This window comes from Pecten maximus, chromosome 1, assembly GCF_902652985.1.
Source record: "Pecten maximus chromosome 1, xPecMax1.1, whole genome shotgun sequence".
NCBI classification, from domain to species: Eukaryota; Metazoa; Mollusca; class Bivalvia; order Pectinida; family Pectinidae; genus Pecten; species Pecten maximus.
In genome coordinates, this window is record NC_047015.1 from 42,551,625 (window position 1) to 42,610,719 (window position 59,095).

A 59,095-nucleotide genomic window follows, 5' to 3' on the forward strand; every position below is an offset into this window, starting at 1 on the left:
TCAGCACTTTAAATGATTCCTTATGATGTATATGGAGAAACGAATGTAGATAAGATATTTACATGCATCTAAACAAGAGAAATATTGTTGAGATAATGATAAAGATATAACGAAAGAGACAATGCCCTTGTTACTTGATAGCTCATCATAGCATAATCTTGAAAGAGATTGCGTCAATGATCGTTCTTGCAGTTAATAATAAACTGTCCTTCGTTAGCGGTGCCTGACAGTTTACGCCAAGAGGCGTTCCAATAATGCATGTAATAGAGCTAGCTGTAAAACCGAATTATAAGCATTCATTATAATTTTAGAATCAATGGAAATTGGAAATAGAAGTAAATGTTGGGGAATAATGACCTTAGTCTGTATATTTGGATCCATGAATCATCATAGGGTTGCAGCATACATGTGGTTGGAATTTAATCATTATTGAGACAACGACCGAGCGAACTCTGGGATACATCATGTGTTAAGTGTGTATGGAATAATATGCATTGTTAATGTGGACAAATCGCTTAAGTTCCTGATAAAGCTTGTGCTGCATACAGAATCGAAATATTTCAGATATTACTATAAATATTTTCTTTCCTAGAGAGTGATATCATGGTGGCATATTACATTTGGTATTGGTATTTTCCCTCCGCGGAGTAGATGATGAGGTGATAGGGGGATGGAAGGCGTCTATTACATAAAATGGTTTATTTACCACAGCTCTTTTACAGTATTCTTTATCGCATTTAAGGTTTCGTGTTTGTCGCTCACTGGACGACACCATCTGATAAGACCATGATTTATGCTATGCAATACTGTTGATGCATGAATTTGAATAAAAGTTACTTGCTATATTTTCTTTTATTTTCTGAATTTTGTCGAATCCGTTAAAATCAATCAAATCTCAATAACATATCTTTAGGTGAACACTTATGCAACGATTAGTTATGTTTCATTGATCAACTGTAATATCTGATTTGGAAATAGCGGACTTCTCTCATAATTCATATTAACGATCAATAAAATTCCCAATGAAAGTACAGGTGCGTGGGTGTTTAGACAGCACGCGCTTTCGGGTTTAATATGTTTGTGTTTCCATGCCGTGAGTATACCCCCTGTTGGTACAGACATCACGATATCAGTAATGTCGTCATTGTCTCATCAGGTGCCAAAAACCTCGCAGATTTGTCAAATTCTGCGCGTAACTGTCACAAAAGAGGTAGAATTGTTATTGCTATTTCCCTAGTCTTTAGGAATATTTTTAATAATGCTGCATGTTTGACACTGATAAAGTATTGTCCTGCCGGATACAGAATCCAGATTCTTGAAGTCTGTAGCGTTGGTATGGTGTCTTCTAAGTTGACGACTTACTGTAGGTGATCTTTAAGGTAATACAGTAAACGTATTTATTTTGGGACTTACCGAATTTTCAAAGAAGCTCGAAAAGGAATTTGCGTACCTGTAATACATGTTGTAGTCACCAAAATACAAAAAACAATCAAAATATAAAATAAGAACAAAACTATAATTGTAATCTTCCTCACATTTTACATTTTATGTTTGAGAATATGAGTTAGAGAGCAAGAGAGGTTTTGCAGATGGAACAGAGCTCGCTTACCCTTCCGGAGCGCTTAGTCTTATTTTACTTGTTCTTTTCAAGAGCCTCATTGAGTGTTTTATTTGGTCACATTTTTATTTGGCGGGATACATTTTGATTTATCATGATTTGTTATGTTTGGCGTTAAAAGTACAATCCCTTCGAACGTAGATAGATCACACGAACACTTGATATCAACACAACCAGAAAACAGAAACCTGAACGAAAAGGTGAAGCACAGATACGTAATATTGTAACTAGAGGGATACAGGGATAAAATAGGTTTAACGCGCCATTCTACTAATTTAGTTTGTTAGTGTTTTTACGTTCTATTAACATAACAACGTAGATACGGCTGAAAACAAGTGATAGGGCCACGTACTGACGTTATTATTGTGTCACAACATACAAACAAAAAATGTACCTCGCAATCGAAAATCAGTCATCATGAGGATAACAACTTTTTTAGGGAAGTTGAGGAACCTTGTGTTGAAAAGTCTATACAACCTATTAACAGAGTTTATCTATCTAGGTATTCTGACACATATAGATCGAAGAGTAGCGAATCCGCGTTGGCATGAAAATTCCGAAGGCACGAGAGACTGAGAATACTGAGAATTTAAAACTGCAGCAAACTCATAATCCTGCTTTTCAAAACAGATACAAACTGATATATATATATATATGTTAAATAATTAAGCCAGGGTTATTTACGCTGTCGCATGTCATGTCGCGGAGGTTAATGTTTAGAACACAAACATGTTTCATGAATAATTATAAAAAAAATATTCATGAGCAGAATGACGCAAAATATAAAATAATTTCAAACCCAGGTATAAGCAACCGACAGAAACACATCTCGATATACATGTAGTTTTATTTAAAGGATGTTTTCAAACAATACACGAATCGTTGAAATTTCATTGTATAGAAACTTCATAGAGACTTCAGAACATATTTGAAGCTCACATGCATGAATAACAATATTAAATGACTGCTTTAAAAGGAACGTGTAAGGAACTCAGCATTCCATGACAAACTTCAATATTGAAATGCTTCACATCGGCAAAGAGGATGATGATGGCACAAATGCCCGTTGCACACGAAACATCGGTTTGTTTTTAGCAATGCCATACAGCAGCGTGGAAAATGGACCATATATATGACATATAAATCGATCCCATATTAGATACAGTTATTAATTTACCTAGATACATTCACTGTCACGACATTCTTATTTATAATTTGCACATCTTGACCTATACAGTAGACTGTAAAAGTACAAAGCATGTGACATAGATTGCAGTAACCGTATATTTTCGCTGTGTTATTTCCGTGAATCCACAAGGTCATACACCGCAAGGCGATTAGGGACAACGAATTGTTGACAATGTGAAGGGAAAGCAGACGGAAAAGAACGACACGGAAGACAATACCCGATTCTTTAAGTGCCTTTTAGTCGCCTTCAATGATCAACAGGCAACATCCAGTGGAATACAGCGGTTCGTATTATTGGGGTCTCTAACAACAAAGGCATTAGAGAAACAATTCTCAACCCTGCAAGGGGGTCGGGTGGGTGGATAGGGGCATTTAGTCGTTTCTCACGACATGTAGTTTTTCTTCGCTACGGCACGGGTTAATAAACCCTACATTAGAAAATGAAATATCTGTTGCTGTTATTTCGATGTTTCAAAATATCGGACCATTTGATTCATACTAGCTTCAATGTAATAAACTACTGTCAACAAGCAGTTTGATGAATGGTCTGATGTACCATAGTTCCTATACTTGTATAATGCATCAATATTTAACACTGTTTTTACTCATTTAAGTTTAGTGATAATAAACTGCTGTTATCATCATCTCCTGCTATTCTTTATCGATTTTGTTTTTAGGGTATGTTAAACATAGATATAGAATATTACAGATATATAATTATAAGTAAGATAAGTTATACGCTATGCGTGTTCTTTCCTGTTCCCTACTTTTTTTGTTTCGGTGATTGGTAGAGTCCCTGCTGGGTAACTCTTAAGTTTCCGTTCAGTTTTAATGGACGGAACGTGTTGTGTTGGTATATGACGTGCTCTATCATATAAATTCCCTGCTGTGTTTCGGTATCTAATTGTTGTTGTGCTAGTTTTCTTTAATGATTTGCGATAAACAGTAAAAATGTAAAAAAAAAAAACAACCCAAAAAACAAAAATGAAATGGCGATAAATATCACATTTGATTAAAATATTTCAACGATATATCACAAATGATAAAAAAAGATGGCATACATTTCAAGGCGTCGAACAAATGCTTACATAATTTGTAAACGGTAGGATTGGTCTAGTAACGCTAAATTATACGAACAGAAAGGGAAAATAAAACGAACATAACGTCTACCGTGTACAATTAAACTTAGCTCACAATATCTTAGTATACAAAAGTAAGCAAGGTGAACCAAAATATAAACATAAAGCTGTGATGAGCATGGCCTTGTGGTAATTTACAAGCTTATGACTCGTGTTTTATGGAGGCATTGACTTCAGCGAAATAGCGTCTATCTACAAACTTTCGTCTTTAATTAGTCTGTCTAGCATATAACAACCAATTTATTCGTCTGTATTGTATTATGCACGTAAGTTGACCCGAAGTCTTAATACAATGGAATTAAGTGTTTTGGCCTTGTACACAGTAGAGTTTAGTTGAAAAGCGAGGCCAATTTCAGTATCTATAAAGAAATCTATCAATACACATATAACTTGTATCAAGGTTGCTTAGTTAGGAATACAAATACCTAGTTAAAGAACAAAACATCATTCTACAATTAGATTACTTTATAATATTTACCTAAAATAAAACAAAATAAAGCTACTGTCAGTGTTAAAATTAGATGCTGATTTAAAACAATCAAGTATCATTCTTGAGTGTCAACTGTCAACTTTAGGTATTTTATGTTGCAGTTGAATGTTTCTGTTTCTGAACCAAAACATACGGCTTTAAAGGTGGAACTAAAGGCCATGTTTTCAACAGACCCCGCATCTTAGACAGGTGGTCATGAAATGGGTTAATAACCGAGGCAACTGTTCAGTATTAATATTGTTAGCAATACGCTAGGCCTGTCTTCATCCTGTTCATAACTTTATAGCATGATGATTGATAGAGTTAACTCCCCGTAGTGAAACTCTTCAGTTTCTGTTTGGATTCATAAAAGAGGTGTTGCAGCATTAAGTGATGATATATGACGTGTTCTGTTCCGACAGCTTCCTGCCGCGTCTCGGTACCGTTACACCAATCTAAGTTCGAGATAACTTCCAGTACAATTTATTCACTTCAGGGGCGGCGGGAGCAGATCGGCAAATGGGTGGTAAACCTGTCGTTCTTCAAAAAGTTTGTAATAGAATTATCCGAAACAAAACTCATTTCGACAAATTTTCGATATAGATATTCAAACGTGTTGATTTGATTTGAAAATATTTTATTGTTATAAACAAAAGGATCGGGCACAAGTTATTACAACTTAGAAAAAGCCCTCTCCACTCTCAAACGTGTTCCGAATACCATACCTTTTTTGTAATCAAGTAATTCAAAAACAAATAACATCGACTGAGTTTTACGCTTGAACAATCGGGGTCTATTTTACATTAACAAAATACAGGGGAATAGCTCATCGGGCAATGACAATCTCGGGTAAAGGTCCGTGCTGAGTGGTCGATCCCTATTCCGGGCGGTTTCTGCTTCTGATGGAAGTTGGTATGATAGAGCATCTTGTACTGTTGCGGTTGTGTTGTAAGACAGTACACTTTACGTCAATTGCTTGAAACAGCATGTTATTCAGCGAGGTAACCATCAACTATTACAAGGATATTCTGCTTTGAAATGACTCTGGCTGATAAGCCGATAAAACCAAGCCAGAAACAAAATGGCGAGCGTACTAAAACTGTCTGACCTGGTTATACAGTGTCCGTTCTGTTAAGAATAAGGAGGATGGTTATCTAATAGAGACCCTGCAAAAATGAATGGTTGTTAAGGAAACAATCATCCGCCCACGGAATGATGATGTCACTGAAACATGGGCTTCCTGACCTAGAAAATATCGGTCTCCACACCCAGCGGTAGCGGCAATAGTCAACACAGGTTAGAGTTTTAGACATCTGCCGGCTTCTAGGAAATGCGCTAGTTCCGCTCTTCCTAATTGACTTCCGGTTTTTCACTCGACCTCGGTCTGGCCATTATATGCCATGTTACTCTCACATTCAGTTGAATTCGAGTGCCCGTTGCCTACAATTACAGACAGTGTGAATATCAATGGCAACGCCCTTCGCCACCGTAGGGAGGTGTCGTTTCCAAGTGACGTTCATATTCTTTAAAATTGAAATCAGATTTAGTTCAAAGCTTAAACAGGTCCTAACTTTTAGCATAGAAGTTGACTCGACTTACATATAATTGGGATCAGCCAATCAGGAGAAAGCTTATAAGACTAGGGAGTGTTTCCATATATAAACATTGAAAACCAAGCTTAAGAAATATCAATAACATAATGAGTTCCTCAATTAAACCGTTATTACGGGCTTACACTACTTGACCTTGATCGCTCTATTTCTCTTACCTATGACACTTATTGGTGCGCATGTTTACATATAGACGCTGACCGACTATTTCAAACAATTTTCTACGGCGTTGGAAACAATTCAAAATCTGACAAAATGGTACGTGTAGGGTATCGTAATACCGTTTTCTTCTCATACGTTACTCCTAGCCATAACTCATCGGCGACACCTCGCGGTATCTTCCCTTTCAAAACTTCAGTGAATCACATCTCTTCGGCAGCATTAAGTCGCCCGATAGGATCTCCTATCTTAAGACGATCAGGCCTGGGATATTTAGGTTAATTTATGAGATATTTTACCAACCTAGATTCTAAGGTAATGGAAATTGTTTGTACCATTGAGCAAAGTTTTGAGATTTCATACAGAAATGCAGCAACATTTCAAACATCCATATCGATTATCTGTTTAGCGGCGCATACATGCAAAACATATGTAAGGAATTCTTTGTGTAAATTGCTGCACTTTCACTGATCATTCAGCTGTTATATATTTATCTGGAAATAAAAGTGCTTACTTGAGCTATTATGCACAGCATATACAAATTATACATATTCATTATTTGAATATAATCATCAACAAATATATAATACAACCTCGAACATACATATCATCTATCCAATATATGTAAATGCATTGTGTATCTACCTATTGTGTATCTAACGGATCCATGGGATTAAAAGCAAACGCTTATTTACGACATTACGAATTGTACAATATTTCCGGTACAATTACAAATGTACATATAATGCCGGTTACAAATATATTTTGCTTTAGAATTCGAAATTATATGATACATATCCATTAGAATTATATAACAAATGATTTGAATGGTGTATTTCATTATTAGACAGCATATATCATATACTCATTACAATTGTAAAAAAAACAATGTTCTGAATGGTTTACATCATTATATCCTCATTTAAAATCATATATATATTTGTTCTGGATGGTTCATAATGTATATCATTATTCTACAGTACATAATTCTTTGAAAGTAAACTGTTCATTCACGTGTGAATTATTCTGTTTTATTATTCGTAATTGTTAGGCACGTTCAGATGAAAAGATATCGTTACCTATTATTACATCAAACCTCCGTCAGTGTTTTAGTCTTCTATGATAGTCAGACATTTCATTGTACTGGCAAACTGGTACTGACGCTACAAGGTAACAGCGTCGAGATGCGCGAGATAATTCGCGCACTAAGTTGCCTAGCTTCTCATACAATACACTACCGATAGGGTATCGCAGTCGCGTGCGCCAGTCACTGTACGTGAAGCGCGAGATGAACGGATGCTGGAGTGGTTACCTGGCGGTTTAAAGGGTCCCCTCATATAGTATCAGTAGGCTAACAGACTGCGGCTGCGACATGAGTATAGTACCGAGTCAGACGACTGGCGTACCAACATGCGGTGTTATAACAACGGTGTGATTTTCAGATTTAACATCATCAATGGCAAGGCGCGTGAGTGGACAGTGTGGTCACATGTACTGACCGACATCGATCTGTTATGGTCATTACGACCAACACATTCCGCTACTAATAGTTTAGACGGTTCTTTGGACAATGGATGGACGATACAACACAACGGCCATCAATTCATTATCTCGGAATAATTCACAAGGGAAAACAGAAGATTCTAATTTGAATTTAACGAAGGATTCAATAGTTGGATTGACTTCACTGTACGCCGCCACCACGTTGTTGTCAGTTGTCGGAAATGCTCTGGCGGTTATTGTGTTCGCACGGGGAAAACGTTCCCGGACAGACTTACGTCCGTTTCTCATCAACTTGGCAGTAGCCGATTTGCTCATGGCCATATTCTGTATGCCATTTACTTTTGCGGATGCTATTTTCCAAACATGGATATTTTCAGCACCTATGTGTCCGATCGTCCTGTTTGTCCAAATACTGTCCGTAGCATCAAGTGTTTTTACAAACATGGCTATAGGTATAGATCGATTCCTAGTCGTTACGTTTCCTTTACGTTTACGGTTCACGCAAAAACGTGCGAAATACGTGTTGTCAATGATATGGATAGCGTCGATCGGTTTGGCGTCTGTTCAGTTGGGAGTAGCTCGTGGCCACTACATAGGTCAACAGACCCTGATATGTAACGAGGTATGGCCGTCGCCTGACTCCCGACGGATCTACACCATCTTCGTACTCTTATTTACTTACGTCATTCCTCTCATCATACTTGCCGTCACGTACTCCATTGTGGGAATTTTACTCTGGAAAAGAACTTCCCCCGGAAACAGTGATCACTTCCGGGATTTTCTACAATGGCGGTCAAAAATCAAGGTAATGAAAACAATGAAATAAAGTCTGTCATCTCCCACACCTATGCTACAAACCGATAAATAAAATAGACAATACTGTATGTTTGTTAAAAGTAAAATTATTCAAATTTTAATACCATTAACATTAGCATTAGCTTAATTAATTAGTTATTTAATGAAATTTGCTGACAGCGGTACACATGCCATTCGGTACATTTTTCCCCGACAGATTTCATTGACGAAACAATAAAAACACGGTTTTATTGTATAAAATACTATCACTTTTATTCAATACTGTATATTGATGATAAACAACGATAAGGTGTAAGTGTGTAATTAAATGTGCAATGACTCCCCTAGCCTTCAATTACATATAAATACCATAACAAGGTATTATAACCTAAACATTAAGCTTACAATCAGACTACAGAATATCCCCAAGGAAAGCAGCATGAAATACACGTCACTTTATCTTATATACTTAGCTTTATCTTCATTCTGTGTAATTGAGTGTTTTAAACCATGACCGATCTGTACCAGAAAGCTCCCACGGAATCATTCATGTCAAACGTCTGGTAAATACCTACCATTATACATATGTTTCGTTATCGTTCGGTTCCTGGATTTTTAATGTATAAGTGAGTAAACAATTGAAGTCTAACTTGGTGTTTATAATCAATGCTATTACATATCGATTAAATTAAGCCATGTGTATAGGTATAGTAAATAGATTTAATGCAGAATTCGTATAGGGTTATTGAAAAGACTAATATCCTATCTTCGCATTAGTTTACGTTAAGATGTAGATATGCTGTCAATGCTTTAATTTGCGCTGTGAAATGATTTGAATTGTGAAATTTGAGGATAAATGTTTAATCTGTTATTTTCCCCTTCACTTTGGCTTAAATATATTGCTAATGCTTCGTCCCCCAAAATGATTAAAAAATATCATTATTTTTAGGATACAAATTAAGTCTCCGAATATCACTTCATAATATGAAAGATTGATTTTGAATTCTCAGTAATATGTACCGATTTAAGGTATATGGCGAATTTAGTTCCAAACGGGTAACATCACGACGGGAGGGTGTGGTACACGAAACCATTATCTTTGTAATAATAATGGTCATTGTATTGTGCACGTTATCAGTATCGTTTGTTGTTGTTTATTTTTCTATATCAAGGCAAAGTCAATGTTTTGCTGTCAAAATTGACATGTATATTGCTATACATATATATATATCTGTATCCTTGAACTGTTGCAATAATATTTGGCATTTATTATAGGAATTCTTATATCATACTTTATAACATGAAACACTCGTTGTGTATAAACTGTTGTTGTTTTTTTGTTGCCATTGACGCAGTAATATAAGTACAATCAATATTGATGAACGTGTTATTATAATATTATTGTTGGATGGCCTAACCATGACAGTTGAGCCCACGAAATAATCTGAAATCTCTTATCCACGAAAGAAAGTACACAAGGACATTTCATAGTATACAGTATGACTTTATCACTCAACATGTTTTGGTAATGGTGCACTCTTGCTGTATTGAAAAGGTATGATAATTATACATGCTCAGGTATCAGCTATTCCTACCAGACAGCTACAGAAAACGATAGAACAGCTTTGTATTGTTGCCATCCGTTTTCATTTGTCACATGATTTGTTGCTTTAAATTTTCTTTCAGATTGAAATAAACAGCTGCCTATCATCCCCGATCAAAAAACCATTAATGATGTATATATCAATATTATTTTACGAGTGTTATATATCTGTTTGATATTCATGGACAACCATTTATTGATCTCAAAAACTGTTTAACTTCGCAACAACGAACTCTGATAATGGGCCCAACTCGGAGTAAAAGAAAAATAGTTCCGACAGTAAAAAATATGTATAAACATATAACTTGTTACTTCAAATACTCAAGGCATCTCGGAGATTTGTGATGCATCAGAGTTTTCTTCAAATATTTAACATGTGCATGCATTGGACGTTGGACAAAACCATTTATAATTGAAAAAAAAAACTAAACTTGCCTTAAATTGCTCATATAATGTATGACTCTTTATTTTTTAAATTTCTGTATTGAATAAACAACAGCATCAATCATAAGGGAAGGGTTCTATATAGCTGTTTCTGTTTTATAGATAAATCAATTCAACATTACCCTAACAACTAATTCAGAAATTGATGCCATGGAAGCAAACAGAATATTTTATTAGCAGGACTTCAAAATTCAGAAAAAAAAATCAAAACAATATATTACCTTATATTTGTTTAGTTTCAGGCATGTGTTATTGAAACCCGACGTCAATATTTCCGACAACCATGTTTTCCAATCTATCTCATCTAGTTTCTGGACAACAAAACTGATTCAAGTAATTATCAGAACACCAAGAATGATACATGATCAACTTAACATCATACTCCTTTTCTTTCTGAATTCGTGCTCGCAAATATTGATACTATTGATTATGCATTTAGAATTCAAGGATATATTCACAATGAAATTGTATATCTAACTAAAACAAATAAAGTTTTAGTCATAGACAAGGCGTATATGATATAGAGACGCTAACGCTCTGTTACTGCCCTGTTGAGTTAGTGTGTTTTTAAGTTTAATGACATTATTTTGTCTGGGTTTCATAGAAATTGGTTTATCTTTTTGCGATATGTTTTCGTAATAATCATATTAGACTACCCACTAACGGTATGCCAAGTTCTGTTTTGCTGCAATATTTGGTTACAGTTTATCTCATTACCACACAGACAGGTAATCCATTTGATGCAAGGCTATTAATAAAAACATATCGTCAAGTTGAAAATTATGTTTTAACATTTGTTTATATTTTCGTGTCTTCTCTACATCCAAAATGATGGTTATTTTACATTTGAGGGATACGATTCGGGGTAGAATTGCATATTACAATACTCATTTATCCTATAGAAAAAAAATGTGTATTATATCAGCAATAGCCCAATTGGAATATGGTGATGTTCACATTGTACAGCGGAAATATTTAAGTCGATGCGATATACGATATGGAGATACAAGAACAATGTACAACATCTTGTTTCCATACCTATACTAAGACTCGATACAGGACGCGAGTGCTTGTACAAGTGAGATTGCACAATCCATGACCGCGATGATAACACACAATATGTGTGGCCGATACCAGGGCAGATGTATTCGGGAACTGATCAAACTTCTTTATCCTTGGGCACAAATCTGTTTTAACTGAAGATCACAATTAAATTGAAAATATTTTTGTTTTTAGGTATATGGTAAACAAAACTGATCCGGTTTATTTATTTGTTGTTTGTTTTATAAATCTTCGTATGGAACTTGTTTTCTAGTGAGAAACATTGACACTCGCGCGCAAAAAAAAAAAAAAAAAAAAGAAGAAATCTCAAGAGACAAAGCTAATGGCGTACTCTCAGTACAGTAGAAGAAGTCACCCCAGATGTAGTGATTTAATTTTTTTTAAATGGCATTAAAATGGTTTGGCTATAACGACGATCATTATAATGGAAAACTGGTATCATCATAATGAAAAACATATAGCATTATTATGGAAAACGTATATCATTATAATGGAAAACTTATATCATTATAATGGAAAACGTAAATCATCATATTGGAAAACGCATATCATTAAAGTAGAAAAACACATATATATATTGGAAAACGTATATTTATAATGGAAACCGTATATCGTCATAATGGAAAATGTATAATCATAATAGAAAACGTATATCATGAGTTGGCATGGTTAGATTTTTCCGAATATAAGTTCATGAGCACAAAATTATACTGTTCAGCATTACTAGATTCGACACGTAATATACACACATACCCTCAGGGGATATAGGGATCAAATTACAAAATAAATGCACAAGGATTCACGAAAGTGGCCCTTCAACGTCAATTATAGGGTGCGAGAGTGCCGTACTCCCTCAGCTATCGTATACTGTCTTCGGTTTATGTTTTATAGGCGTGTGGTTAAGTAATACGTGACATCTGAAGAGAAATGCATCTAACGTGTCCAGCACATTGATCCCTCTTCCTCCGTCAATTATATTCCATAGTATATGGTCCGTTGGGGTTGGTATAGGAATGGCGGCACGGGAAACCGACAGGCAGACATACCGACATGTCGTGCGATTTATCGTACATTGATTGTAATAACTCAAATCTAAGCTTAACACAAAAGCTTGTTTGACGTTTAGGCATACATATTCATTGCAGGTGTTATATCACTGGCTCGGTGCCACCTGTGTGGGAAAGATTTATATTTCTATTCCTAGAGAAATGCTATCAATGTCCGGGAATGAACAAAGCTGATGTTATAAAACAACAGACTGTACTCTAAATATATTCGGATTGCATGTACCGTTCACCTGAATACATACATTTCCTTATCTGTATAATCCTTTGTCTGACATGCTCTGTCTGCAGTAAACCATGACAACACAAACGGTAACATGAATCTTGTTTTGTTTTCTATTCAACGCATATGAAAAACATTACAATAGAAAATGCCAACAGGAAATACAACAAATTCCTTTGAGGGTCGTTGGATGTATGATCGTATAAAACGTTAGATACCGTAACTGACAGAGGGAACTAATGTAAACAAATCTTTAGAAATCTTTGCTAGGACATTTAAATGAAATGTTTCGCCATTGTGGGAGGAATTCATGATTATAGGGACTGCAGTCGGTCGAAAAAATTGATATGAAATTCGCTTTTTCGCATTTTTTTTTTTACACCCCCCAACATTTTAATAAATAAAAACTGAAAATGGCACTAATCAGTAATCAACCACCATGATATGAAGATGTATGGAAGTTACAATGTACTATGAAATGGTTCTGATGTACTTGAAACAAAAGGATTTTTGTCTTGGAAATCGAGGAGTATTATTTATTCCTAAATTAGAGTAGTATCTTATGAGGCAGCTAAAAGTGACCCTTCTGCATAATGAGTGGTTGGACTGTCTGTCCTTGCTTCTATTGACAGAACAATGAATAGGCTAAAGTAATTTGTCGGCCCCATCGTAACACCTGGAATATACATTCCTCCGTTTTACTTTCACTTCTTGATGCCACCTGGTCGCATATGACGGTGATTATTGTGACGCTAAAAACTGTAAATTGCAATTAATAATCGTCTTGTTCGACCTCTATCATTTCAAGGGTTTCCATCTCTATCACTATTTCACTCATATTCGCTTGAATATTGGCATTCTCTGATTTTTAAACATTCTCCGCAGTTTCTGTCTCAGCATCTGATGCCCTTTCCGTACCAGCTATCTGATTATAAAGTCTCGCAGCCTTTTAGTCGATGCATCTGATAATTAAACTCTCGATGTCTGTAACTTGTTAATGATCTGTATCAACCATCAACCGTCATACAAACAGGAAGTCCACAGTTTTATCGCATCACGCAGGTTATATGACCTGATCAGCACTGTTAAATCGCAACATATTGTCTTTATTTGCTGTTGCAGATCTCACTCATATATTGTTCACAGCTTTTTACACTTATGGCAAAGTCTACTCGTCTATTTCCTAATTCGTACTGTATAAAAGTTTATAGCTAATGGTATAATTAAAGCACTTCAGATCATACACGGAGCTATTTTATCTTCGTATTGCTAATACAACGTACAAGAACGCCACCATGTAAAATTATTCTTTTCTGAAGGAACTTTCCGAATGTCTTGGTTTTTGTATGTACCACTGGTTGTATCAAGATACTGACCAATAAGAGCTTTTCTCACATCAACTCTAAAAAATGATAATGAATCTCCTATATATTTTACGTAATTTGGTAGATAATATGAAAGTGTTTCCACCAATCACAGAATGACATGGGCGAATGGTATATTTATTATGACATAATTATTATTATCACTCCTTGGCTCGCAATGATTTCACAGCTCACATGACTTAAAAGTAACGTTCGTTCCTCTATAAACTTAAGATTTCATACCAAGATGAACCTTATCCCGTATTTGTTTTTTTTTAATTGTTTTTTTTTTTTTTTTTTAAACCTAGGGCCAGATTACCTGATATGCTTGTTTTGTTGATACTTATCCATGTTAAATCTATTTACATGTCCTATTAAGTTCTCAAATTATATATAGGCTTTCCAAATGTTGTTTTCTTTCGCGATTTCATTTATTTTAGATATTTTGGAAAGCCTATTATTCGACAGTTATTTGGACGAGGATGCAGACGATTTATCTGTTATCAATCATTTCTGGAGGCAATTTGCATTCTTGTGAAGCACTACCCATCCTCCCTCGTGTGAGGTATTGCTGCTGTTTTGCAGCAGGATTTACCCTCAGGGTTTTTTGGAGGTATTTTCTGTTACTGTAGCAGCTTGTAAACACAATTTTCCGCATGCGTTTCTTAAATACATTTTCTACACCACTCATGAAATGGTTTTATAAAATTGGGTCCAGTCCATAGATGTGATCAAAGTAGCATGCAGTTAACACGGAAATAGCCACGATAACTTAATAGTATGGCGGTTATGAATATACCAGTACTCCTGAACTTGGTACCCTTTATGTAACACAATTGAAGAGGAAGCTAACCCGTGTAGATACAATTACCCGTATGTGAAACAGAGACAGCTCACCCGTATGTATACAAATACCCGTATGTAAAACAGAGACAGCTAACCCGTGTATATACAAATACCCGTATGTAAAATAGAGACAGCTAACCCGTATGTATACAAATACCCGTATGTAAAACAGCGAAAGATAACCCGTAGGTATACAATTACGCGTATGCAAATCATGACAGATACACAACGTGGAATACAAGGTCGTCTTCTTACCAAAGGACATAATTAACTCAAGTGCCCTTGTAAATCTTTTAATGTTTCACGTGATAGTCTCCTCGAGTTCATTATTCACTGACAGAATGATCGTGTAACTACAGCTTTAATTAAGGGAAACTGTGTGAAGTTAGAAGTTAAATTCTATTTTCGGATTTCAACGCATAAAAAATATCGAACTTTTTCAGCATCCCTTTTGTAACATTTACGTATAACGCCCACACTAGATTTTTCAATTACCTTACATGTACTGTCGGGTATCACACGTATTAGCCTCTGTTGTTTTGTATCAAATAAAGAATGAAAAAAGCAGCAGCAACAACAACAACAACAACAACAACAACAACAACAACAACAACAACAACAACAACAACAACAACAACAAAAAAGACAGCCCCCCCCCCCCCCCACCCCCCAAAAAAACAACAACAAAAAACCCAATGAAACCTAAGGATTATAACGGCGTAGTGCTTATTTTTCTTGTATACTCATACTGGTATTCCTTTAGGTTAATATATGGAAAAATGCATCTACCAAATCTTACACGTGTAACAATAGGTCACTAACGTGCGATCGTGTGATGTAAAAATGATCCCGACCAGCAATTATGCCTTCCCAGTTTAGATTGAGAGGATTGACAAAACAACACAAATTATTACAAGATTTATCTTTTGCAAATCAAAGATAGTAGACAACACAACCCAGTATATATAACAGTGTTGGTCTGAATGAGTGCTGTCTCTTTCTTCTAGTTTAGCTGAGAATTTATTTTTGATTTCACATTGTTTTACTTTCCAAGAAGATAATCTAATTAAACATCCCCTTATCTATTATATAAATGCTGTTAGTATGCACCATATGTTCTTCCATCGTGTAAAATAATGTATGGGGAGGGGGCGTGTCGGTACTAGTTACAGAGAACATCTAATTGTGGAAAACTTTGGATGTTTTCAACTATATGAATGCCAATTCAATCTGTAGGGTAATTAGGTAGATTAACTATCGGATGACTTAATGGCAATGAGAGCTGAATTTATTACCAGGAAACGCTTTATATTAGCCTAAATACACTATGCCAGTTTGTTTTTGCTTCAGCAATTAGGTTACTCTCACGATCTTGTAATAAAACAGCAGAAGTAAATAATTAGCTACAGATCAACCAAATTTTAATACAGGTAAAATATATGCAAAACGACGGTAGCGTCCAAGGAAATATTACTGTATGTTTGATTATTTTTCTCACATCAAAAAAAAGTAAATTGTTGTGAAATCTTTTCAAGGCTCCATCATTATTAAACCATTAAATGTACATCGAAATCGATGTGCAGGTCGAAATAAGGAAATTTAAACTAAAGATAGTTTCTCAGCTACTTACAGGGTAATCCCAAAGCTGCTAGGTTTAGGGAAAATCGATCTTCTACCTACTTTACAGGGTGAATACATCTTCAATCTACTTCCTATTGTGATCCCGTGGTTACTAGGTATGAAACAAATCATCTTCTATTTACTTTACAGGGTGATCCGGGTGATCCCATGTCGACTAGGCATGGGGGAAATCCATCTTATACCTACTTTATAGGGTGATTCCGTGGCTGCTAGGTAAAGGGGAAAACCCATCTTCTATATATGTTACAGGGTGATCCCGTGGCGTTTTGGTATGGGGGAACATATATCTGTTCAGGGTGATTCCGTGGCTGCTAGGTATGGGGGGAATATATCCTCTACCAACATGTACTTTATCGGGAGATCCCATGGCTGCTTTGTATGAGAAGAATCCATCTTATACCTACTTTACATGGTGATTTCGCGGCTGCTTTGCATGGAGGAAATCTGGGCATTTATATTCTCGTGCAAGAGTTTTGCCTACCAACACTCAGCAAGTCCCGTGCTGACCTGTCGAACTGTTACACTCGGGTAAACATATCCCTGTCCACGGAACAGACCATTGGAAGTGAAACCTTCTTATTCAATGCGAACCCTAATTCTTAAATGAATGTTTTGTCATTTAAACATCTTTGTTATTGTAGAAACAGATGTACTATCATATCGTATGGACACACTTGGCACATGAAATATTATTGTAGCACCAACAGAAGCACGTCATCAAGATATCTGACGTCATTGGTGTTTCTCTGTGGGTTAAATATCAAAGCGTTTGTATTTATATAGATTAAAGAATATTTGAAGTGATGACACGTTGATATTACAGTTGAGAGAAGATAATGTCGCAGTTTTATATTAGGCTTCTGAAACTCTCAGTTCATCCCAATACCGAGTCGCCGTACACAAAACCATTTGAGACGACCCCTCAACTTCCTGAAGCCAGAGTCCGATAAAAGTGTCTATTAGTCAGGCTATTAATATAATACCGTGTTTGATAGAACGTTTTTTCACTCGCCGTCAGCGTCAATAATTATATATTGTCATAGATATGTTGATTTACAAAACTGATAAATAGCCTACTCTAAAAGCACATATCAATACATGGCCAGTTGCATATATATCATAAAATTGAGGTCATTCGCATTGCATATCTGATCGCAATATATTCAAGTGAACGATGTAAGACCAAAATACAATTCAAAAGATATGATAAACGGTATTTCTTTTTTCAAATAGTATTTGATGCAGATATATCATGGGTGTCTATGCAAGAGTCCAGAATATTTGACACGAGGCACTGGTTATCAACAGATGTTCTGTTGCACGAGGCCGATGGCAATAGAACATTGGTCAATTGTCAGTTTCGAGGGTCAAAAATTCTGGACTACTGTACAGGCATCCATGATATACTTGTTTTATTACATCATCACTAAAACACTAATGGAATCACTGAAATCACGACCTTCCTGTAGGTATAGTAGTTGCCATGACTGTTGTCTGGCTGTGTTGGCATCTGAGTGACTTAGACGCTTGAAAGGGTAGGACTAAAGTCTGAAAAGTCACGCGGTGTTCAATAGTACGCACATGACCGTGCAATATTCATTTTAGCTGTACAATAGTTCAAAATATAGCTTATGCGTATAGTAAAGGGAAAATAAAAGGCATTATGTAATAAAGCAAATTATAGAGTAATTGCATCCTTCTACATTTGAAGCTTTCCAATGCTCTTTTTTATTATTCTACCTCTTAATCGCTAACGAGTTACAGAAGAACGAAACAACTGAACGTTCTGTTATATATAATGAAAACTTGTGTAGCTAGTTTTTTTTTTTTTTTTTTTTTTTTACATTTATTACCTTTCTTACAAATTTTAACTATCATAAAAATGTCGATATACTATAGTATACAGAGTGGTAACGTCGGGAATATTGCATGGAATAAACCAGATAAACAACAAGCTTATCATTAAGATAATCGGAAAGACAACAATATGCTTTTTTCGTGTAAAACAGTCTGATATCATTATTATAGTATGATTTAATAAAAAAAAAAGAGGCAATCAACTCTTAATCAAAACTATTTTTGAAAATGATAATTCTTATTTTTCCCCATTTTGCTTGTCATGTATGTTACGAGGGCTGGTTGATATGTTGTAAGCCTTATATTGAAATATTTTGATTTTGCTGGATATATTGTATTACTTTTCAACCTTCAGTATCTATACACTTTCCCTAGTGTTACTACCGTATCATCAGGATATCGTTTTCATGCAGATATTGGATCACTGCTCTTTCACCGATTTTGTCCATTTTGCAAAAGCCGCTGGTCTTGTTTATAGAGTGCTACCTCGTCGATGTAAACTAACCAAATGAGACCAGTCCTCGGGTACACGGCCCAATATAGTCAGAGAATAGTAGGACTTAAAAAGATCATCATTGAGTATATCCTCCAATACGAGGCTCACAACAAATCAATCAGCCCTGGTATTTTATATTTAAATAACAAGTCACTTTCTGATCTTGTTTGCAGGTGAAGAGATGTGAACAACATTGTTTGGAATTTAGTTATAGGTCAAGAATATATTATTTTACACTTGATCTTTTGTTCTATTTTCAAATAATTATAAACATCATCAACATCCAATTAAGAAACAAAGAGACCATATGAAGAACAAAAGTTATAAAACTGCACCAAACATCTGGTTATCATCCTTTGATGACCTCTCACTAATAGTAGGATCAATATTATCGAATTCAGTATGGTAACACACTTACACCCTTCCTACATGGCAAGACACCCGAAAGAATTTATCAGTAAGATTAATGTATAACAAAAGTGATATCAACTTTCGGTGAACCATGCATATTTTACTTACAGTTCGTTCGGATAATCAAGTTTGGAATGTTGAAGGAAATCAATACCCAATTATCTACTCATTTTGTTTATACTTCCGTATCCGGTTTCAAGGATGTTACCAAGATATCTCACGGGAGTACCAACAGCACAATGAAGGGTTACAGTGACCCTGTTGGTAACTGTAGTTGCTATAACACAGGGCAACACTGTTCATTTTGATAAAAGGAAATAATTTATTACTCTAGTAAATATCAGTTTTAGTACTGATTTATTCATCAAAAATCTATGTTTTGCAACACCCGTGATAACCATTATTGAAGTCAAATAACTTTTACAACATGGCAAAACTTTTAAGTGTTTTCCTTAATCGTCAGATATAGGTTAAAAAGGGAAACTAAAAAATTGTAATTAATTATTATTAGAAAATAATATTCATTGAACAAATCAACTGCAAAATTGTCTATAGATTGTCGTTGCATTACAGTAACTTCTTATTTGATGTATTAAAACAAAATGAATGAATATTGTAAACATTATTTTCGATACACAAAGTCATTTACAGTAAAACAATTTCATTTTATTTCACTTTCATTCTGCAGGTTTATAATAATCGCGTTTTCTTTTGTTGTGACCAAGGCAAAGCGTTGTTCTGTATCTGGGCGATTCCAGTGGTACCTTGCCAATACCAATTTTGCAACAATAGTAAGAAATTGGCTCTTATACGACTATAATTATACAAGTACGCTGACAGAAAGCTATAGCCTGTTTGTGAACGGTATGAACATTTATTGGCGTGTATCAGTAGAACACTCATAGCTGTCAGTAACCTCAACTATATTGGCTGAGGCGGCGGGGCGTCTGCTCTCTCCCAATACAAGCAAAATACGGCTAGGTTAATAGCCCTGCCATTCATGTTAAGTACATTAAGATTGCGATATCGTTGGATGATGATAAAATCTATATTATGAGGTAAAAACCTGTAACAATTACCACAACAAGACTAAGTACTGATTGTAGGTATTAACCTGCTGTCACGTAACAGGCTCACAAGACGACCGAGAATATACGTAACACTATAACGCCGTGTGTCTAACACCGCTGTCACGTAACAGGTTCATAAGACGACCGAGAAAACAACACTATAACGCTGTGTATCTAACACCGCTGTCACGTGACAGGTTCACAAGACGACCGAGAATTTATCACTATAACACCGCTGTCACGTAACAGGTTCACAAGACAACCGAGAATATAATACTATAACACCGCTGTCACGTAACAGGTTCACAAGACAACCGAGAATATAACACTATAACACCGTGTGTCACGTAACAGGTTCACAAGACAACCGAGAATATAATACTATAACACCATGTGTCTAACACCGCTGTCACGTGACAGGTTCACAGGACAACCGAGAATATAATACTATTACACCGCTGTCACGTGCCAGGTTCACAAGACGACCGATAATTTAATACTATAACACCGCTGTCACGTGACAGGTTCACAAGACGACCGATAATATAACACTATAACGCCGTGTGTCACGTAACAGGTTCACAAGACGACCGAGAATATAATACTATAACACCGCTGTCACGTAACAGGCTCACAAGACAACCGAGAATATAATACTATAACACCGCTGTCACGTAACAGGTTCACAAGACAACCGAGAATATAATACTATAACACCGCTCTCACGTAACAGGTTCACAAGACAACCGAGAATATGATACTATAACGCCGTGTGTCACGTAACAGGTTCACAAGACGACCGATAATATAACACTATAACGCCGTGTGTCACGTAACAGGTTCACAAGACGACCGAGAATATAATACTATAACACCGCTGTCACGTAACAGGCTCACAAGACAACCAAGAATATAATTCTATAACACCGCTGTCACGTAACTGGTTTACAAGACGACCGAGAATATAATACTATAACACCGCTGTCACGTGACAGGTTCACAAGACAACCGAGAATATGATACTATAACACCGCTGTCACGTAACAGGCTCACAAGACAACCAAGAATATAATTCTATAACACCGCTGTCACGTAACAGGTTCACAAGACGACCGAGAATATAATACTATAACACCGCTGTCACGTAACAGGTTCACAAGACAACCGAGAATATGATACTATAACACCGCTGTCACGTAACAGGTTCACAAGACAACCGAGAATATGATACTATAACACCGCTGTCACGTGACAGGTTCACAAGACGACCGAGAATATAACACTATAACACCGCTGTCACGTAACAGGTTCACAAGACAACCGATAATATAACACTATAACGCCGTGTGTCACGTAACAGGTTCACAAGACAACCGAGAATATGATACTATAACACCGCTGTCACGTGACAGGTTCACAAGACGACCGAGAATATAACACTATAACACCGCTGTCACGTAACAGGTTCACAAGACGACCGATAATATAACACTTATAATAACGCCGTGTGTCACGTAACAGGTTCACAAGACGACCGAGAAAACAACACTATAACGCCGTGTGTCTAACACCGCTGTCACGTAACAGGTTCACAAGACGACCGGGAATATAAGACTATAACGCCATGTGTCACGTAACAGGTTCAGAAGACGACCGAGAATTTAGCACTATAACTATGACACTACATTTCAAGCTGTTTTGTCACTACATGAACCTATTAAGTTCCGTTTCGGGTTAAAGTACTATGAACCGAATCGAGTGCGAATACGAACGTGAGCTTTATGTAACCAAACAATGCAAACCTCACTTTTGTTTTGGACGTTTTTTGAACAAGACTCATAACTGTGAAGAAAGATGATTCTTTTGGGTGAATATAAACAATAAAGTCTACCAACAATATCCTGTATGCATAAGCGTTGTTTCAACAAACATCTTGACATAGACATCTTTAACATGACGATAGTATTAATCGGTTTTCAAATTCAATGTGATGTAATAAATACATTATGCTATTCATGATAATAACAATTATTGAAAGTGTTGGTTTACTGCAAGTTAAGACAACAGTAATGCTATACTGTATAGTTTAAGGTTTGATGTTTATACAATAGCTATTTTACAACGGATCTTTTTATTTCCCTGTAATACAAAGGCGTTAATATTTCTGTAAACCCAATCGTACAGCTGTGTACAACCTATTACGCAATATGCATGGATGATCACCGACTTTAACTAGGCAACATGTTGCCATTTCTGTGCGATAGCTGACCGATATCGTACGAAAGTGGCAGTTTTTGATCTAGAAATCACTTTATTTCTTTAAAGCGTCAATGATGCCATCTTATAATACATGCCAGTTTAAAACTCCTCTTAACATCTAACCCAGACATGCACGATACATATGATAAGTTTTACCAATTAAACACCGAAACTGTCATTCTGATAAACTTTTTTATCATTAAGAATATTTACAATTGCGCCATCTGCTTGTTTCAATACTAATGTGATAAGAGTATGTCACATAGAAAATGATATCGCATCCGCTTTGCATTTGATCTTTGTGTTTAATGTTGAAACTTCATTATGGTCACTATTTTCGAAATGGCGGCTTTACATTTATTCCCCTGTAAGATGTGACATTTGAGAGCTTAAATGTTTGCACGTTTAAAGTAGTCACACGCTGTAGTCCATCAAAAACGGGTGATTTTGAAGTCTTGATGCACCTCTAGTAACTGGTATCAAACCCTATATACAACGAGCTCCGCCAGAAATTAAATTATCAAGTACTTTATGTATGTAGTAACAGCTGCAATTCAGGTTAATTTACATCACCATTACATTGGACGGTCGGTTTGCGTATATAATACAGCTACCATGTTAAGGGACTTTATCAAACAGAAAATCGGCCGGCAATAGAGGTCATGCAATCACCATATCAGCTTCACGTCGTTAACATCTTGATATCGATAAATTATTCGGATTGTATCATGATGTTCTAATTTTGAACATGTTAGATGGCATTCACTGATGATCGCCTGAATCGGAACGTAAATATCTCTCGCTCAGCGAAGACGGTTAAGACAAACGAGATCGTTCCTTCCGCCTATTAATACAGATTGAGAAAATTATACTGAGATATCTAGTTCACAGTAAATCTGTATATAAGTTTTGTTTGGATATAAACTGAACTATCATCGGGAACATGTTTCTGGAAAGGAACCTAACCTATGCATTGCACTTCAATTAACTAGTTTAGATGAACTGGTGTATTGCTTACATCCGGTTGAATGAGTTAAATGAATTATCAATGGATCAATTCATATCCAAATATCATTAAAGAATCAAATGAAACAAGAACATTAAGCCCTGAACACTTAAACACGCCCATATGAAATGCGTGGTTGTAACCCACTGTATCACCCACGTCTGTGTAAAATGTGATACTGTAACATTGGAAATCTTACCCTGACTGGTCGGCCGAGCAGGGACATCACTTATGGCGTCTTCGTGTTGTTTATTCAATAGTCTAGTTACGTGGCATACGTTCCTAATGTTACGTTTTATAAACATTCGATCAAAGTAAAATTCAATACATAGCATTAATGCTATTAAATTCCAATCATACTGTGTTAAACGATCACACACACGATAGTAATTTGTTACTAAAGAATTATCAAAGGACTCATAAAATTTGGTTAGAAATAAATAAATCTTAACTGATTTCATTGTCGAATTATCTTGGGTTTAAATGTTATAGGAGCCTCTATCAAATCCCGCCGACATTAATGAGTCTCTTGTGTCTTTGTTAAAATGAGGAGGTGTCTGACTCGATAAATTATTAATCATGCAGGATGTATAATGAACAATGTTGATTAAACCTTCAGCAATCTATACAAGCCAACTGCATAAAATGTAAAATAATTAATTTGAACCCACTCCCCCCAAAATACAAAACACAATTTATTTTTTACTAAATCAGTTAATGTAAAAGTCAAATTGAGACTGAAATGGTAATTACGTTATGAACAGTTTTACGTGATAAAAGATACTGTTCTTTTAACTGCAATATAACAATGTTCTTTCTTTTAGTTTTCATTAATTTTAAGAAAATTGAAGCATTTACCATAAATCAACTTTGCTGAAAACAAAAACAAAGTAAGAATTAGAATGATCTCGTTTAAATTTAGTGTAGCAATTGTTCCTCTCAAAGTTTTTGAATATATTCCAAATCAAGTCTAGAGGGTTAAATGTATCCCCTTCCTACCTCAGTGTTATGAAGACACTAATAATAACGCAAACACAGGAACGTTTTCTGTCATGTGTGGTATAGTAACATCTTAAAGCACTAATTATACCAGCTAAGGCGCCTTCACATAAAGGTAAACACATTGACTTGCTGGCCAAGACGAGTTATTCTTCATCTGTGTTATCTTCCCTTTTAAGTCTTTTTTATGACAGTGAGTAAGTATTGTTATCTATTCAGATAACGAACACATAATATTGTTCTCACCATGTTACTTATGCATTTCCCTCAAGAAGGAAAGTAAACTCATAGGGATAGAACTTCAATGGCGACATTATATTGCTATAGAGACAGAGTAACTATGCATAGACGGCATTATTGTTCAGTATGTTATTTGTTACACATACCATATCAAAGCATGCATATTAGATCATGGCGCACTGCATACCTCCCACAATGAGTCTGATAAATCACAATTTACTAACCGACTTTATACTACTACTATATGTTTATTAGTTTTCTATGGTCTCCATGCAAAGAGATATTTTTGTTCATATTTTCCTCTCGTTTTATCGATTTAGAGTCGGAATTACGGTTTTGATATTATGCGGTATTCTTTATTGTTTTTGATGAAGGTGCCCATTGTGAGCTGTATCTAGTCTTGTTAGTAGCGCCCTTCCTATAAAATATGCTGTCTATACGATCAATGAACTTTCGCCCTACACCTGTATAATTTATAAATGAGCATGTTGACGAGTTGTCAGTAGGCGTGAAACCTCACATCATTAGCAAGTCCATGTGTATTACACTATATCTTATAATGTGGATCTGTATGGATGGGCAAAAGTACATTTCAGCAAGTTTTATGATTCTATTGCTCTACAGACCCATCATCACAGCAAATGTCATTAGCACCAATCAATTATCAGCAAGTGACTGTACTAATATACTTGCCTTTAGATTGGCATTGTAAATTAACACGAGTAGTCTAAAATACAATGTTATACTTGCGGATTGTTGAATGATCCTCGCGATCCCACTGAGAAATGTTTTATTTTTATTGCGATATATAAGTTCAAGGTTTTCATAATGTTTAGATAAATAAATGTATATCTGTGCTTTATGCTATATTCTCACGTCACATACTATCATATCGCAGTCGTGAAAAAAATGTTTTAACATTATCTTAACAATATATCTTGGTCTGAATAATGATGTGGAAGGCGATCACCCTCATATATATATAATGCTATTTTTCTTGTTTAGTGGAAATTCCTATGAGAACTGGCATCGGTTAAGAGTATACACACGTATCTCACGATCATTTTACGATACAGTATCTAAAAATACGGATAAGTATTTTAGTATTTTTTTTAAACATCTATTAAGAATTTTTCTGTGCCATTTTTTTGGATTTCCACAACATTAGTATCTAGCATTAAGATTATTGACATTAAAACGAAATCGTAATTCTAGAAATACGAACACAAAATATGGATTTTTTGGAGACCCTTGAAAAAAGTACAAGTATAGTAAGATCACCCTTATCGGCGTGATGAAGTTTTATGTTTTAATATAAAATTTGCCATATCTAATGATGCCATAATATTTATTTCGTTTTTTCTTCTTCTCATTCCTCATTATAAACTCTTCTACAAACCCACTTTTTGTTTGGTACCTTGTGGCCTATGTATGTTTTGTGATTTTGTGCATGCATGTATATACATTATTGATTAACAGATGATTGTTGGTGGTCTACATGATCGCTGTTATGATATAATCTGTAAGTGGACAATTATAAATAAACAATGTTCTTAATCAACAAAATGTATGCAAATGATCTACAAAATAGAAAATGTACAAAGTAGCACCCTGATTTCCGAAATAAAAACGAAAATCACACTTCTAACTCCATCTCGATTAAACGAAGGGAAGTACATATGGAATTCCTTGGAGACTATTGAAAATATACAAGGAGAATACGACCATGGGTGTCCGAAGGGTTTAAGAGTCTTCTGTCCTCATTACCATGCATGTCTAGGTCAACTATGGGTTATGCTTCATCCTTAATGTGAGGACAAGGGTGGTTTCAATGAAAATGAAATCAATTAATGCACTGGGTTCAGACCCTCTCTTATATATTCCTCCTTAATGCCAATGTTACCTGAAATAATATACCCGGATTAGCAAGTCATTGCCATCGTATTGGCTCACAGGTGACATCCATTTAATCACGTCCGGATTAGCTGAACCCTTCACCACCTGCCACTCCTCTTCCTGCATCACCATAATACTAACCTTTAACGCTCGTTGTTATTTATATCCTCAATGACGACATATAACGACAACATTTCTCGTCTACTTGTCAGGGAACTCCCTTTAGGAGTGATAAGTGATATGCATCGGTAAAAGAATGAAACAAAGTAAATGGTTTCATTATTTTTGAATAGTTAAATTAATGTTATCAGTTGATATGATGTCAGAAATGTTGCTGAGTTTCGTCAGACACTAATTTCTAGCTGAATTAAAGACTTGCCTGTTAATTAAAGTTGATCCATGAATTGATTTTGGATCATTAATTCATTTGCTTTCCTAAAAAAAATATAACAACATGTTAATAACAATCCTTCGAAATTAAAATATATACATGACTTACAGACTTACATGTTTATTGAAGTTGATGTGTGACTGAACTTTTCAAATTAAAGTTAGAGTTCCATTCTTGAACCTCTTACAATTGATCTACTATAAAGCGATTACCTCCTCAACACTAAAGACAGGAGCTTATATCAATTAAAACTCTTTCAGTATGATTTAGTTGTTCGATGACCAAAATGTATGTAATAAAATAGGGAATTAGCAATGGCGTCATTTGTCGTCATGATGTCTTAAAAAGTAAAAATTCCAATTGGTACCAATGGGAAAGATCTATATAAAAGAAAAATGATATGGACACGACCATGCACAACAATTCTTTCAAACGATTAAGCATGTGTTTAGACTTTTAATTTTTGGATTGCAGTTGAGGAACTGTAAAGCTAACAAATGCTTAGAATCCAGAGTTTCGTGATTGCAAGTCATTGGCCTTAACGCGTCCTAAATTAGTTCAATCTATTTAGCAGTTTGTCTTCAGTGACGATAGAGAGTCCCGATTTAGGATTGTGCATCTTCTCTGCTTCTGGGATAATTGCACGCAATACCATATATGGTTTACCACTTGTTCGTCATGGGAGCGCTTCATTACTTCCAGTTTGTCTAGCCCGTTTGCTTGTCAATTAACCCTCCCTTGAATGTAGCAAGCTTCTTCCACGGAGATCGATTGAGCAGGAAGTCTGAAGTTATGTTAGTTTCACCCAGATATAGGGAGTTATAATTCTCCTTTTTATGGAAATCTTGTCAATTAGTATCTGAAGGCTATCTATCTTATTCATGGGATGTATGTGAAATAAAAAAACACAGCATTTTGCTGGCGCATATACATTGGCAAATATGCCCTCGTCAGGTGATCTATCATTCTACGATGTTCCTGATCTCTTGAAAATCCATTTTAAAGCGACAAATTTAGTAACTGTTGATAAGGTCGGATTGATAGATTTAGATATTGTGATTGGCGAGTTTGTGTTCTATAATGAAAAATGTATGGGACTTATATAAAAAAAAAGGTTTACAGAAAAAGACATTACGGAAGTTGGGATGTCATCTTTCCATTAATTCAATATTTGTCGTCGAGATTATTCAACGATCTTTTTTCTGAAATTTGTGTCAGCCATTTGGTTATATTACACTTATGGTCTATTTCTTGTAAATAAAATCCTAACTTGTGTATAGAATCGTCCTAGTCATCTTATTCTATTTCGTTTTAAAACTAGTGTTTACTAAGAGTAAAACAGCACGTTTTTAATATGATAGAAACAATGGCGGTGAAACGTATTTGTTAAGTGTAAAATGGGGGTCTATTTAGACAACCTGAATTTTGGACACCAAAAAATGGCAGGGTTGCGGAAGCAGGTAATTTCCTAATAACATTAGCACCACACTATACACAACACAAATTACTCGATGTAAAAAGGAGTTAGGAAATGTCTACCAAATGCGATGGGGTAGGATATGCACTGCATATGAACTGTATTTGGACAATCCTTAATCAAAAAGCCAAAACAATGCTTTTAACAAATCAATTGGTCCAATTGTGTGTAAGTGTTTTACACTACCGAACTCTTCTTCAACAGAGCATTAGCATGTAAATGCCTATGAATTTCAGGGAAACCATGGCAGTGAAACGTACTTCTTATACATACATTAATTTTACTGTGTCAAATGGAGGTCTATTTAACCGGAATTTTTGACACCCAATAGAGGCCCAGTTGCGGGAAAAAATTAACAATCCACAATCCAATAACATGTAACTATTTTGCCCTAATGAACTCTTCATCAAGCATAATCAAATGAATGACCAGGAATCTCTAACTATTATCCAGTGAACGCTTACATTTAGCGCACCTTGTCCTACCATCGTCCTTGTATTGGACGTAATGCAACTCCGATTCATCACACATATTAAAGTCACACACAGTGCATATTGATCTTTAACGAACTAATCGTCCTTTTCAGAGCTCTAACAGCTAACAGGTATATTTTAGTTTTGTTGCCAATAAACGACGTAGCTACCTGTTAAACATGATATAAATATTCTCTTTGTCAAAGCGCAAATATTGTAGCAAAAAAAATCCTTTTCGCATTTTCCGCAATTAGTTTGTTTTTAAATGGTGAGCAAAATCCAAATAGAATGCAGTCAAATATAACTATATATGCCCTTAGTATCACTGACGAGTTCTAGGTGGACAGAACAGTTTACGAAAAGAGTGTGATTCAATCTCGGCTCTACTGAATCAAACCGTATTGAATAATACAATACATTGTACGTGTCATTTGTACAATCCTTACAACGCCTTGGCCTCTCCTGATATGTATGGTTTTTGTGGATCCCAATCATTATTGGCGGCTAGGCTTCTGTTGTAATTGCTTTGCTGATGACTTTGTGGTTGCACTAAAATAATTAAAGTCATTGCATTCGATCAAAGTGTAAATAACGTATAGGAAAGTTGTGCTGGATTTGTCAGCGTTTACATGCAAAAGAGCTGGACGACCGAAATTCTCTTCCTGTAATCAGAGATCGCTGTGTGATTAATAACGAAAACCGCCCATGCTACCATCGTAGCATGCAACACTTTCTTCAATTCTGGATCGATAACTTGTCCATGTATATAATGATCACCTAGGCCGACTGGGTGCAAACAAACGACACATTCTTGACACGAATCTCAACGATACACAAAACGCTTTCAATGAATCGATGATACCAAAATCTTTCTCTGCATATACCACTAAGTTGTGCATTATAAAATCGTATTTTTAAACATACAATCAATACCGAATACCGGATTTAACTTTTTAAAATATATTTCATTGATACACAAAAAAGAACAATCAAATTCCTTTGTATTTCGCTCGCCTCACTTACTACTAACATGAACAATCGTATAAATTGGCCAGAATAGGCACAAACATTAACATGAAACACGACCTTATCGGAGTAAGAGTTGTTGTAAACAAATACATAATACTCTGTAAAGTCCAGACGTGTTTGATGCATAATGATATGTCTGGTGACTCCATGGCAACCTTTCGGGTATCTGTTTAAACATATTCTGCCCTGTAGTCCATTTGCCATAACCTTTGATTTTACATGTTGGTATTCTTCTGACGATTTTGAAACAAAAACAAAGATAAATGCGTAATAATTTCGCTTTTAAATTGTCAAACATAATAAACGGTAAAGTATCGTAATTTGATTGTTCGTAAAATAGGTTTGGATCTCAGTAAATATACAAATTGTGTTTAATAGATATCTGTTTAAACAGGTAAAAGACTTTTCCCTCCCAGCTTCTAACAGGAGATTAACGATACAAAATCATTAAAAAGTTATTGCTTATCCTAATACAAAAACAAAGAGCCAAAAAGAATAATAGAAATGAGCCAAAATAAATCAACTAAAATGTAGATTTCCGAAAGCACGGAGACAACGATGAAAATATGACCAATTAAATGATGCTCCGGAAATAAAATTAAAGTGTTGTTCTATTTTGGCTGATAGGAAAACGCCTTTAAATTTTACGACTGTCTCTTTATAAAATGTGATTGGGCCGATAGCTTGAATATGTGCAAGGGTTTGGCATTTAATCAACATCATTTCCGAGATGATTATCATCTATATTGCGTTTTAAGCCATAACGATGTGTCTGAGCTAGACTCCATCTTTGCCAACACATGCTTTTGATATCTAACCTACCTGTATCTGTTTAGAATCAGATCATTGCACAACTCAACAAAATATAATAATGCATATCATATAACATGATATTGTTATCATCACTATTATCCTCAAATGATACATCATCAATAGCGAGTGAACAATAAGCGCCGTCTGGCTAGTCAACTAGGGTTTATTTATGTAATGTTAGCAGGTGATTTCCACAAAGAACTATATGGCTCCATTAACTTGCTAACCTTCTAACAGCCATTGTCCGCACAACAAAAAAATGGTATCTAGAATATGTTTCTTGGGCAAGCTTGTGGAGACAATGGTTTTCAGACAATAACATTCATCTTCCTTTGTATTGGCGTCTGTGTTACACTTGTCATGTTAATTAAGGAATTTAATAGCAGGGTCGTCAACTCTTTGCGATTCATGAATACCGATACCGTTTATGATTGAATAGTATCATATATCTCTTATATGAATGGAAGCAAAGCACAATGACCTGGCCATAAAAAAGGCTTAAACACACATAATTGCAATCAGTTTCAGGATAGGTAATATATGTATTTCTTATACATCTGATACACTAGATAGACTGTTTCTGATACACTAGATAGACTGTTTTATCCTGGATACGTGATGTACGTACATCTGATACACTGTTTTATCCTGGATACGTGATGTACGTACATCTGATACACTAGATAGACTGTTTTATCCTTGATACGTGATGTACGTACATCTGATACACTATATGACTGTTGTATCCTGGATACGTGATGTACGTACATCTGATACACTAGATAGACTGTTTCTGATACACTAGATAGACGTTTTATCCTGGATACGTGATGTACGTACATCTGATACACTGTTTTATCCTGGATACGTGATGTACGTACATCTGATACACTGTTTTATCCTGGATACGTGATGTACGTACATCTGATACACTAGATAGACTGTTTTGTCCTGGATACGTGATGTACGTACATCTGATACACTAGATAGACGGTTTTATCCTAGATACGTGATGTACGTACATCTGATACACTGTTTTATCCTGGATACGTGATGTACGTACATCTGATACACTAGATATACTGTTTTGTCCTGGATACGTGATGTACGTACATCTGATACACTAGATAGACGGTTTTATCCTAGATACGTGATGTACGTACATCTGATACACTAGATAGACTGTTTCTGATACACTAGATAGACGTTTTATCCTGGATACGTGATGTACGTACATCTGATACACTAGATAGACGTTTTATCCTTGATACGTGATGTACATACATCTGATACACTATATGACTGTTGTATCCTGGATACGTGATGTACGTACATCTGATACACTAGATACACTGTTGTATCCTGGATACGTGATGTACGTATATCTGATACACTAGATAGACTGTTTTGTCCTGGATACGTGATGTACGTACATCTGATACACTAGATAGACGGTTTTATCCTAGATACGTGATGTACGTACATCTGATACACTAGATAGACTGTTTCTGATACACTAGATAGACGTTTTATCCTGGATACGTGATGTACGTACATCTGATACACTAGATAGACGTTTTATCCTTGATACGTGATGTACATACATCTGATACACTATATGACTGTTGTATCCTGGATACGTGATGTACATACATCTGATACACTGTTTTATCCTGGATACGTGATGTACGTACATCTGATACACTGTTTTATCCTGGATACGTGATGTACGTACATCTGATACACTAGATAGACTGTTTTATCCTGGATACGTGATGTACGTATATCTGATACACTAGATAGACTGTTTTATCCTGGATACGTGATGTACGTACATCTGATACACTAGATAGACTGTTTAATCCTGGATACGTGATGTACGTATATCTGATATACTAGATAGACTGTTTCTGATACACTAGATAGACTGTTGTATCCTGGATACGTGATGTACATACATCTGATACACTGTTTTATCCTGGATACGTGATGTACGTACATCTGATACACTGTTTTATCCTGGATACGTGATGTACGTACATCTGATACACTAGATAGACTGTTTTATCCTGGATACGTGATGTACGTACATCTGATACACTAGATAGACGTTTTATCCTGGATACGTGATGTACGTACATCTGATACACTATATAGACTGTTGTATCCTTGATACGTGATGTACGTACATCTGATACACTAGATTGATTTTTTTCCTGGAGACGTGATGCACGTGCATCCGATACACCAGAAGAAAGTTGCTGTTAAGTTACATCATATACTCATTTTGTGTTGAAATACATATTAAATGAAACCATTCGTTATAAATGGTTCCCTATAAAACCAGTCACAACGTATTTGTTTAAGAGATATTCGCGGTGTAAATCACCATACAGCACATTACCTGTATAATATGTTTTATATAGATACCAGGGCTATGGCCGTTTAACATCCACAGGTATACATTGTAGGAGCAATTATATAATTACGTACAGGTTTACTAAGCTGTATGCTCCTACACACTGTATACATAGGACAGTTATCTAAAATAACGCAGCTATAAAAACATTGGATCACGTGAACAAGCATGTAGTTTTCTAACGCGGTCATGGCAATAGGCCAAAATATACCACCGACAGATGGCAGCAGTATCCGGTAAAGAGCGGGAATTATTGCGTGGTATCTAGACATTATATCATGAAATATACGTTACTTACGAAAGATAACAAGGAAGCCAACGAGAAACCATGGGTTTATTTTGTAAGTGTTTGAAAGCATAACTCGTTTATTATATAAATCATATTGTCTTAATATTCGTTTTTGCAATAAAATATCCAAATTGAAGAAAATTAAGAAAAAGACAAGGGACTTCTAAATCATGTTAGATAATTGAAACTGGAAGTCATACATAATAACCAATGTTTAGAATCGCGATTTGAGAAGAATTGCGGTTCAGGAGGAAGATACACGTACATTTCAGAATTAATTTGGATGTAAACTGCAAAACAGTGGCATTGTTTGCTGAAAATAGCACGTCTAACTTGACAACGTATGAGTTAAAAGCGTAAAAACGGATAATGCTGCAAATTCTGGATATTGCTGTGAATTCTGTATAATGCTGCATGTTCTATAATTACTTAATAGACGTTCTGCAAGAATCAAGTGCGTCATGTAAGAGTAAAACGTTTTCTGTTTCTTTCAAATATCCCTAATATAATGTGTTCATTTACTATCACTAATTTAATCAGAACCATTATAAAAGCTTCACTAATGACCGCGACAGGTTTACCCAATAACAATGGACATTTCAAATGATAAACGTTATGTGAAAAGAGTTGGAACAATACTCTAGTTTATCATTGTCAAGGTTAGATTGAAAACCTTTATTAGGACGCAACGGGAGGAGACAACGAGTACTCAACGATCTGCTTTCTATTATAGTCCATAATTAGGTAGATCAAAATGTCGACATCAATAGCCTGTCCTTGTTTAATTCCTATGTTCTTCTCAAGTAGAATAATGGTTATTCCACTATCTGATTAATGTTTGCAAAGCACGTGTTTAAATTATCGTTTTTTCAAAGGTTGTTTTCCTCCATTGTCTTTTACTGATCTGTAACACTTGATACTCTAGCATTTGATCGGGATTATTGCGTGTATAGTACATTTAGATAATATTTGTATTTAAACGTGTATGAATGAAATGCGATTAAACTTCAATGGAGGCATTTGTCTGATAAAGCACCGTCCTATCTGGTACCACTTAACATTGTACAGCCAATCTGATTCGTCTCGAGTATCCCGCCAGCATGTAGCTACTCCTAACTTCTCCCAAACCTTTGAGCAATGTCAGCATTTAAAAATGTTTATTTTATTCTATTAGCTTCACATTCCGTCCCGTAATGCTTATAAAATTAAACTTTCCCCGTTACGATGTTTATTTATTGATAATCCGTCCTCAAAGCTAGCAGGAATACGCCAATTATATATATTTATTTGCTGTTTGTTATCTAACTGTTAAAATATCCCCTCTTTGGAAAGCAATTAATGTGAAATATAAATGTTGACTTTAAAAAGATAGAAAATGGTCGGCAATTGCAAGGAAAAAAACCGGATTATAAGTTAATTTAAAACTAATACACGGGAAGTCACAATATATTAACTATGCGAAAACGTACAAATATCAACAGATCTTACATAGTTATTTTCACGCTTGAAATATGATTTTTTTATAATGAAAGTGTAATTTTTAGAATGAACTAATACGAAATAAACGCAATCCAGGTATGAATATTTATTCTAATCCTTTGTAAATAATGGTTATTAATTGAATAATTTTATAGGCCTTATTAAATTATGCAATGATTTCATTTAACATCAAGAAATAAACAGGAAAACAGACCACATATACTGTAGACCGGTTTTGCCATGTTTGCGCTGTGCATACCAGAGATACTGGACATATTGCAGTTGGTAGATATTATATTGAAGTACACAAATGCATCAAACGTAACCTTTGATGGTGGCCTCTAATGCATTCGTCTTCTGGTTGCCATTTTCTCTTGAAAAAAACATTTCTCTCGTTTATTTAATCTAGCGTCCTTGGGATCAGTCTATCGACCTAATTTAATTAATATCAGCAGCATTACTGCTCGATAAATCTATATTAAAACATCTGATTGCCACATGTTATGATAATAAGTACCTTCCCTAATTAAATCAATAGACAAATTGCAAAAAAACGTGCAGTTGGTAATGTAGCTAGTATTTACCTAGACTAAAATTATACAGACTCATTAACTTGCCAGAAAGTGTAGTAAAATAACCGATACGTTGCAAATAAAGCCTTTGAAGATATGGCATTTCCCCCAGTTGGTGATTATTTACTGAACAATCGTTTCACACAGTTTGATAAAGTGTTTATTTACCCAACAGTTCGTATCGAGGTGACAAAGGAGGCGTTGTTCCCGAATTAATCCGGTGTGTGTGATAAGTTGGATTATATGGCCAGTCACGACACGAAGATTAACTTCCGGTTTTGATAGATAACAGTAGTCACTGTACGGGTGTTTAATCAGACAATGCATTTTAGATAGTGTCTAGTTATTTATCAAGAGTTGCATATCAGACAACCCGAACACATATTTTTTTGTGCTTCGTTTCAACAATTGAGAAACAATGAATATTCTAAACTAACGACATTTAGCGGGAAATGTAGCAACTATTTCAGTGTAGAAGTAAATGCCGTAATTTTGAAAGTGGGTAAATATCAAGTATGAATACATTTATAAGATGATATTTCTATACCAGATAAAATAATACACTATCAAATAATGAATTTAACCTCGCTATACTGCCGTTTGGTCCCTAACACGAGTCTTCAGTGATGATGAAGGCACAAATGTTGGCATCTAGGAGAAAAGCCAGGGAATCAAAACTGGAATGATTATGAACAACGAAGCATTTAAATTAGACAAATGACAGATTTGTGACAATATGTTACATTGTATACAAGTCACAAAAAGACCAATATTCAACTACTGGACCACAAAACAACATACACGCCAATTAAGAACATTTAAATAATTCAAATACATCATGTATCATTGTTAAACGCAGACGGTTGTTTTGATTTGAATTTTGTGCACGTTTGGTTTTTATCATTATTTTTCTTAATCCTAATAGTCGGATATTGTGGGAGTGAAAAAATACAAAACATTTTTAATGAATTATCTTTCATCATTTAATAATCGATTACGTGTAATAAAAGCAATATTTGTATATTTTGCAGGTTGTGAAGATGCTGGTCATCGTCGTAGCTATGTTTGGTTTATGCTGGCTGCCATTACATATATTCATCATTGTAACGGATTTCTATCCCGAGGTGCTCAACTACACTTCCGCCGAGGAGGAAAAGACCGTGCTTGGGATCTATCTAGGCTCTCATTGGCTGGCCATGTCGAATAGCTTTGCTAACCCAATCATTTATGGTTTTACAAACGAAAGCTTTAGGGTATGTATATTCTATACGAAAATGAATTAAGATATATTCATAATTCTTTAGAAAGATGTGTAACTACGGTAGTCATATTTATGTGAGGTATAATTTGCCTATCGTAAGTTTATTTAAGGACACCCCACCCCGTATTAATGGTAATTTATTGTGTTAATAATAAATAGACATCAGGGAATACATACAATTTTATATAATACGTAGGCTTGTTTGCCCTTAATGACAGTCTGATATGATAAATTGCATTTTTTTTTTTTGCAATATTCTGTATTTAGGCGGAAGACCTTTTCTGGAAGGAATCTTTTTCCGCTTTTAGATACATCTAGAACCGGAAGTTGTCTAGTCCGGAAAAAAAATGGGACCGCTTGATTAATGCTTTATCTAGATAAGGTCGATCGATGCGGACTTTAGAAGCCTGATTAAGCTGCACGATAAAATCAAATGGTCGACATAGTGAAATTGAGTGTCTGCTATGAAACACCTATTTGAAGAAAATGATGATGTAAACGGTTTCACATCAACAAGTGCAACATTTCCGTATGAAGTTGAACACAATGAACAATTCACCCTTGAAATAGGCGTTCATAGTTAATTAAACATTGAAATAATATTTCATTTTAGACTGAGTGATAAATTATATATACATGTGTATAAGGCCTTAATATAGATCGATACAATTCCTTCAGTCACAGCACGAGTCACTGACAGGCTACCGAGATAAGTCCTACAGGAAGTGTGATATTACAGGTCAAAACAGTCGATAAGACGCGTGATAGTGAATAATTAGGACAAACTATGACCTTGTTATTTTGTTTGTTAAGTAAACATGATATAAAGACGATATAATTCTTTTTATTTTGTTAAACAGAGTTCTGTATTCTTTTCTACAAAATCATGTAGCAGGCATTAGAGATGCTAACATTCCTGTAGAAATCGTTAGAGTGCCCTCGATACCAGTTTGGGATGCTTCTTTAAAGTATGGGAAATGCATCAATATTGATACGTTAGGAGACCTTAGCACATATACGTATATTCTAACTCAAACTTATCTCTAGCTGAAAATTACCTCATAATAAAGGCAATTGTTGCTAGAAATGTTAACCTATTTAATAAAAAAAAAATCAGATTTGCAGGATTGGAACTCTCATTAAATACATATGTACGTTGCGCATCTTGACAAATCCATTTTCAGTGTTTTATGGCATTGTTCCCCCCAACCCCTTGTTTTTTGTTTAAATACGGTTATATACTCTACTGCGTGTCATCCGGTTATTAATTGATATTTTTATGTTTGTCCATTAGGCTGACCTATTAACCCTGTTCTACATGTGGTTTCCGTGCTGTCATTGTATCAAAGACGTACTCCATAGGACCAACAGCCGAGTCACGCGAGACAGTGTTGTCTTTCGGCGTCTCAGTACACTGAGAAGAAGTGAGGGAAACATCAACGATTTCAAAAGGAACAGATTCCCTAAACGAGTGTGGAGCTCTTTACGGCACGAGGACTTAAAGAAGAATCAAGCGACATCTAACAAAGACAAAGTTGGGAGTAAATGTAATGTCATCCTCAATTCACGACGTCATACAATTTGTAAAATTGTGGTTGATGTGATGGAGATATCAGATATGGAAAATGCATCCGTGATTCGCGAATCTACCCAATGATCAACTACATTTGTGATAAAATCAAATCAAAATCTAAAATTGTATTCGAATGAAAGAGATATAGGTAATAATACATGTTATATATATATTTGTTTATATATATTGTTTTTAATAAAATGTATATTTATTGTTCTTATTCAGATAGTTGTTAGTGTTGATGTGACTAATGTAAAGTAGAGATGGTTTAATAAGACCCAATGTTACGTTTAATGTATAGACTTGGTGATTTACAAATATATATGTACACTGACCGAACATAGGCAGTGGGTTTCGGATTCACTTTTATACGTCCGTCAGAACTGTTTAGTGCCATACATCTGTCGTATAAACTTGTATTGGCAGGAAATACCCCCCCTCTTTTAAACCCATCTCTTAAATGTTTGAGAAAGCCTTTATACAAATAGTTACAAATTGATTGATGATTGAATATTTTGTCTAGAATATGGCAAACTTTTAAACCATGTGATAAAGTATTGGGTAAAATTCTTTAAATATTTTAAACACATTTCAATCCTAATTGTCCTGTAATCCGATGAATTCACTCGTGTCATATTTTTAATAATTTCACTAGTGTAGTATACCCTGGAGTGTTTTACATTGGCTGTACCAGTCACAAATCAATGGTGAAGTCATAATATAGACAATGACGTGACGTCATGGAATTGTTAATTGCTGTCTCCTCTTGATAGTGTCATCAACATTTTTACTTTGAACCTGTCAAAATGTACGTTTTCTGAGTAATGTGGTAAAAAGTATCTAAAATGTGTATTCATTTCGTATGAAATTTTTATGAAACTCGTTTCGACGTTTTGATTTTTGCTCGCCTTCAATCTATATGAACAACATAACAGGATGCCAATAATGTGTTATTTATGAATATCAAAGTATTTGTTTATCAAATATACATGTATTAGAAAAGCATTAAGCAAAAATGAACAAATTGCTTTATCGCTGTTCATCGGAATTTCGTTCAACAGCATCAATTTTGATTTGGAAGCATATATCGGAGATCTTTGGCACTGAAACATATCGAGTCAAATAGAGAGCCATCTCTTTATTACCCTAGTATCAGATCGTGACAGTTGAGATTACAAAAAAAAAAACAAAAAAAAACAACCTCAAAGTACGTACACTCTAAACTAATAAGCAAATTGCATGAAAATGATCATATTATAGAATGAATTATGGTAAAATAATTAAATACTTGATTTATTTATATTGTTTTATTAAGAGATAATGCTTTCATGTAACCATCACATGATAAGTATGATTCAGCTTGTGCCATATATAACCGAACGAATCCAGAGCGTTTCGGTATAAATTATTCGTGACAGCTTAATTCATACCAAAGTACTAAACATGCAGTGTGCACAACTATTAGCAAGTCGTATCGGGGGTGTAGATCGGGCTCACTTGGGATTTGTACAGACACTTACAAGTTAAGGAACGGATGATAGCTATCTATGACCATGATACCAGCCGACCAACTCAGTCTAGACTATACCGATCATTCCTGCACGTGTAACGTGCATTTTTTCCCTCGTTTTATGCTTCTGTGTGAATAACGTACAGGTAACCAACGCCTCCACCGGAATCCATGATTTGTCATTCGAATCACAGAAAGAAAGAAAAAAAGAAAAAAAAAGAGAAAAAGAACAGATTTTTGTCCTAAACAATAACGTCACCTACGGTTCAAATGACGCTTGACTTGCGAGTTCTCTGTTGAATGGTTAATACACCTGACGTAATGGCATTCAGATTTTGGACTTTACTAAATGCAATTAAGCTGTGTTTTCTTCCATTTGGTTTGTGATCTTTATCCATGAAAGGTAAGACGTAAACTATAACAATAAGCAATAGCGTAGAATTATCAATTAGTTCAATGTTCCGTTTTTGACAACTACAGGTTCCGCTGTCATCATCGTTCCTGAAGGAAATTTCTTAACTCAAAATGTTCAGTATGAAAGCGCTACAGAATTTACGGAAATCACCTTTGTTAAGGAACCTTGCGTAAATTCTGTAATGATTTCTTATCGGAATTTTAATTTTAGGAATATTGATGAAACTGGGTCCATGTAAAGCATACTCTCATGACTAATCACGTTGAAGTGAAGGTTTATGGTTTATGGCATATTTTGTTTAACGTCCTATTAACAGCCAGGGTCATTTAAGGACGTGCTTTGGTGGAGGAATGCCGGAGCACCCGGAGAAAAACCTACGGTCAGTACCAGGCAACTACCCCACAAGGGTTTCGAACTTGCAACCCAGAGATGGAGGGCAAGTGATAAAGTGTTGAGACATCTTATAACTGGAAGTTAGTTAACTAGAATTTAGTTAGGGATATTTATTAACCACATATTTCGATCAATTCGGTTGGAACTTCGGCAAACATCGGGGACTAAGTCATCCTCCAGCAGAGCTTAATAAAGACATTGCTACACAACAACATGACCACGATCTGGTAATTCAGCAATGCTTAGTAACAATTTGGGAAAATGTCATTCACCCGTTTGCCTCTACAGGACTTATAGAATTGTGATCCTTTGACAGTAGAATTTGACAGATTTTCACATCAACTTACAAATACAAATAAACATGAGATCCCCTGCTGACTGTGAACTGGCTTAACATTACAGGCAGATACTTCCCTTGATCAGATTCTACAAGCCAGTTCTCAGTTGTTGGTCTTAGGATGCTAGGCTGTGGACGTCACTAGATGACCCTGGCGAACAGTCGGAGAACACCACCAGACACGAACAACCGCTGGGATCTGGAAACATTAAACCAATAACGTAACTGGTGGGATCAGAGTAACATGGTATCGGAGTGGTCTTCCTCACCACTTAATGATTCAGAAATGACGAAAAGAATGGTAAAAGTACACGTCACGTGGCCCTACGGTGACGGCAAAGGTAGGGAGCTAATTGAAATCTATAGGGGTAAAATATCAGGTACACACTCACTATACATATATATACGTCTAATACCAGATGACGTCAGAGTACTTTACAATTAAACCTCATCTATACAACAGCGTATATCAAAGGGATATGTCGACCATATTACGTGGAAACGAACACCATGCTTACCTTACTCAAACGATATCCCCTAGATCTCATCTGAGGAATTTCTAGGTAGAAAAGTTCTTGTTTTAAAATAAAAATAAAAATATTTTTGTAAGAGGTAAATGTTTTATTGTATTCCCGCAAGTCATTCCAACATTTTGCAAGAGCGAAGCAAGCCCTAATAAACGTTTTCCAAGAGCGAACCAAGCCCTTATAAAACATTATGGTTATCTCGGGGAAACAAAGCATGCTTTCCAAAACAATAGGCAAAGCCATCAAATGTATAATGGTAAATTTATAACACATCACAGACAAGAACAATCAATACGTAATGTTAAAACAAAAGAGGCAATACGGATTCCTATATCAAAGATAGAAAATGACAAATAGATAAAATTTTGTTTTTGTTTCTATGATGGGACATGAGGCAAATTGAGGTAAAACATGCCTCAGTTAACTTAACAAATGGATATTAGGAGATCCTAGAAAAGCGCGTAATACATAAATAAAAAATAGCTAAAATAAAAATATCGCAAAAAATAGGGATTCATTTATTTTTCACGAAAACCGGTATAGTCATTTTCGAAGAAGAAAATACTGTTTTTATCGCGATATAACGCAAAAGTTTCACTTAATAACGCGAAAGAAATATTATTTTCTCCTTCGAAGATGATCCCAACCGCTTTCGTTATAGTTTTTGTTTCTCCTGTGTGTTGGAAAATTGTGATTATGTGTACGGCGATACGGGGCAAACAGGTCAGTGTGTCATTAGTTAAATCCTGGAATAGATTTACAGGCTGTAATTAAACGCAGCAGGATAGCTTCCCTGTGCTGATTGGGATTAATATAATTAACAAGGTAGTAGGAATTAGATCAGCCCACCATCAGAGAGAGAGTGACAGAAGGGATGGGCAATTATTGAAACAAATTATACCAAGTCAAATAAAGACACAAAATTGAGCCAAAAATAGGAACTCGATCAAAGATCATTTTACCGAAATGACGCATCATGAACGTAGCATGGTGAAAAGGAATAGCAAGACATATATTAAAATCCATATACTCAGTCGACGCAAAAAGAGATTGATAATGACTTGAAACTATTTTAATAATGCTCTTCTATATACAAACAGCAATTAAATGTCTACGTAGTTTATAATGTGTAGGGGTTTTCAGGGCTTTATCGACGACATTTTCCCTTTGCAATTATCAACAACAAAACGGATATCGAATTTCACGAAATTGTGTTATAATTATGCGTCGTTATAGATATATGCTCGATATCATATTTGTTATTTAGTAGTTAGTTGTTCTGATAATACATGAGATTATTGAGACACATAAACACACAACATATAGATAGCATTTATCTAAGTATTAAACTGGCTTGATATGGTATATTTTATCGATTTAAATGCCAGATAGTTTCAGACAAATGGCATAGGCGCTAGACAGTTCAATGATTATATTTAAGTCCTCAGAGTATCTTTCTAAAAGATATATAAATGAAATTCAAGCTTTGGTTTAAAATCCTCGCCTTACCGACAGCTTCAACATTTGTGTTTAACAACTGGATCAGTCTGTAATCCCGAGAGAAATTAATATAAGCTTTCAGCTGATTTTTCAATCCAATACCAAATATCCTTTGTTTATTTGAACAACTGGTGAACAACTTTCTGGAAATGGAAATTCCGTTTATACTAAATTATACGGCTGGGAAGAAACATATGAAATAGCGACCATTAGACTAGTCATTGATTCGGCGTTAAGAAGCAACTTGGGTAAGAGTAATTCCATCAGAAACCACGTAACAGCGAATTAGTAATTCATATTTAAAGCAAATCTTTTCATAACGGTCCCTAATATTGACGAGAAACAAGGCCTTCAGCATGGCCGTGTTCATGTGTGGATTACAAATTCCATCTTTAATGAAATGTATATATCTACATTAATTGCGGAACGCCCGCAAGTGATTGTTTCATACCTGTTTCATACCTGGCACACATATAGGTATATAGTGTTACGCGTAGTGATATTGTACATGTAAACGTGTAGACCTTCCCAATTGACTGAACCATTTATGTATTTTAACATGCGAAGGGAAGCAACTCTGATGACGTCAGTACATATTCCTGGTAAAGAGAAGAATTGTTCAACCAGGAATTATTCCCAGTATCATAAAGTGGAATGAATTCCAGATAGGCACTAATAGAAAGAGGAGAAATAAAGCTTTAAAGTGTTTCAATGGAAGCAGCACACCAATTTCTGTCTCTTTGATGGGCATTAATTACAAAGACAGAGGAAAATTCATAGATTCCGAAGCTCTCCCTGACATTTATGATCGTATGAGCGACATTACGAATATTGCATTCTCATTAGTGATGTTAACAGAAACCAGTCATCGGTTTTCTGATTATCAATTTTAGGAGATACATTGTATTACAGATGAGAATAATGAATACAATGGAAAAGGACAGTAGAAAATTTGAAACGTGGAAAACACATTTTATGTTATGAATATTATTATATAATGATTTACAGTTTTAGTTTTACTGGTGAACTTAAAGTCCCCGAGATTTTCCGTCACCTGGCACGCGATTAATTCCTACGAATAGTGGTACTGATTTAGAATTTACCCGCATATTTAATGTTTTAAAATATCCAGTATCCAAACATACATAATATATCAACTATAAGTGACAAGTACATCCCTCTTCTGTTTAATGTATTACATCCGTTTACACCAATTTCGAATTTCCTGCATTTTCACCTTTTTGACCCCTACCATTATTGACGAATCCTATATGGGCAAAGTATTCGTATGGTACAGATTAACATTAATTGTTTGGCAAACAAATCTTTATCCATTATCAAATATATATCTAATGAAACTTTGCGCTCTTGTATCTTCTGGAAACTCTTTCAGTATTTTTTGATGCAAACACCGTATAAAACAATACACAATAAATTACAAAATGTAAATATATTTATATACATTAGATTGTATCTCATGTAAGATAATATTGACAGTTGTAAGGGATGCAACTCTGACATACTTAAACTTTCTGTTGCGGCTTTTCATACCTCAATTAACGAAATGACAATCTTCACACATTGGGAGCTTTGCATATTAGTTGGATTTTATGACAAATCTACCAAACACAATATCGAGCTCGGCGTTCAGTTTTACCTACCATGTTCAGTAAAGGATTTATATTGTATCCAGCCAGTTATCACTGTTTATTGACGATATAAAAGATATAATGATTATCAAAACTTTTCGAATAGATAAGTGAGATAAAATCATTGTAAATAATGTCTGCAAGTTGCAAAATTTATGTTTTTAAGAAGTTATGTAAATATATGTTATTGATAGCTCAGATCGCCGGCGTCCATGTCAATTATCGGATACTATCTAAGGCAACCATGTTTTCCTTCAGTAGTAGTATTAGTTTGATATCATAAACGGATCTCATAAATTAGTATTTTGTCCAATTATATCCGAAAATAAATTCATTAATACAGAAAAAAAGAAACCATAAATACGTATGGCGAGTTATAAGTTTCTGGACATATCAAATTACATTTAATTACTTTTATGAATCTCTAGTATACTGTATATGACGGTTGGGATAAGGATTTCCACTAGCATTTATGCATTGTTGGCAACATCATGGAACTCACACACCGTCACACGCTGCTCTCTTTAATAAAGCAATACAGGCTAGGATGTATAATTTTCGTATTTGAAGTTCTGAATAGGATGCGATTCGTGGACTGTCTCATTAACCAACGATGCCTTGCCCCTAAACATTGGGTCACATCGACCTCTCTGTCTGTAGGTGCCACAATGTCCATGTACAATTGAAAGTTGGATGTATCCTGAACTATTGTCCTTGGGAATCTCTTAATACAATAGAATAGCAGCTGACAATGGTTCACATATCATAGAGCCGGAGATATAAAGTATCTGACCCAGGCCTTAAAACAGCCAAACAACTATGAATAATGATAAATTGACGATATAATATTCTGCCCTACCGGAAACCCTGAGTGCGCCATTTAAATATGGTTATGACTCAGCGGCACTTTCCTCCTCTGAATGATGATATTCTCGTAATCAGACGTAAAAAAATGTTTTTTCTTGCAAATGTTATACATCAAATAAGTAACTATGCCGAACTCCCACCAACGCCTCTGGGTACAGGCATTAATTTGTTATGTGTCTGGATGAACGTCGAAGCCTGCCGAATGCTTTGGTCGCTGTAACTCTTCAGTCTAATCATGGCGTTATTACCCAAGCAATACATAAGCAAATGATGTTTAAAAGTATGTGTTGTCCATCTCCTCTTCTCGTATATCTAAATGGACATCGGATGCTATCCTGTCTAGACGAATAAATGGTCAATCCAATCTCTCGTCGAACACCACGATTTTAACACCATAGCTGTATACTAGTCAATTTGTTTACAGATTCTAGTTCCACATCTGTCCATCAGTGTTGTTTTAAATAGTTTGTCGAAGTTGAAGAGTAAGGGCAAATGTCTAATAAAGTTGCATATTAGATTTATCATATTCATCTGCACACTTAAAAAAAACCTTAAGTCACAAATTAATGCTTTTCAAAAATTTCTCATAATTTTTAGTAATTAAAGAATTAAGAATACAAAACTGAATAAACATAATAAAAATAAGGGTTCTAACTCAACCATCACCTCCTACACTTCACGATATTGTCATAATTATTCTAGTGTTCCTTAACAACAAAATGAGATATTGATATCCGTATCAAGCAACTCACTCTGCGGCAGGAACAAATATATCCATATTTTGAGTTTCTACATAAATGGGCAAAAAGGCGGAATTCTTTAGAATATAGCAGCCCATGGAGAAGTTGAGGAGAGTGATGTGCTGTATGTTTCTGCGTATTCGTAGACGTGACTATTTGCATCCCAACTTGATTTTTTGATGACTTATGTATAAGGAGTAGAGGACTCTAAGGGGATAGACGGCAGCCCAAATAAAAGACTTCCAGAATCGAGAAATTTCTTCCTTCTCATAGGATGACCTGTATCCTCAGAACAGCTGCGATCTGTTTACTTTACTATAGTTTTTTTTCTTGCCTTTCTTCTATGCTTTGTTGTAGTAGTATCCTGTGTCATTTTCACAAGGTGTCAAAGACGTAAAGGCCCGTACAAACATATTAGACAATTAGAGTTACATCAATGTAGGTCAAAGGTTATATCAAAATTGATTCTGACGCACGGATGATTGGCTCCAACTCACGTCTTGAATTAAGGGGAATACATTATTCTGAGGTCATGTCCATATCAAATCACCAGTGGTTATACAAATATTTCAAGACATTCCCAGCCTGAGAGGATTGGGGAAAAAAGTCATCATCATGTCTTTTTGTGTTCGGCGTCCCGCATGTTTGTTTACGCTGCGGTCGATTTTCATTTTAAATACCGTCATTTTGCACTTATCTTTAATTTGTTCAAACCGTTAAGACATCAGAAATGACGGATTCCCCGGTGAATGTATCGAAGGACGTTTTTACATGGGCCCACCAATTGCAAGTAGACACAGGCCTAAGCTTTATCCACTTTTTATGCATGGTTTCCCGATACCCATGCGACAACAGACAATCCTATCTATTTCCGAGGTCGAGACTGGAACAGTCTGCAAACAAAGGAGGTATTATCGGCCACCTATCTTGATTACCTGCACAAATCGATAAAATATTCATAGCATGTGATTGACTTGATATCAATGAAAGCACTAGGTATCTAATTTCCTGTGTGGCATTGGATGGGTGTATTGTACAGTATACACGTATCTGTACACCTTTGCTGTGTCCCCTGTGTACCACTTCTATAGTATATAGTGATATCAACAGGCGTATTAACATCGTACGAGTGACACTGACCTACCCAAGGACAATACTCACCTATAATTGATATTTTATAAAGCCAATGTAGCAATATTAAATATAGTCCGATATATGATGGTTTACGGGCGTCCATCACCGCACCTTCGCCACATACAAACTATTGGACAATCTAACGACACGCATGAGTCTCACATCAAGTTCTTTATCAAAGAGAAAAGACATGTTCAACGTTAAAATGTTGTAGCTATGATGCGTATCTGAGACCATGTTATTCATATTTCAATTGTTGCGATACATGATCAATACCATTTGCACTAGAAGTAATTTTTGCTGAGTATTTTTGTAACCGTCTTCACCTACAAGTATATACTTCCTGGTTCAGTAATATTAATACATGTATATGCACATTTTATACTCTGTTATGCTATATATAAGAAACACAATGATACAGGCACATATTTCTCGAAAATAAGATTTAAAACAAAATCAGTATAATACAAATACATTAATTTTTTGAAGTACGGGGATGCTGAAGAGTAACGAGACAAAAATTGCGGATTTCATTATAAAGTCGCCATCAATATTTACATATAATTCGTGATCAAATGCGTTGGAGAATGGGAAATAATTATGATATGATAAGTAATACACAGACGGCAGAATACCCTAACGTATCACTACTACTTTCGTTTTAACGGGTTTCCTCATTCAACGATCCATGTTCACTTTAGTGCTGCATCGTCTTTTGTTTAATTTTTGCCGTGATTAATAGGTTTGTATTGATATTTCAACTTACACTGACTATAATAACAACGGAAATGGATTGCAGCTCTGTGTGTTTTTGTTCATAAATATAAAGCCTTATCAAGTTAAACTTTATAATCCCCTAAATGTTTATTTTCATTTAATTTCCCTCAAATCTGCTCAGTAACGTCAATAATTCAAAAGTATGTATTCTTCATCTAAGAATAGACCGTGAACCAATACTGAGTGGTCCGAGTTACAATATCCTAGGATAATAAATAGAAAAGCAAAGGTTGGATTATCAATGGTCGTGAAGTTACTGCTAACTTATGGTGGCTTTTAATGTTTCACCTTTCGTTGATTTTTGTCTTACATACTCACATTGACTCTGTGAGTTGTGGATTATGTTGTGATTCTACCCAATCATTTTCTTTGCCTTCGCTGCAGCAACAAGTACGTCTGACCGAATTTTGGGCTTCGCTGGTCATTTTTCTGTGGAATGTGAGAGTAGTCACCGAAACGTCTTATTTCCAGTACTGGTTATGGTATACAAAAGTCACATTACGAAAACGACTGTGTTAATCTCTTTCATGAATAAATTTAAATCTATAAAATACCTCTGTATGCTTTTTCTTCTTCTATCAAATTTTTTCTAGAATTTTTTGTAAGACAATTTGGTAACGTTTGGGTAATTAGATAGAAAATATTCAATATTTCACCAATCATCGTGACTTTACTGTATCCCGAATTTGAGGCATCAAAAGGTTTAGTTGTTTTCGGTGTAGATTATTTGATAAAATGCATGATAATCGTAAATTGAATGTTGGGCTGCAGACACACATATAAAATATTTCGAAATCTGTGGAATAACTAGATTTTACTTTATGTAAAAATATCTAAATACCATGTGCAGTTATTAGATTAACATTGAATTAATGACTTAAACAGATTATTGGAAGTAATGGTAGAGGCAAATCAATTTACTGAAGAGATCTATTTTCGGAACCGGCACGCGGAGTACCACACGGACTCACAGGCGCTGAATCAGGTTAACAGAAGTGACTGATTGCATAAAATTCCGCGTAATACAATAAGAACCTGTCAATATTACTTGCAACTTCATGCGCATGCTTCAGTGTATATATATTGCTCTACAAGATCCCTGTATGTAATTACCCCCCTTTTCAAGTCGGCAATGAATGGGTCACGTAATTTTTATATAAAGGTGATCTATTAACAGAAACTCTTATAAACTTTAAGTCTTTTTAAGGTAGTCACAATCCAATGGCGCTACGAGCAAACTGCCCCCCCCCCCCCCCCCCCCCCCCTTCGTCAAAAAAGCATTCCAGCACTTGAAGAAGATAAATTACTTGTGAATATCATCGACACATATACATGTAGGTAAATCTAATTTAGCAGCTTCCTGGTCCACCATACCTACAATTCATTTAACCAAACATTATTGTAGATTAGTTGAACATGTAGAATCACCAACATTGAATTTTTCTATTTGTGATATTAGAATTATAGTAAAATTCAGAAAGTCAGTACGTGCAGAAATATTAATATATGTCTACTACAATACGGCGTGTTATTCCACTCTCAGATCTTTAAATATATCCATATGCAAGTAGACCTTTCGGTCATGTGATTGGTTGAGAATAAGGAAGGATAAGAAGAGTTTTATCAAGTCATATCATATTTTGCTTTCATCGGTATGACATTGGACTTAATTCAACTTACAGATCACAATGTCATGGTCGTGCCATGGTGTCGAATACTGTTAGTCTGCTATTTTCCCCATCCTTTGCAAATATTTGAAACGGATGCAACGAATTGCCCATATGAACTCTCTCGATAATTTTAATTTTGATAGCTTTATTTCATTACGGATCACAAAATGACTAAAGATTTACTTCAAAACATATTCGTCTCTTGCGACTGTTCAGTTGATAGATTCAAAATATACACACTTCAAGTGAAAAAGACGTCGTATCTAAAAACAACTTATTGTGTAATATTCTCTGATGTAGAGAACAGAGTCATGATGGATAAGAGCATAAAAGGACTTTGAGAGCAAGAACATGGAGTGAATCTTACGTTTGGTTTGACTTTGTGTTGTACGAGATGTATGCGTGTGGTGAATCAGTGTCTTTTGGGAGGTTGTGGTATGTGTTTGTCTCCTTGCGATAGCGCGGAACTAATACCGATTTTATAGTGCTACCTCACTGAAGCATACTGTCGTAGAATGTCAAATCACGCCAAAGATATATAATTTTATGTAAGAAAACAAAATCAATGAAGTTCTATTTTACTAGCCTGCTTATTTTTGATGATGGAGAAAAACAAGAATTGGACATGAAATAATATATAGCCGAGTATATATCTCACAGTTTGCAATACTAAATGGCATGAATAAAACTATGAGCGGTTTATTTACATATAAATGGGTCAGTTGATATAAAATGTTATCATGAGTTAGTGTTTTCAATATTGGCCAGATTTTTACACTTCTGCTGCAGCCCAATAAAGCAGACCTTGGGTAATAACTAGGTCAAACTTGAAAACATTAATTTATAACCTTATATGCAATTGGAGGAACAGGCTTCAATCATCGATATCCATTTTACAGGTGCGTATATTCCACAACGTAAACAAGCATTACCATCAAACTGTCAAACACCAAGCGCATCCTTATTTTCCATTTGCTCTATACCAAACGATTAGTCCTAATAGAAAAGTCCTTTGTATCGGCAGGTTCCACGTGAATTGCGGTCAATGCACATATATATCAAGAGTGGCAATTCCGTGATTAAACATGTTGAAGCTCAATAAGTGTTTCCTGACCTGGTAGCCTAGAAGAAGACAAATGTGTATACTGATTTGAAAAATAAATCCATTGGCATCCACTCCAATATCACCAATTGCGTAGAAAAAAAGGTAAAGCATTTCCCCATGTCCCTGGTTCTTTCGGTAATTGTTACAAAACATCAATTTTAAAAAGGTAATGAACACTGTAAAAAGACAAATACTTTAAAATGTGAAGGGCCTAATTAAGCGAAGACAGCCATTTTGTTGAGCTATTAACATTTCATGATGCACGTCATTGTCTATATTACGACTCAAAATGAACTTTAGACCGGTACCGCTAATGTAAAACGCTCGGGGGTATATTACACCAGTGACATATGCAAAAACGTTGCACGGTTGAGTTAACTGGATAATAAGATGGTTATGTGAAAAATAAAAATAAAAATACGACATAGTGAAACGGGGAAATATCGAGTTAGCTACATGTATATAGAGGATATCAAATAGCTTCTCGTTGACTATTGCATACAATCTCATGAGTATGGCAGAATATTGCTATTTTCACGAGTACGAAGCACGAGTGAAAAAGATTTAAATATTCTGTCATACGAGAGAATTATATGTAATATTCACCGGGAAATCGTTCAAGTTTCCTTTTATTACATTTCATAATAAAAAAAAACAAAATTAAAAGCATCGAAAAATTTAAAGTGCCAAAAAGTGTGAGACTCCGTATCATAATTCATGACTTCGTCTCTTTGTGACGTTAATCCACGGCGCCTTGTTGAAAGGACTGATCAACGCAATTGAAGCGTTTTATGCTGTTATCGGATAATTTGTGCATGAAAAGCTAACGTCAGAAGAGGTGTTTTTTGTTTGTTTTTGTTTTTATTAAAAACTAGTCTGAATATTTCAGAAATACAGTAAAGTTATTTATTTATCTATATTCGCTTCGATTGGAATAATCGGCAAGTTTCAATGAGGTGAATACAAAAGTTAGTTCTGATTGGTCAAAAACGAAAAATCATTTTTTCACAAAACCTATATTTTCACTGCAAGGTCTTATTTTTTCATCGCTCACATCTGCAAGTTCGATCAGATAAATTTCGATATTTCACTGGCAAAAAAATGCAATAAAATACATTAAAGCAATACTATATATATATTTATAGTTTCCATTTATAAGCACCAATTGAGTACACTATATAACACAGATGTTGTAATGAATATAAATGGAGCATTTTTTAACATACTTTATTGAACATCAATATGATATGGAATCCAGACGAGGCTTCAAGAAGAATTTGGCATTACCTCTACTAATCTAATAGATTTCATGTTTCATGAAGAATATTAGATCCAATTTATTAGAACTACGACAGTCTACATTTTGTATTGAACCATAATATCTCTTTAAGGTGGATCTCGGGGGTCAATGAAAAGGGGTCTTATGGCCTTGGCTGGCATATCCTGCAATTTACAGCATTTCTGAGCTGTAACCGTTAAGGATTCAAAAGCTACGGTCAAAACTAACAAACACAATTTTGAAATATAATCAAAGTAAGCTATATGAACATTCGGTAAGGATTGATCCACGCTTATAAGATAAAAACTAGGTATCAGTCATGAAGTCTACAACATACTTGCAGATTAGAAATTTAAAAATTGTACACATAATCTACTGATACATGTGACGCCATTTTGTCGTAGATTTTCGACGTTGTGCTGAATCAAATATTATGCTTGAGTGTTCTGCACCTTACACAGGCAATTTACCTAAGTACATACCATTATAAGACAAAACCCCTAAATGAGCTGCTAATATCCATATTCATAACAACATAGGAATGCAGCAAAGATGTACTAAACATTCATAATGGTTACGAGGTTGAGGGTTAACTTGCCTCGGAAAAGAAGCTCTTTCAGCGATAAGATGTATTGTGTGTGTTTTTGTGTTCATTGATGTAACAAGATTGTATATGACTTAGCTGTGCGACCTCGTTGTTTCTCTCTCATGTTCCAGTAGATTTCCCTTTTATAAATTGTGTAGTATGTCTACGAAATGACAATTCCATTTATTTTACTTATAAACACAGGGGACCACAATGTGACAAGGCCTAAATGAATCCCATGATATGTGTGATACCTAAAACATTTTTAAAGGAATCATGGAGTTCAGTGTGACAATTAAGTCAAGCAGACAATGTTCTAACGCAAATTAGACATTTAACAGAACATACTTGAAGACTACACGTCACCTTTGAGATAATTAACTTGTACAAGCACATAAAGTACTCTCTAGATTTCCCCGTGTTTAACTAGGGAAATAACCCTCCCTCGGGACTTAGGTCTGTCAGAAACAGCCGGTGAGTTCGTCTTCTTTCTCACACAATCTAGGTCGCCGGTCACTGTCAATGTCGATATTTCTACAAAGGTGGCAATGTATAGTCTTTAAGCTGTTCGAGTAGCCACATTGATACTTTTCATTTGCTCACGAGTTTGGAAAGATATTTCACTATAGATAGAGTGTAATCATGCTGAATGGTTTATATCCGGAAGAATAAACGTCTTGTAAATTGTGATTAATGAGTTAGACACGAAATGCCAGTGATTATTGTGAGTGTAAAAAGAAGCAAAACATGGTGATATTTTCTGAATTATTAGCAATCCTCTCTTTAGGGAATGTATGTATAAAACTACTGTCGATTCAAAACATTTCATATTCTAGATAACGTCAGTCAGCACCCAAAACACTAATTAAGCTTCTGGTTCAGTTATAAACCATCAGAGGATTATCCTATTGTATAAAATCCTAAACAAAATATGTTTTTGATGACAATAATGAGGATTACAGTTAACTTATGATTAACGGCCACTGCGGAGTAGACAAGATATAAAAGTAATTTGTAGATAATAACTAGAAAGACAATAAGGCATTGTCTGACAATATAATGGTAGAAAAAGAGCTTTGTTGGTTGGAAATAACAGTACGCTGACGACAGTGTTTTGCAAGGTATATGATGCATTTTAGCTATGCCAATGTCTTAACACGTGTGTACATGTATGTGTATCTGTTTGTTACTACCAAAATACATTCTAACAACCAATAATACCTATGCTTGGAGCAAAATTGATTACTTTTATTAATATCCTTTTCCATTTGAGGTATTTTTGAATACATCAGTTCAAAGATACATTTATTTATATTATTTATACTAAATATCTTGTATTAATTTTTATTGAATCGCCCAAGCAAGCTTAAAGATATCAATACGACCTTGATATCAGACTTGTTTTTCAAGTTAATCAAAATAGAAAGAATTGAATTGGTTTTTTTCATTAACAGAAAACTCAATCATCCCCATTTGTTTTACCAAGTTATGGTATATACAGCTAAATCGAAATGCGGGATTAGGATCAGCATGATATTGATAGCCTGTCGCTTGCAAATGTACAAATGTCATGTAAAACTGCAATTAGCGCGACGTTTCTGGTGATATGTTTTTCTATTGAGGTTTCATATGCGTAGCATGTTACTGAGGTAAATTTACACATTCTGAAAAGTAGTCTTTGTGGTTGGAAAATAAGTTTGCACACACGGAAAAAATCCCACAAGTGTATTAAAACAGACAATGAAAAATGAGTTCTTAGAAAATTTTCAAATTGTTTATAAACTGAAAAAATTTCAGGGTTTTGTTTAATTAAAAAGATATATCACCACAGTACAACAGGACCAACGTCAAATCATCATGCTTTCTAATATATTGCAGGATGAACTGTAATACCTTGGTCTTAATTTTGTGATTTATATTTGAGATGAAAAAAGCCAACATTTCACTCGAGTCACATCTATAAATGAGGTTTCTCTGTGCAAAGAAATGCCTAGTTTGAAAGCATGTAGTGCTTTTTACTGACGCCTCTATGCTTTGTGTGTAATATATATGACCGAATTTGCACAAATGACACGGCAGTGTAATGTTGGTGATTTTTTATTTAGACGCTTTGCAAAATGCTTGTCCTTGGTATAGCATTACTGAAATGCATTGTCTTTAACACTTTATGTAAACATTCGAGGATGGAAAATGTATGTTATAGTTTATGTAAATATTCGAGGATGGAAAATTAATGTTACAGTTTATGTAATTATTCGAGGATATATAATGCATTTTACAGTTTTTGTGATTATTCGATGATATCAAATGTCTGTTGCAGTTTATGTAAATATTCGAGTGTATGAAATGTCTGTTAAGTTTATGTCGATATATATAAATTTATTCTCATATTTCATGTTTACATGAGCTCGTGTTTATAATTTCTTTTTCAAGACATGTAAACAAGTATTATTTTTGTAATGGCCGTCAAATGTGTCCGTCCCGTCCGATGTTAATAAATATACCCATTATTGTAATTTCTTAATGCTTGTTTCATTCCATGTAAATACTTTCGAATTCATAATGTCTATTTCAGCTTATGGGGATAGTTCTTTTTTCTTACAATGTTTGTTACATGAAAATACGACATTTTTGTTTAATGTTTGTCCCATTTTATATGCGATTTTGCTCCTGTTTGTGTTATCCGTTGCATTCAGCCGCAACCAAAAGAAAGTAGCATGTGAATTTATGAACTATTCAACTCGGTACATTAGATTAACAGATAATCCCATAAATCACACATTTGATGACAATCATTTGCCATACAGTGTAGTATTAATGCATACTAGCCAATATTGTGTTGCCTTTAGCCGAAAGCAAATAGACACATTGGCCTATCAAGCAATCAAAGTCCGATCATGCGTACTTTTATCTGGACATTCTAGCTGTGCTAAGATACTCGTAAGGTAAATTATTGATGTCCAGTGACCTTGCCCTCTCATGCAATATCATCAATATGGTACAAAAGACACAAAATATCAGCACCTTTGAATACAGATTTGTATTTCGATAATTCTTGTACGGTAAATCCAAACGTAAATTAGACTGCTTGTCATTCCTAATTGATCTAGCAGATACATGTACCAGGATAGCTACACAGATTGGTATTTTTAATTGGTAAAAAAACATATTACGATCAGAACGACACAAACGGATGAACTGCGCCGTATTCCATGCGGCACGTACATGTATATGTAGGAATGAACGAAGAATATTAATCTTAACACAGTAACAATATAGTTTATGATATGAAATACAACATCTTTGAATGATCCACGTTATACAAATAATATATAATAAATAAATACTTAAAAACAAAATGAATTTCGACAGGTGTTCACAGTCAATATAACTAATAAAATAAATGAAACTCGGGATTCTTGCTAAAATGTAACGGATTAAGATAATGTGTTATGGAAGGTAAACGTCTACTATATTGATTAAGTACCACACAGCTAATTTGTTCCTGTCGTCTTTCTAGGACTAGTCAATGGTAATACGAAACAAAGGTGTGAAATCCAGAGGGACGGGATGTCTGACAGCCCAAATTTTAATGCACCTTTATATCTTTTGTTTACTAATTTGTTAAAAAAGGGGGGAAAAAGATAAGAAAGACGAAATTGGATGACGCAGTTTTATATGCATATACATAATGTATCAATTAATTCATGTATTATTTCACTTGTTTGTAAACAATCCTATGTATGTTGATTTTAGTTAAAGAATAGCTAAACTACCAATATCCCACACTTAACCGGGACGTTCCTGCTTTTGTTAGAGAAGCAAATATGTATTTACCTATCTGTATTGGTTGAGTGTAAGAGCGAGGTCCGAAGGACGTATGTTCTAGACGTCAACGTATTAACAGAGGGCCGATTTCTCACTTATGTAACGTAATTCACCCGTCATTGATGATAATACAGCGCATTGCGTCCGTCACGATGGATATGTTCCTGGAAACAGACATAAATCACTCATTTGTACTAATGTAGACACACGGGCATAGGGATTGTAACTCTCGAAGTAAGATATTCGAACTTAGCGCTCAGATTTATTAATCTCACTCTTGGGTAGATATTTCGTTGTCTATATTACGCATGAGTTAGTTATTACATACACCTAACTACTTGTGTTCGAAATAGGACGAAAAAAGCTCTATCAGACTTATGGGATCATGTCTGCAGCTCAATAGATATCAGGAAAGAAATTGTATCTCAGAAATATTAAAGATGTTGTTTTGAAGATTTCTACCACAGTAGATTGGTGATATTTAACTCCCAAGACATGAAATGAGCATTACAACTGTTGAATAACAGTCAGTTTATTCCACGTTTATTTAACGCTTTTTGATTGGTTGATAAGATGACTTTTGACCAGGACCATTTTTTACGCACAAGTAGTTCAAAACGTTTAGGTTGTATAACACTTAAAGCCCGCTTCATGGGGTCGTGGAAATGATAACACGCAAACAGCAGTTCAACATTGCTTTTGTGTTAATTATTTTTATATAAATTTCTATTAAATTATCGCTTTGATAAATAATAACCTTGATAATTATTTCTAATAATTAACCGTAAATGTTAATGTCTGCAAATATTTCCGCAATTGTCAGCTGTGCATATTAATTAACGACATTTTATTTAAGGTCATATCTTTCTACTAACGTGATATTGTGAAAGAGCATACGATGAAACAGAACAGGTTAATTTGTTGTCATAATAGCTTTTCTGTTGTGGTAAAAACAGGTCACTCTTACTCGAGATTGTTATATACAGTATTTCTTTCATTCTCGTATGTTATTTCTCCAATGTTACAATAAACACTCGCTAAATGTGATGTTTCGTTTTTTGAAAAATAACTCAAGAGAAAGAAAAAAACATGTACAACAACCACTCGTTGTCTTGTGTCTATACCTTTGGTGCATTATTGAGTTCTTTTACCCCATTTATTCAGATCGTGTCAGCCTGCTTCAATGACGTAAGTGGGTCATGATAAAGTAGTATTTATCCTCCTCTTCTGGCATTTGTGCAATTGTATTCCAATTTTGCATTTATCCCCAGTGTTCCTAAAACACGCACATATATTCTTATAACTATCCTTGACGTCTCACAGTCTTCAAACCCTCTATAAACATGTAGCAATATTTTAAAAATGTCACTTAACATGGTGATTTGTACGGCACTTATCGTTAAGTTAGCCGTTTGAGCGGTAGATATTTAAGACAGGTATTCAATTTTATTTTATTCACGCCAACTAGTTCTTGTGCTTAACCCATGTGATCAACTCCATTGCCAACCCCTACTGGGAATGTTATGTAACTGGTGTGCAATATTTCAAATCCTATTACAGAGACATGTTAATACCAATCGTTCTGAAATGAAGAAATATACAATGCCTTTAGACACGTGACATTGGTCTGATAAATGGAACAAGCGTAGTCGCTTAACTTTATAAAACGACCAGATTTAATGGTGGCAAATCGTCAAGCGTCATTTAATGAACATAGCTAAGTGCCTTTTTGAGCATTTTCGTACCAAAAAAAGCAAAGTAGAGTTCCGATCAGTCACATTGTAATTGCTAAGGGTAGTTTAAGGAAATAACAACATCGGTGAATGACCTTCTATTTAGCCCATTATCAAATTGAACTATGTCATCAAAGAAATAATTCAGCATTCCTGAAGAGGAATGATCTATATTATTAGTTATCTTAAAGCATCTACTATTGACAAATTATTTCCTTTTGAATTGCCTGTGCTCAAACGTTTTAAATGCGGGATCCTCGACGAGCGGCTTGCACAGCTTTGGTTACTCATGGTTTTCCATTAGGTA

At 35.1% G+C, this 59,095-nt stretch overlaps 1 protein-coding gene across 1 annotated transcript; it reads left to right on the top strand.

The window, feature by feature from the left end:
- Window positions 1–7,449: 7,449 nt before the first annotated feature.
- LOC117334234 (QRFP-like peptide receptor) lies at window positions 7,450–39,925 on the top strand. Its single transcript, XM_033893733.1, has 3 exons — window positions 7,450–8,491; window positions 36,936–37,157; window positions 38,460–39,925. Exons 1-3 carry the CDS (start codon window positions 7,754–7,756, stop codon window positions 38,820–38,822), a joined length of 1,323 nt encoding a protein of 440 aa, XP_033749624.1. The 5' UTR covers window positions 7,450–7,753; the 3' UTR covers window positions 38,823–39,925.
- The last annotated feature ends 19,170 nt before the right edge of the window (window positions 39,926–59,095 follow it).

Excerpts from the sequence above, each read along its gene's own strand:
- LOC117334234 (XM_033893733.1), top strand. The coding sequence starts at position 7,754 with ATGGATGGACGATACAACACAACGGCCATCAATTCATTATCTCGGAAT. Across the intron at positions 8,492-36,935 it reads AATGGCGGTCAAAAATCAAG|GTTGTGAAGATGCTGGTCAT; the intron begins GTAATGAAAACA and ends TATATTTTGCAG. Across the intron at positions 37,158-38,459 it reads TTACAAACGAAAGCTTTAGG|GCTGACCTATTAACCCTGTT; the intron begins GTATGTATATTC and ends TTTGTCCATTAG.